This window comes from Mobula hypostoma, unplaced genomic scaffold (assembly GCF_963921235.1).
Source record: "Mobula hypostoma unplaced genomic scaffold, sMobHyp1.1 scaffold_53, whole genome shotgun sequence".
NCBI lineage: Eukaryota > Metazoa > Chordata > Chondrichthyes > Myliobatiformes > Myliobatidae > Mobula > Mobula hypostoma.
In genome coordinates, this window is record NW_026948211.1 from 418,390 (window position 1) to 490,478 (window position 72,089).

Here is a 72,089-nt window from a genome sequence, read left to right on the forward strand (position 1 = left end):
AGGAAGCAGAGGGTGATGACTGAAGTTGGATTTAGCGAGTGGAGGCCGGTGACGAGTGGGATGTGCGTGTCATTGTCGAGAACTCTGTAATTCATTATTCATGCTATTGATATTTATATGAATGTACATGGCACGGTTAGTAATTTTGACACTAAATCCGAGAATCTGGTTGATATTGCAAGGTGTTACAATGAATTTGAAAGGGTTCTTGGCCAGTTATAAAGATGGATTGGGAATGGCAAATGGTTTTATCTTGGACAAGTGAGAGATGGTGCATTTTGAACAGTCAAACCAGCCTGGGACTGCTACACCGAGTATTATGCACAGTTTTGTTCACGCTATTTAAGAAATACATTATCAAGCTCACAGAGTACAGAAGAGATTGATGACAGTGCTGCTTGGTCTCGAGGGCCGAGTTTTAGGGAGAGGTTGAGCTGGATCTTTATTCCATGGAGCATAGGGTGAATGAGGGTGACACTGGAGTTTATAAAATGAAGAGGGAGTACAGATTGTGTGGTTGGTCGTGGTATTTTCCACAGCGTTCAAGATTCAGGATTGTTTAATATCATTTCGGTACACAAGTGTGAAGAGAAGTAAATAATTGTTACTCTGGATCCAATGCAGGAAAACAAAGCACAGTAAGATAAAGACCAGAATAATAATTTTAAAAAACACACAATGCATATAATAGCTTAATACATTGATTGTATGTCCATGAAATGACGCTAGGCAGGGGAGTGTCTGGACATGCGGTGACTGAGAGGAAATGGTAAACTTGTGGTGAGGCGGGTTGTGGAGGGTGGGTTAGAGGGTGGAGGCGTTGATCAGTCTTATTGCCTGGGGAAACTAAATATCTTTGAGTTTGCTGGTCCTGGTGCGGGTGCTATGTAGCCTCTTCCCTAATGGGAGTGCGGCAAACAGTTCATGAACAGGGTCGGCGGTAGCCTTCATGTTGTTACTGGCCCGTTTATGGCACCAGTTTGTATATACACCCTTGATGGGGGTCTGCTGGTGCCGGTGATGTGTTGGGCAGTTTGACTATCGAATGTACAGCCGTCCTGATCACCACAATGTCGTTCCCGTACCATGTAGTGATGCAGCATGTTAGGATGCTGTCTACTGTACATCTGTTGTAAGACGTGAGTATACGTGTACGATACATGGTCCATCTGTTTTCAGCCTCCTGGGAAAGTCGAGATGTTGCTGAGATTTCCTGATTGTGTGAAATGTGTTCTGTGACCATGAGAGGTTGTGTGAGATGTGCATGGCGCAGGAGTTTGAAACTGTTTCCAGTTTCCACAGCTTTGCGACTGATATAAAGATGTATGTGAGTGGTGCAAGTTCTCCTGAAGTTGATAACCATTTCTTTTGTTACGTTGACATTGAGGAAGAGGCTGTTTGCCTGGTACCAGCACCTTAGCCTCTCAGTCGGTGTGTCATCTCACTGATATGAGTGATGGACCTCACCACTGTCACATCATCGGCGAACTTGACAATGTGATTACCCAGGTGTTTGGCCGTGGAGTCATCTGCGAGCAGAGTGTACAGCAATGGTTTCAGCGCACAACCCGTGTTGAGGATGATGGGGAGTGAGGAGCGGTTGTACATAATAACTTTTTGAAGCCGGTTTGTTCGGAAGTCGCACACACAGTTGTAAGGCGGTGTATTTGGATGGAGGAGTTGGAATTTGTCATAAAGCGATTCTTTCAGTAAACAGATTGGTGAGTAACCAATGTGGCAGGATTAGAGTTATTCATATGTGCCATTGCCAGCAGTTTCATGCGCTTGGTGATGATTGGCGGCAGTTCCACCGGGCGGTAGTTTTTTCGTTCTGAAGGTGTAGAGTTCTTTGGTACAGGGATGATGCTGGCTGATTTGAAGCCTGCATGAGTGAAGAGTTGACGATGGCCGTGAAGTCATCAGTGAGTCGGTGTGCTCACAGCCGGAGCGCTCGGCCTGGGATATTATCTGGTCCGGCAGCTTCACAGGGGTTGGATCTCTGCAGAGTTCTCTCATCTGCTGTTAATACAAAGTGTGGCTGCTCTCCTCCGAGACGGTAGATTTCGTGACTTGCTTGTGTTGCATGCCTTGAAGCATTGTGTAGCGCGCCAGGGAGGGGGACGTCACTGGTACAGTCAGAGCTATTTTTCCTCACGAAATTTGTAATGCCGTTGATGCTCAGCCAAATGTGCTCAAAAGATTGTTCCCCAGGGTTTGAGAGTCCGAAACTAAAGGGCACAGATACAAAGGAGCAGAGAGATCAGGGAAACCCGCGAGGTCATCTCAATACACAGAGCGAGTGGGTACCTGGAGCTGTTCAGTGTTTGCATCGTTGGTTATCTACCTCGTTTTTAATGTTCTCAGCGTGTTTCGATACTCCCAACGCTCTGTGAGCAACTGGAAATTAAAGGGGCACTCAAGTTGTTGGAGATCTGAAATCAAATCAGAAATTGTTTGAAGCAATTCCGACACAGAATATTGGAGCTGAAGCATTAACTTTGTTTCTCTCCCTGCAGATATTCTGTGTTTGCAGTCTTTTGGGGGAACATTACGTTGGAATGATTTAAGTCTCCTGGGAAATAGACTTACGTAGGGCGCACAATTTAAATTCAGTCTCTTACAGCACCGAAACAGGGCTTTCAGCCCGTCCAGTCTGTGCCATTCTCTGTCTGGACCCACTCACGTGCACACAAACCCTAACCCTCAATACCTTCCTCATCCATGTACACATATAAACTCCTCTTAAATGCTACAATTGAAGCTGCATCTGCATTCGCGCCACCCTCTGAGTGAAACTCCTCCTCAGATTTCCCTTACATAGTTCACTTTTTTCCTAAATCCATGTCTCACCCAACCTCAGGGGCAAAACCCTGCCTGCATTCACCCTATTGATACCATCAAGGTTTTGTGAGCCTCTAGCAAGGGTTCGCAACCTGGGCCCACGGATCCCACAGTTAATAGTCGTGGTCTATGGCATAAAATTGATTGGGAACTTCTGCTAACATCTCCCCTCATTCTCCTGTGCTTCAAGGAATCAATCTCTAACTCTTTCAATCTATCCGTGCAACTCAGTTCCTTAAATACCAGCAACATCCGTGTCTGCAGACTCTACACTAGCCTGCCAAGAGCTATTTGGTTTAAGCTGGTCCATCTCTGACACGCCCATGCTCTTTCCTGACCTCTCTCTGTTTCCATCTCCAGACAGAGGCTGTCAACCGACTTCTTTTATAAGCCTACTGATTTCTATGATAATCTCGACCGTACTTTGTCCCAACCTGTCACCTGTAAAATGCTTTTCCCCTTTCTCAGTTAGTTTGCTTCTGCTGCTTCTGTTTCCAGGATGTGGCTGTCCTCCCTCCGCTATTGATGCTGTCCTCATTCACATTTACCATACGTCTGTGCTCCACCATCTTCCTACCACCGTAATAGTGATAGAGTCCCTCTTGTCCTTACCTACCATCCCTTCCGACTCTGCAACTTCCACCATCTCCAAAGAGATCTTACAACTAAACATATCTTTACCTTCTTCACTCCCACCTCGCCCTTTTCTTTCAACAGGGACCACTCTCTCCACAATTCCCTTGTTCATTCTTTCCTCCTCACTAACCTCCCTCCAGCCAATTATCCCTGCAAGCGGCCCAAGTGCTATACCTACCTGTACACCTCCTCCCTCACCTCCATTCATACACAAAACAGTCCTTCCAGGTGAGGCAACACTTCACCTGCGAAACTGCTGGGCTCATCTATTGTACACCGTGGTCCTGATGAGGCCTCATTTACATTGGCGAGACCCGCCATAAACTACGATTCCGTTTTGTCGAGCATTTCTGCATTACCTGGCACAAGAGGGACTTGGCAGTGGTCAAACAGTTTAATTCTGATTCCTATAACGACGTCTCGATCGATGGCCTCCTCTTGTGCCAAGATGAGACCGTCCTCAGGATGGAGCAGCAACACCTTAACATTCCATCTGGGTACCGTACAACCTGATTGTATGAATATTGAATTATCCTTCCAGTAAACAATTCCCCCCACACTTCTCTCTTCCCCACTCTGAACTTTCATTTCTGCTCATGATCCTATTACTTCCCCTCTTTCCCTTTCTCCTATTGACAACACTCCGATTCTTTCTTCTCCAGCCCTTGACCTGCCCATCACCTGAATTCATTTATCACCTTCCAGCTCGCCTTTCTCTCCACCCCGACCTTTTTATTCAGATATCTTCCCCCTCCTCCTCAGTAACGAAAAAAGCTCGTGGTCCAAAAAGGCTCGTGGTCTGCCTGTTGTGCTGAATTCCTCCAGCATTTTGTGTGTGTTGCTTTGGATTCTCAACATTAGCAAGCTTTCATCGTGTTTAAGTATGGTAATTAGCGTAACAATTATTTGTGCTTTGTTGAGATTGTACCTGGAATTTGATGTAAAATCCCGCTCCCCACACTAACACGGGTTATACAGACCAAAGAACAAACTGCCGGAGGAACTCAGTGGGTCAGGCAGCATCTGTGGAGGGAAATGGACCATCAACATTTCGGGCCGAGACCCTCCCTCTGGACTGAGAGTGGACGGGAAATAGTCAGAGAAAAGAGGTGAGGGGTGGGGATGGGGCAAGAGCTGGGGAGTGAGAGGTGGATCCAGGTGAGGGGGGAGGTGGGAAGGTGGAAATAGTGACGGGGGTGGGAGGTGAGTGGTTGGGGCAACCCGGGGCTGCAGAAGATGAAAATTAATTCCATGGAGCATTATCTTAGTGGTCAGATGGTATTTGATTTAGAGATTCACCAGACTGATTCTTGGAGGACGATGAAGGATAAGTGACTGTCCTCACATAAAACAGATGTCGGCAGATGTGTGATCAAGGAAATGTGGATCAAGCAGAAAAATGTGGCTGAGATGGGAGAGCAGCCGTCATCTTGTTTGATGGTTCGAGGGGCTGAATGGCCACCTCCTGCTGTTTCTCACTTGATGTTTCAGTGTTCCTGTCCAGTGAGGCTCCGGAGGAATGTGATTAGAAATTAGTGTTTATACACATAGAAGTGATTTGAATGAAACCTGTGCAATTCATGTTCGGGCCTAAATTGTGTGTCAGACTGGATAGGGTGCCCCATGCAAGGCTAATTGAGAAAGAAAGGAGGCATGGGATCCAACGGGACATTGCTTTGTGGATGCAGAACTGGCTTGCCCACAGAAGGCAAAGAGTGGTTGTAGACGGGTCATATTCAGCATGGAGGTCGGTGACCAGTGGTGTGCCTCAGGGATCTGTTCTGGGACCCCTAGTCTTTGTCATTTTTATAAATGACCTGGATGAGGAAGTGGAGGGATGGGTTAGTTGCCTGTGGGGGTCTGCTGGTGGTGAACCCGTGCCATGGGTTAGTAGACCATTCCCTAGGAGGGGCTCTGTCCATCTGTCCATGGGGGTCACACGAAGTGACTCTGAAGACTTCGAAAGCAAGAACAACTAAAGCTGCCAACTTGAACATCAACTCAATTAACTCTCTCTCTCTCTCCCTCCATCAATTCAACTCGACGCAACGCGAAGTTAACTGAATTGCTGAAACTTACCTGACACCGTAAGACTGATATCTACCTCCTGGACTATTATTTTTGTATCCACACACACATTTACGGACACAAACACACACACACACACATTTTTTTTTGAACCCGTCACGGGGTTCGTGACATAGTAAGTTTGCTGATGGCACAAAGGTTGGGGGTGTTGTGGAGAGTGTGGAGGGCTGTCAGAAGTCACAGCGGGACACTGACAGGATTCAAAACAGGGCTCAGTCGTGGCAGATGGATTTCAACCCGTATAAGTGTGTGGTGGTTCATTTTAGTAGGTCAAATATTATGGCAGAATATAGCATTAATAGTAAGACTTGGTAGTGTGGAGAATCAGAGGGATATTGGGGTCGAGTCAATAGACAATAGGTGCAGGAGTAGGCCATTCGGCCCTTCGAGCCAGCACCACCATTCACTGTGATCATGGCTGATCATCCACAATCAGTATCCAGTTCCTGCCTTATCCCCATAACCTTTGATTCCGCTATCTTTAAGAGCTCTATCCATCTCTTTCTTGAAAGCATCCAGAGACTTGGCCTCCACAGCCTTCTGGGGCAATGCATTCCATACATCCACCACTCTCTGGGTGAAAAAGTTTTTCCACAACTCCGTTCTAAATGGCCTACCCCTTATTCTTAAACTGTGGCCTTGGTTCTGGACTCACCCATTAGCAGGAACATGCTTCCTGCCTCCAGCGTGTCCAATCCCTTAATAACCTTATATGTGACACTTGAAGCCGCTACGCAGCTTGACTCTGTGGTTAAGAAGGCGCACGGTGTATTGACATTCATCAATCATGGAAGTGAATTTAGGAGCCGAGAAGTAATGTTGCAGCTATATAGGACTCTGGTCAGACCCAGCTTGGAGTACTGTGTTCAGTTCTGGTCGTCTCACTACAGGAAGGATGTGGAAACCATAGAAAGGGTGCAGAGGAGATTTACAAAATGTTGCCTGGATTAGCGAGCATGCCTTTTGCAAACAGGTTGAGTGAACTCGGCCTTTTCTCCTTGGACTGACGGAAGATGAGAGGTGATCTGATAGAGGTGTATAAGATGATGAGAGGCATTGATCGTGTGGACAGACAGAGGCTTTTTCCCGGGGCTAGAATGGCTAACACGAGAGGGCACAGTTTTAAGGTGCTTGGAAGTAATTACAGAGGGGATGTCAGGGTTAAGTTCTTTTTTTCACGCAGAGAGTGGTGAGTGCGTGGAATAGGCTGCCGGCTGCGGTGGTGGAGGTGGAAACGATGGGGTCTTTTTAGAGACTCCTGGATGGCTGCATGGAGCTTAGGAAAATAGAGGACAATGGGTAAGCCTAGGTACTTCTAAGGTAGGGACATGTTCGGCACAGCTTTGTGGGCCGAAGGGCCTGTATTGTTCTGTAGGTTTTCTATGTTTCTGTGGCAATTGAACCCGTACTCTGAGAACCGGGGTGGTGGAGCGATGGGGACAGCGAAGGTTCCGAGGGAAAAATTAAAAATGTAGCTGGTGTAAATTGCGGCAGGTAGGTCGGGCAGTGTCTGAGGGGCGAGAAGCAGAGTCACCGGTTCAGGTGGGAGACCCCCACCCGTCACGTGATCCTGTTTCTCGCTCCCATTTCAAACGCAGAACTGCAGCATCTGCGGGGTTTTCGCTTCCGAGGCCCCGCCCCTTCCCCGCCCCCACCCTCACAGTCCCCGGATGGGCCTTTCCGTTCTCTGTTGAAGCGGATTGTCGGCTGGGAGCTGGGGGACGGTTCGCTGTCTGCGGGGCAAATAGAGCAAGTTCCCATCGGTGAGTGTTGAGACCGGTCACCAGGGTGAACGAGACCGACAATTTCCCATCGGTAAGTACTGAAGCCGATCCCGGGGGGAGGGGGGACCTGATGTTCGGCGGTAAGTTCCGCTAACTTCCTCGAACTGGCGGCCTCATCCCGCTTCCTGGACACAACCTGTTGTGGTCGGTTCGGGTTGTGGGACCGTCACACCGAACCGCCTGAGATGAGCCGCCGCTCAGCCCCTGGTGTTCTGGTCCCAGGAGCAGGATGAGGTGGTGATGCCGGGACTGAACCCATCCATTAAGATGTATCTGGGGACCTTTACCTCCATCACCCGGCCCGGTATCAGATCCAAACTTCATCTGGATCGATGCCTGGGGTCGATAATTGTTTTACATATTTCCAGCACGCTGGAAGCGGCCGTTCGGCCTGTTGTGTTCTTGCAGACAGCGAGGGTTAAACAGAGAAATCGCACCCTCGGGACACTGATCCACGAGTATGACTAGTTTCACCTTTCCCCTGTTCAGACAGGACAGTGAGATCCGGATCTCTCACGTCCTCCCGGGGGTCTGGAAAGTTTATTTCCATCTTCTCTCCATTGCTACGACTTGCCGAAATGCTGACAATGTTTCCCGATATCTGGCCCGGTTAATGCCAGAATTAAGTCTTGTTTATTCATCTGGGTTTCTCGGAATAGTGCACACTCCCTCCAGAAGTTCCAAAGGAGCAACTCAGGCTGTCTAACATTTCCACACGATTAAAATGGGGAATCTTTATTTTGTTTTACATGTACTGAGGTACAGTGAAAACCCTGTCTTCGATATTATCCACATAGATCAATACGTTACAGTAGTACACTGAGTTAAAACGATACCAGGGTGTAACAAATCATTATGGTTACAGAGAAACTGCAGTGCAAAGGTTCGACTTCTAATTTTCTCCAAACTAAGACACAGCATCACTTGAGAGAACCATTGTGACAAAGTGGGAGCTGATGTATCCTTCCACTTCAAAAAAAGAGTGGCCCTTCTAGCTATCAATGTTTTTGAGAATAGATGAGGTTCATTTGCTCGTTATTATCATTTGAGTTAATTGATAGATTTCCTCCACAATCTAATTGAAAAATTTGGTACTTTTTTTTTGCTGGCGGTTTGATGTTTATCTTCGGAAGCTTTTTGTGTGACGCATCACTCCGGGATTGAACACCTAATGGGTTTTCTTTCCCACTTTTCTCACTTAGTAGGGTTTTTTTCATTACCAATTTTTTTACAATCTTTAAAGTAATGTTCTTTTTCTTGAGACATTGTAAGCGTTGCTTTCTTTGATATACTCTTATTAATTTTGGCTAATAATAATAAAAAGATTTTTTAAAAGAGAAACTGCATGTGCAGGTAGATATGTGGTGCAAAGTCACATCAATTTAGACTGTGAGGTCGGGAGTCCACTCAACATGCTGGGGAGCATTCAGTTCACTTGTAACAGCAAAATGGAAACTGTCCTTGAGACTGCTGGTATGATTCTGTTTTATTTCATCTTCGACCCGATGGGAGGGTGAGAAGTGAGAATGTTCAGGGTTGTGGGGATCTTTCATTATGTTGGCTGCTTTACTGAGGCAGTGGGAAGGGTATACCGAGTCGATGGAGGAGAGTTTGGTTTCTATGATGTGCTCAGCTGTGTCCACAGTTCTCCGCTATTTCATTCAGTTAAAGAAATAGCGGTAGATAGTAGCCGTATTAAGATGTGAGGTATGGGGATGGGATACTTTCTGCGGAGTATTGATAAAGGTTGCAGAGTGGAAAAGGACATATACTGAACTTCTTAGTCAAGTCAAGTTTATTGTCATTTCGACCATAAGCTGCTGAGACAGTACACAGTAAAAACGAAACAACGTTCCTCCAGGGCTATTGTTTGTTCTGGCTTTGTTATATTGGAATCTGTTATCTGGTAGTGTGTACTATTATTTCAGTGTCTGTGTATTACTGGACGACCATCAGAGAGTGCACTTGATTCCTTCTCCCACCTGGTTCCATCTGCTCATTCCCTGCCCATCTCGTTCAACCTCTGTCCAGTCTGAATCCCACAACCTCAATGATATATATCAACCATCTTGTTCAACCTCCGTCCAGCCTGTATTCCACCATCTCAATGATATATATCAACCATTTTGTTCAACCGCTGTCCAGCCTGTGTCTCATTGCCGCAATGACATATTTCAGCAAACTCTCTTCTAAATATTGTCTTTATTGCGAAGATTTGTTTTACATCTTTTCCAGGATTGGGTTTTTGATAGCTGGAGCTACCAGAGGTTTAATTGAACACAGCACGTGGCAGGGTAAAAGCAGCCATTTCAATTTTAGTTTCACTGTTACAAAATGGCTGCAGTGTTAATCTTTGTCACAATGGAGCTCAGAGCATCTGATGTTGAGTTTGTTATTTCTTTTTTCGGTAATTTTCGGTGAGCCACTTCCCCCGTTTCCAGGGTAACAGCCCATCAGAGCTGCAGCAAGGGTTGCACATTTTATCGCTCTGTGGTCACCGCCTCTCAGCGTAGAGACAGTGGCCCCTGGAGCAAATGTAACAGAGTGACAGTGGGAGGAAAGGATGCTGTGAGCACTGACTGTATGGGATGTATTACACCAGGGTCAGAATGAACCGAGACTAACAAATGTAACAGAGTGACAGTGGGAGGAAAGGATACTGTGAGCATTGACTGTATGGGATGTATTACACCAGGGTCAGAATGAACTCTGAAATAACGAACTGATTGGAGTGGGGTGGTATTTACATTTTAGCATGTTGCTGATATTTTGCAATCAGTTACCATCTGTGCATTAAAATGAAGAGGTGAGATAAAGCTACAGTTGCAGGAAATTTAAAGCAAGAAGACAAAAGTACTGGAAACGCCCAGCAGATCTGCAGCATCTTGAACAGTCCCAGTTTAGATATCGGGTCTTCCACCATGTCTCCTTTCACAGATGTAACCTGATGTGCTGAGTTCTATAATTTTCTACTTTATAATTTTACATTTTGTTCCTGCTACACTGAGGGGAAACATGGCAATATCTCACACAGCAATGACATTGTGACAAACGTGCTCAGTTTAGTTGTTGGAAACAAGCTGAAGTGTATCTGTATCCTCTGACAATCTACAGACCGGTGAACCAGCCTGACCATCGGCCCCGGCAGAGGGTCATTAGGTTCCAGTTCCATCTCAGTTTGTGAATCGGAAATGGGAGGAACATCACGGCAATTCGCCAGCACCAAAGCGGCTTTGTATTGGTTATAATATTGGGCTGGTGACCCTGGCAGTATACGGGCTTCAGTCCAGGTTGGTAATTGGACAGGTTGGAATTTCCTCAGTCTGCAGTGAAGCTGAAGTCTCCGGCGGTTAGACAGTGGTTATGGGGACATTGTCGTCTGCACCACCCAGTGGGACATCAAATCTGACAAGTATTCTGGAGATTTTTGAACAGCTAACTATGAGGATTGATGAGCTAGGGCAGTGATGTTGTTCATCTGAACTTTGGAAAAGTCTGTAACAAGATCCCACATGGCAGCTGATCTGGAAGGATAGGTCCCGAGGGATTCATGGGGAGATTGCAGGTGGATTCACACCGGGATCGAGAACAAGAAGCAGAGGGTGATGACTGAAGATGGACTTAGCATATGGAGGCCTCTGACGAGTGGGATGTGCCTGTCAGTGTCGAGACCTCGTTAATTTTATTCATGCCATTGATTTGTATATGAATGTACATGGCACAGTTTGCAAGTTTGATACTAAATTCGGGCGTCTGGTTGATATTGCAACAGATTACAATAAATTACAAAGACATCTTGGTCAGTTATGGAGATGGGCTGAGAAATGGTGAATGGTTTTCAACTTAAACAAGTGAGAGTTGGTGCTTTTGGACAGTCGAGGCCAGGGTGGGACTGGTATAGTGAATGGAGGGGCATGGAGTATTGTGGAACAGATTGAGATACAAAAACAATCATCATTAATACGCAACACAGACTATAATGCAGACAGAGAACAGATACCTGGCTCCTACAGACAGGCTCAGCTCTGATACAGGGTCTTCCATCTGAAATATTAACATACTCTCTGTCTTGTTGAACAATTCCAGCAGTTTTGTTTTAATTATGTTAAAGATGTTTTGCCAACTTGCTGTTTTGTATGTATAGCGTGTCTACATTGTCTTTAACAAGGTGCGATGTAACAGTCTGGTAATAGCAAGGTAAATGCTCAAGGAAATCTTGACCGGGGTTTAGGTGATAATATGGATCTTAAAATCCTGCTGGAGAAAATGTCATGATTCTGAACAAGATGTCACGATGTTATGCAACACACATAAAAGTTGCTGCTGAACACAGCAGGCCAGACAGCATCTCTAGGAAGAGGTACGGTCGACGTTTCGGGCTGAGGCCCTTCATCAGGACTAACTGAAATAAGAGCTAGTAAGAAATTTGAAAGTGGGAGGGGGAGGGGGATATCGGAAATGATAAGAGAAGACAGGAGGGGGAGGGATGGAGCCAAGAGCTGGACAGTTGATTGGCAAAAGGGATATGAGATAATCATGGGACAGGAGGCCTAGGGAGAAAGAAAAGGGGGAGTGGGGGGAACCAGAGGATGGGCAAGGGGTATAGTGAGAGAGATAAAAAGAATGTGTGTATATAAATAAATAAATAACGGATGGGGTACGACGGGGAGGTACCCCTTCTCACTATACCCCTTGCCTATCCTCTGGGTCCCCCCCCCTTTTCTTTCCCCCAGGCCTCCTGTCCCATGATCCCCTCAAATCCCTTTTGCCAATCAACTGTCCAGCCATTCGCTCCATCCCTCCCCCTCCTGTCTTCTATCATTTCGGATCTCCCCCTCCCCCTCCCACTTTCAAATCTCTTACTAGCTCTTCTTTCAGTTAGTCCTGATGAAGGGTCTTGGCCGGAAACTCGACTGTACCTCTTCTTAGAGATGCTGCCTGGCCTGCTGCGTTCACCAGCAACTTTGATGTGTGTTGCTTGATATTCCAGCATCTGCAAAATTCCCCATGTTTGCCTGTCACGATGTTATGGGTTGTTCAGGATGTCAGAGATTTTCTACGTAGACTCAGACCATATATTGCCATAGGTGTCATTACCAGGTGATGTTAAACTGAAATGAGACGGTGAGAATCAGGTGTGATTGAGAAATCTGTATAATTCAGTGACGAGAGGAATAGATGTCCCGTTGGTCAGCAGAAATGTTTCACCCCACACTGCTGTAACAGCTGTCCATTACTCACCACAGCGCCACCAGTGGTAGGAGGACCAAAGCAATGGGCGCTGTCTGCTCAGCCTGCCTTGTCATTCCATTGACACATCACTCCCGGTCCAGGGCACAAGACTGGCTCCTAAAAGGGAATTGTCTGCAATATAGCGAGTAGATACACCGGAAAGTCCCGGCATGCTATACAATCCATGCAGTGCGCGGAAATGGATGGGCGCAGGTGGATCAGGCCGTGTCAAGGCTTCAGTGGACAGGCCCAAGATGTTCGAAAGTGTTTGGCTCAGTTTAAAAACAAAACAGTGTTCTCCTTTACACCTCAATTAATGTTTGACCCTCCTGTTATTTTTTTTTTGTTACAGAGCAGCAAAAGCGGGTCACACCTGTCCTCAAAATGGGTCAAGGAGCGGGCAGGGGAGGAGTTCCAGTGACGTCAACATCAGGAAAGGACACGGGTCTGTTGGTGAAATATCTTAATTTATAAATATTGCCTAGACTTTGTGTCTGGGTTTAATTCAATATCAGCAATTCACAAATACTTGTGAAAGGACTGAGCCGAGAGATGAGAAAGAGAGAATTAACATCTCAGCGGGAAGCACAATCACACGTGCAAGGGGTATATTTACTGTCTTCTTCTGCTTCTCTTGCAGATTGTGATTAAAGTAGCGAGTTACTCCAGAATACAAGACATTCTGCAGATGCTGAAAGTTTTGGGCAACACAAAGACACACAAAATATTGACAGAGCTCAGCAGGTCAGGCAGCATCCATGGAGGGGGATAAGCATTTGACGTTTTGGATCAGGACCACAAAGAAGAGAAAGTAATGTGGCAATATCTATAATTTCTGTCCCCTCATTTCAAACCCAATGAAGGGCATTGGCCCAAAACGTGGATTGTTTATTCTCCTCCATAGATGCTGCCTGACCTGCTGAGTACCTCCAGCATTTTGTGAGATATCCCAGAGATTTTCTGAGGAGGGGTTTGACCAGGCAGGCAGACAGTAACCCAGAGCCAAGCGGTGGTGATGGGCAGTTCCAGGAGAATGATGGTGATAGGTTAATATATCCTCAGGAATATGCAGAGTCCTTTCCAAACAGGGAGGTAGGTTCCCGGGGCATGATAGAGTAGCCTTCAATAGATGGAACTATACCCCCCTCCTATAGCCCCAGTGCCTCCCACCCCACTGCCCAAGCCTGTTTCTACCTCCCACCGTCCCCATATACTGTATATATATTTTGGACTGTGATAGGTGATCTTTAGGTTCCAGAGAGAATGTTGCTACCCAATATGGGGTCAGTAATTTCTTTAATTTTCGCCATTGTGCTTCACAGGTCCGGGCTCAGTGATCTCCGAGCTCCTGGCAGGCTGTAACGATTCCCAGCTGCTGCAGTTGACGGATTTATACTGGGACAGGCTGGAGCAGGCAATGGAAGGAGGGGTGCACGGAGTGAGCCTGGCGTTAACGGCCAAGAATCAGTTCAGTGGAGAGGAACATCGGGTGAGTGGGAGGGAGAATGGGTTTCAATTTTCACACGTCACAGGACTGACGGGTGTCGGAACTCTGACTCACCCGATATTAAATTAGATAAAAGAACAACTGGGAAATAAATACTTTATGTGCAATCTCGAACATGTGATTCTGAACCAGTGATAGAAAGAGGGAAAATACCCCGTGGACTGGTGGGTAACTGCTCAATGTTCAGAGTGAGTTGAGCAGGAAATAGTTGTGTGGGCTCACAGTATTAAATGGAAATATGACAGGAGCTTTCAGTCCAGGAAGATTGTACAGCGTGAGAACCGGGACATTATCAGTGAATGCTACAGGAGCTGGAGTGCATTCTGTTCTGGGTGGAGATAATTCTGTTACAATCCATTACCTCAAACAGCGTGGATTGGGGAATACTGCCATGCTGTAATGTGTAATCACTGAATAAACCTCCACTGGAAAAGGCAAAGGAAATGAATCGGGTGTCAGTCGGTAATCTGCTGTCATGTTGGACACTGGTGGACTGAAGAGATGAATCACATCATCTTTTCTGAAACTTCTCTGAGACTGCTCGCTCTGTTATAAAAACCGTCCTGACTTCTTTCTTCATCTGTGATTGTTATTTTCTGATTTCTGTCTACACGGTCAAATCTGGTAAGGAATTATTGATGGATTTGGAGCCACGTCAGTGAAGCGGTCAGAGACCGGCCAGGATCTCATTGACTGGTGGACCAGGTTCACGGTGAATGTCCCTCCGTGTGCTCTGCGCTCAGAATGTACAGTCCATGTCCAGACAGGATCAGCACCCGTCCGGGTGACTGCTCAGTGTGATCCCGTTACAGAGCACATCATTTACTTCTCATTCTCTGTGTGAATCTGTCAGTCCCCAATATGTTCACTGTTACTCTTCACAGAAAATCTCTGATCTCGCTGATAAGGGAGAGCGGGCGGACAGTTCTAAACTCCTCCTGAGCCTGGTGATGGAGAAAGGCTCCCGCGCCCGGAGGGTGATGTGGAAAACGTTTGTCAAAATGCGGATTGGTGTTCCAAAGTTTGACAAAATACTGAAAGAAATGCAGATATATGGTGAGATAATGTCAGAGATTAATTCAAATTTGGATTGAACACAGCACACTTTAAAATTTTACAAAAATCATTTCCTCAATTTGTTTAAATTCAATCAGGTTGTGATCCCTCCCATCGACCAATTCCCGCTCAACTTTTACTAAAGGTTCTCAGTGAGCTGAAAGGTAAGTGAACGTGCATTGAACATTGAAGAGGAATACACAGGAATAAGCCATTTGGCCTATAATATTGTGGAAAACCAGCTAGGAAGTAAATCAGACATACCCAAACCCTAATCTCTCCTTCCTACACCATGTCCATATGCCTCCATCTTCCTTACATCCATGTGCCTATCCAAACGTCTCTTAGAAGTCTCTAACAATTTGCCTCTACCACCTCACCAGGCAGTGCATTCCAGGCATCCACGACTCTCTGATTTAAAAAAAACTATCCGTTACATCCCCCTTAATCCAACCCCCTCCCACCTTCACTGCATGCCCTCTGGTATTAGACATTTCAACCGCAACAAACCGATTTTCTCTGTCCACTCTATCTAAGCCTCTCATAATGTTGTCAACCTGTGTCAGATCTCTCAGCCTCCGACGATCCAGAGAAAACAAATTAATTTTCTCCAGCCTCTCATGATAGCACATGTCCTCTAAACCAGACAGCATCCTAGTATACCTCTTCTGCTCCCTCTCTAAAGCCTCAACATCCCTCCGGTAGTGGGGTGATCGGAACGGTACGCAATGGCCCAGATGAGGCTGAAGCAGAGTTCATAAAGTTGAAACCTGACCTCTGTTTCCTCCAACGGTTCTAATTTGCATAGGGAGGTTAAGTTGTTAAGCCACGAGAATCTGACCAGGTAAATGTTGGCACTGTGACAGAGAACACAGTGAGACACAGGGAAACATGTTTGCTAGAGGGAGAGTTTTCAAAGGATATTTTGAGGAAAGAAGCAGAGAGCTGGTGAGTTTAAGGGAAGGGGTCACATCCCTCTAGGGCCTGCAACTAGAGATCCCCACTGGTGTCTGCGTGGAGAATGGAGAAAAAAATATATTTCTTCACACCAAAAAGTCAAGCCTTCTCTTGCCAGTCACTGCCCCCTCCTGAACAGCCTCATCCTTAACCATTTTCTAAACTCCCCCAGTTCCTGTAGACTATCTTTTCTTACAGTTGGGCGTCCACTGAAGTTCCAGTCACAGAATAGTAATAATAGCATCACTTTAATTAGAAAAGCAGGTAACATCCCAACCGGTCTATTCAACCACAGAGCAGCATATGAACACCGCTGTGTTCACATCTGCTCTCCGTACTGCAATCTCTGCTACAGTGTTAGAGAGGCTGAGATTGGGGGACAAATTCCTCAGCTCAGTCTACAGAAGCTGAAATTCCTGTCTGCCGGTGTTGTGTGATGGACACTGTGGAAGGGTGAGAGATGGGAATTAGGACAGGGAAACCGAGAGTTGTGGGATCACGGCAAGGAAGGTGCATAGGACTGATATTATCTGTAAATAATATTACAATTTGCCAAATTGTGACCGTCTGGATGGGAAGCTCACTACATCCATAAGCCCATCATGTCAATGAAAATAGAGCCCGGGGCAGTGCATGGGCTCAGAGATTGTGAGGCTTCATCATCGCAGACTGAGTTGGACAAAGGAGAGAGTGTAAGAAAGACAAATATCACAAAACTTATTAACATTGCATCAGCCCATGTTTAACTGATTATTCAAAGCTCTTAACAGAAATATTAGGAATCTCGGCCAGAATCCTGGTTCAGTCTCTTTCATGTACAAGAACAAATCCCAAAGACAATAATTTAACTATGGGACCAGAGATAGACGAATCAGGAAGTTTACAAACTACTCACGTCTTTGTCACCTCTGTTAATCATGTTCCAGTCCACATCCGGTCAATGAAACCCCTCAGTTTCCCTGCACCATGGGTTTGGTAAATCGCTACAAGCTTGTTCTTCACTAATCCTCATGTTGTTTGCCGAGGGAACAGACACGACAGTGAATTTCCCACAACCATTTCTGAATATCAAACAGATACACTCCCTGATTATTGAAAAATATAATTTCTCCCATTCTCACATTCTCTAAAGTAAATATGTACACAATCAATGATTTCCTACGCTCCCAATCACAGCCAAATACATTGAATGGAAACTCCACACACCCCTGACAGGGTCCTGACACACTGTGAGACCCCGCACACCCCTGACAAGATCATGACACAATGTGAGACCCCACAAACATGTGACAGGGTACTGACACACTGTGAGACACCTAACGCCCTTGACAGGTTCCTGACACACTGTGAGACCCTGCACACGTCTGACAGGGTCCTGACACACTGTGACACCCCACACACCCCTGTTAGGGGACTGAAACACTGTGAGACCCGAGACACTCCTGACTGGGTCTGACGCTCTGTGAAATCCCACATGTCATTGATAGGATACTGACACATTGTGACACCAAACGTCCTGACAGGGTCCTGATACACTCTGAGACCCCACAACCCCCTGACAGGGTCCTGACACACTGTGATACCCCACACACCCCTGACAGGGTCCTAACACACTGTGAGACCTTGCACACCTCTGACAGGGTACAAACACACTGTGAGACACCAGACACCACTGTCAGTGTCCTGACACAATGTGAAACCCCACAAGTCCCTGACAAGGTCCTTACACACTGTGAGACACCACACAGCCCTGACAGGGTCCTAACAGACTGTCTGACACCACACACCCCTGACAGGGTCCTAAAACACTGTGAGACCCTACACACTCCTGACTGAGTCTGACACACTGTGAGAGCCACATGTCATTGACAGGGTCCAGACAAACTGCGAGATCCAACACACACCCCTGACAGGGTCCAGACACACTGTCAGACACCACACACCACTGTCAGTGTCCTGACACAATAAGAAACCGCACAAGTCCCTGACTTTCATATGAAGAAAGACTGGATGAACTGGGTTTGTACTCGTTGGAATTTAGAAGATTGAGGGGGGATCTGATTGAAACGTATAAGATCCTAAAGGGATTGGACAGGCTAGATGCAGGAAGATTGTTCCCGATGTTGGGGAAGTCCAGAACGAGGGGTCACAGTTTGAGGATAGAGGGAAAGCCTTTTAGGACCGAGATGAGGAAAAACTTCTTCACACAGAGAGTGGTGAATCTGTGGAATTCTCTGCCACAGGAAACAGTTGAGGCCAGTTCATTGGCTATATTTAAGAGGGAGTTAGATATGGCCCTTGTGGCTATGGGGGTCAGGGGGTATGGAGGGAAGGCTGGTGCAGGGTTCTGAGTTGGATGATCAGCCATGATCATAATAAATGGCGGTGCAGGCTCGAAGGGCCGAATGGCCTACTCCTGCACCTATTTTCTATGTTTCTATGTTTCTACAAGGTCCTTACACACTGTGAGACACCAGACATCCCTGATAGTGTCCTGACACACTGTGAGACGCCACACACTCCTGACAGGGTCCTGACATACTGTGAGAACCCACACTCCCCTGACATGGTCCTAAAACACTGGGTGACCCCACACACACCTGACAGGTTACTGACACACTGTGAGACACCACACTCCATTGACAGGTTCCAAACACACTGTGAGATCCTGCACAGCCCTGTTAGGGGACTGAAACCCTTTGAGACCCAACAAACTCCAGACTGGGTCTGACACACTGTGAGACCCAACACACACCTGGCAGGGTCCTTAAATACTGTGAAAGACCACACACCCCTGACAAGCTCTTGAGATACCGTGAGACACCACACACCCCTGACAGTGTCCTGACACACTGTGATACCCCAGACGTCCCTAATATTGTCCTGACACACTGTGAGACGCCACACATCCCTGACAGGGTTCTGATACACTGTGAGACCCCACACATCCATGACAGGGTCCTGACAGACGGTGAGAAACCATACACACCTGAGAGTGTCCTGACACACTGTGATGCCCCAGACGTCCGCCAGAGTGTCCTGACACACTGTGAGACCACAGATGCCCTGACAGGGCCCTGACACACCATGAGACCCCACATACCTCTGACAGGTTTCTGACAGACTGTGATACACCCCACACGTCCCTGACAGGTTCCTGACACACTGTGAGACACACAACAACACTGTCAGTGTCCTATATCACCCCTGACAGTGTGCTGGAACACTGGGAGACCACACTCGTCCCTGACAGGGTTCTGACACAACATAAGACCCCCCACACCCCTGACAGTGTCCTGACATACCGTGAGACCCCTCACACTCCAGACAGGGTCCTGACACACTGTTAGAACCCATACACACCTGACAGTGTCCTGACACACTGTGAGACACCACACACCCCTGACAGGGTCCTGACACACTGTGAGACACCACACACCCCTGACAGGGTCCTGACACACTGTGAGACCCCACACACACCTGACATTGTCCTGACACACTGTGAGACCCCACACACTGCTAACAGGGTCCTGACATACTGTCAGAACCCACACACCCCTAACAGGGTCCTTACACACTGTGAGACCCCACACGCACCTGACAGTGTCCTGACATACGGTGACACACCACATGTCGCTGACAGGGTCCTGACAAACTGTGAGACCCCGCACACCCCTGTTAGCGTCCTGACACAATGTGAAACCCCAGAAGTCTCTGACAGGGTACTTACACAGTGTGAGACCCCAAACGTCCCTGACACTGCCCTGTCACACTCTGAGATCACACACACCCCTGACAGAGTGCTGACACACTGTGAGACCACACACATATCTCACAGTGTCCTGACACACTGTGAGACCCGGCACACGTCTGACCGGGTCCTGACAGACTGTGAGACCCTACACACACCTGACAGGGTCCGGACACACTGTGAGACACCACATAGCACTCTCAGTGTCCGAAATCACCTGTGACGGTGTCCTGAAACACTGTGAGACCAGAGACATTCCTGACAGGGTCCTGACACATTGTGAGACCCCACACACTCCTGACAGGGACCTGACACTGTGTGAGACCGCACACGTCCCTGACAGTGCCCTAATTCTGCCACTCTCCATCTTAATGAAGAATTCCACCATATTATGATCACTCTCACCCAAGGGGCCTCTCACGACTAGATTGCTAATTAACCCCTCCTCATTGCTCAATACCCAGTCTAGAATAGCCTGCTCTCTAGTTGGTTCCTCGACATGTTGGTTCAAAAAACCATCCCACATACATTCCATGAAATCCTCTTCCTCAGTACCCTTACCAATTTTGTTCACCCAATCTATATGTAGATTGAAGTCACCCATTAAAACTGCTGTTCCTTTATTGCACACATTTCTAATTTCCTGTTTAATGCCATCCCCAACCTCACTACTACTGTTAGGTGGCCTGTACACAACTCCCACCAGCGTCTTCTGCCCCTTAGTGTTATGCAGCTCTACCCATATCGATTCCACATCTTCCCGGCTTATGTCCTTCCTTTCTATTGCGTTAATCTCCTCTCTAACCAGCAATGCTACTCCACCTCCTTTTCTTTCATGTCTATCACTCCTGAATATTGAATATCCCTGAATGTTGAGCTCCCATCCTTGGTCACCCTGGAGCCATGTCTCTGTGATCCCAACTATATCATAATCATTAATAACAATCTGCACTTTCAATTCATCCACCTTGTTCCAAATGCTCCTTGCATTGACACACAAAGCCTTCAGGCTTGCTTTTACAACACTCGTAGCCCTTATACAATTATGTTGAAAAGTGGTCCTTTTTGATTTTTGCCCTGGATTTGCCGGTTTCCCACTTTTACTTTTCACCTTACTACTTTTTGCTTCTACCCTCATTTTACACCCCTCTGTCTCTCTGCACTGTTCCCATCCCCCTTTTGTGAACTAACCTCCTCTCTCCTAGTCTCTTTAATTTGATTCCCACCCCCCAACCATTCTAGTTTAAAGTCACCTCAGTAGCCCTCGCAAATCTCCCCGCCAGGATATTGGTCCCCTTTGGATTCAAGTGTAACCTGTCCGTTTTGAACAGGTCATACCTGCGCCAAAAGAGGTCCCAATGATCCAAAAACTTGAATCCCTGCCCCCTGCTCCAATCCCTCAGCTACGTCCTGACATACTGTGATATCCCACACACCCCTGACAGGTTCCTGACAGACTGTGAGACACCACAGACACCTGACAGTGTCGTGACACACTGTGATACCGCAGACGTCCGTGAGAGTGTCCTGACGCACTGTGAGACACCACACACACCTGACAGTGTCCTGACACACTGTCATAACCCACACACCCCTGACAGTGTCCCGACACACTGTGCGACCAACACGTCATTGACAGGGTCTTGACACACAGTGAGACCCAACACATCCAGGAGAGGGTCCTGACACACTTTGACACGTCAAACGTCCCTGACAGGGTCATGACACACTGTGAGACCACGTACACATCTCACAGGGTCCTAACACACTGTGAGACCCCACACACCCCGACGGGGTTCTGACGCACTTTGAGACCCCATATCCCAGACAGGATACTGAAACACTGTGAGACCGCACACACCCCTGACTGGTTCCTGACACACTGTGAGACCCCACACATCCATGACAGGGTACTGACACACTATGGGACCCAACACACAACTGGCAGGGTCCTGACTCACTGTGAGACCTCACACACCCTTGACAAGCTCTTGACATACTGTGAGATGCCACATACCCCTGACAGGGTCCTGACACACCGTGAGACACAACACTCACCTGACAGGGTCCGGACACACTGTGAGACCCCACACGTCCCTGACACGGTGCTGACAGACTGTGAGACCCCACACACTCCTGACATGGTCCTGACACACTGTAAGACCCAACACATCCATGAGAGGGTCCTGACACAGTGAGACACCACACACCCCTGACAGGGTCCTAAAACACTGTGAGACCCTACACATTCCTGACTGGGTCTGACACACTGTGAGAGCCACATGTCATTGACAGGGTCCAGACACACTGTGAGACCCAACACACACCTGGCATGGTCCTGAAATACTGTGAAAGATCACACACCCCTGACAAGGTCCTGACTCACTCTGAGACCCCATACAACCCTGATAGGGTCCCGACACACTGTGGCACCCCAAACATCCCTGACAGGGTCCTGACACACTGTGAGACCTCACATTCCCCCGACATGGTCCTAAAACACTGGGTGACCCCCCACACACACCTGACAGGGTACTGACACACTGTGAGACCCAACACACACCTGGCAGGGTCCTGAAATACTGTGAAAGACCACACACCCCTGACAAGCTCTTGAGATACCGTGAGACACCACACACCCCTGACAGTGTCCTGACACACTGTGCGACAAACACGTCATTGACAGCGTCCTGACACACAGTGAGAACGCACAGACACCTGACAGGGTCCTGACACTGTCAGACCCACATGTCCCTGACAGGGTTCGAGCACACTGTGAGACACCAAACAGCACTATCAGTGCCCTAAGTCACCCCTGACAGTGTCCTGAAACACTGTGAGACCACAGTCGTCCCAGATAGGGTTCTGACACACCATAAGACCCCACACACCTCTGAAAGGGCCCTGACACACCATGAGACCCCACATACCCCAGACAGGTTTCTGACAGACTGGGAGACACCCCACACGTCCCTGACAGGTTCCTGAAACACTGTGAAACACAAAGCACCACTGTCAGTGTCCTATATCACCCCGGACCATGTCCTGGAACACTGTGACACCACAGTCGTCCCTGATAGGGTTCTGACACACCATAAGACCCCACACACCCCTGACAGGGTCCTGACATACCGTGAGACCCCACATACCCCAGACAGAATCCTGACACACTGTTAGAACCCATACACACCTGGCAGGGTCTTAACACACTGTGAGACACCGCACACCCCTGACAGCATCCTGACACAATGTGAAACCCCAGAAGTCGCTGACAGGGTCTTTACACACTGTGAGATCCCACACACTGCTAACAGGGTCCTGACACACTGTCAGAACCCACACACCCCTAACAGGGTCCTGACACACTGTGAGACCCCACATGCACCTGGCAGGGTCCTAACGTAAGGTAATACACCACACAGCCCTGACAGGGTCCAAACACATCGTGAGACCCCATACACTCCTGACAGGGACCTGACACACGGTAAGACCCCGCACAAACTGTGAGACACCACACACGCCTGACAGGGTCCTAACATACGGTTACACACCACATGTCGCTGACAGGGTCCTACCACACTGTGAGACCCCGTACACGTCTGACAGGGTCCTGACACACTGTGAGACACCACACACCCCTGCCAGGGACCTGATACACTGTCAGAACCCTCACACCCCTGACAGGGTCCTTACATACCGTGAGTCCGCACACATCCCTGATAGGGTTCTGACACACTGTGAGACCCCACACGTCCCTGACAGGGTCGTGACACACTGTGAGACCCTGCACACATCCGACAGTGACCTCACACACTGTGAGACCCCACACACCCCTTACAGGTTCCTGACAGACTGTGAGACCCCACACATGTCTGACAGGGTCCTGACACACTGTGAGACCCCATAAACCCCTGTTAGGGGACCGACACACTTTGAGACCCCATATCCCTGACAGGATACTGAAACACTGTCAGAACCCACACAACGCTGTCATTGTCCTAAAACACCCCTAACAGGGCCCGAAAACACTGTGAGACTGCACACACCCCTGACAGGTTTCTGACACACGGTGAGACCCCACACATCCATGACAGGCTCCTGACACACTGTGAGAGCTCACACACACCTGACAGTATCCTGACAGACAGTGAGACACCACACATCCATGACAGGCTCCTGACACACTGTGAGAGCTCACACACACCTGACAGTATCCTGACAGACAGTGAGACACCACACATCCATGAGAGGGTCCTGACACACTCTGAGTCCCCACACAACCCTGATAGTGTCCCGACACACTGTGACACGCCAAACGTCCCTGACAGAGTCCTGACACACTGTCAGACCCCGCACACGTCTGACAGGGTCCTGACACTGTGAAACCCCACAAGTACCTGACAGGGTCCTGACACACTGTCAGACCCCGCACACGTCTAACAGGGTCCTGACACTGTGAAACCCCACAAGTACCTGACAGGGTCCTGACACACTGTGAAACCCCACACACCCATGACAAGGTCCTGACACACCGTAAGACGCCACGCACCCTTGATTGGGTCCTGTAGGACTGTGAGACCCCGCACATCCCTGACACCTTCCTGACAGACTGTGAAACACCACACACCCCTGACAGTGTCCTGACACACTGTGTGACCCCAAACACCCCTATAAGGGTCCTACACCACTGTGGGACCCCACATGTCCCTGACAGTGTCCTGACACACTGTGAGACCCCATACACCCCTGACATGGTCCTGACACACCGTGGGACGACACACAGTCCTGACAGGATCCTGACACACTGAGACCCCACACACCCCTGACAGGTTCCACACATGGTGAGACCCTGCAGACGTCTGACAGTGTCCTCACACAGTGTGAGACCCCACATACCCCTATAAAGGTCATAAAACACTGTGTGACCCCACACGTCCCTGACAGGGCCCTGACACACTGTGAGACACCACACACACCTGACAGTGTCCTGACACACTGTCAGAAGCTACACACCCCTGACAGGATCGTGACACACTGTGAGATCCCGCACACATCTGACAGGGTCCTGACACACTGTGAGACCCCGCACACATCTGACAGGGTCCTGACGCACTGTGAGACCCCATAAACCCCTGTTAGGGGACCGACACACTTTGAGACCCCATATCCCTGGCAGGGTCCTGACACAATGTGAAACCACAGAAGTATGACAGTATGAAATTATGAGACCCTACACATCCCTGACAGGGTCCAGACACACTGTGAGACCCCACACATCCCTGTTAGGGGACTGACACACAGTGAGACACCACACATCCATGAGAGGGTCCTGATACACTGTGACTCACCAAACGTTCCTGACAGAGTCCTGACACCCTGTGAGACCCCGCACACGTCTGACATGGTCCTGACACACTGTGAGACCCCATACACCCCTGACCGTGTCCTGACATACGGTGACACACAACATGTCCCTGACAGGGTTCTGACACACTGTGAGACCCCGCACAGGTTGGGCAGGGTCCCGACACACTGTGAGAGCCCACACAAACCTGACAGGGTCCTGATACACAGTGAGACACCATACATCCAGGAGAGAGTCCTGACACACTCGGAGATCCCACACAACCCTGATAGGGTCCCGACACACAGAGACACACCAAACGTCCCTGACGGAGTCCTGACACACTCTGAGACCCCACACAACCCTGACAGGGTCCCGACACACTGTGAGACACCACACGTCCCTGACAAGGTCCTTACACACTGTGAGACACCAGACATCCCTGATAGTGTCCTGACACACTGTGAGACCCCACAAACATGTGACAGGGTCCAGACTCACTGTGACACCCCACACACCCCTGTTAGGGGACTGAAACACTGTGAGACCCGAGACACTCCTGACTGGGTCTGATGTTCTGTGAGATCCTACATGTTATTGACAGGATACTGACACATTGTGACACCAAACGTCCTGACAGGGTCCTGACACTCTCTGAGACCCCACAACCCCCTGACAGGGTGCTGACTCAGCGTGAGACACCACACACCCCTGACAGTGTCCTGACACACTGTGGGAACCCACACACCCCTGACAGTGTCCTGACACACTGTGGGAACCCACACACCCCTGACAGTGTCCTGACACACTGTGGGAATCCACACACCCCTGACAGGATCCTGACACACTGTGGGAACCCACACACCCCTGATAGGGTCCTGACACACTGTGATACCCCACACACCCCTGACAGGGTCCTGACACACTGTGAAACATCACACACCCCTGATAGGGTCCTGACACACTGTGATACCCCACACACCCCTGACAGGTTGCTGACACAATGTGAAACCCTAGAGGTATGGCAGTATGACATTATGGAACCCTACACATCCCTGACAAGGTCCTGACACATTGGGAGACCCAATACACCCCTGACAGGCTCCCGACACACTGTGAGACCCCACACATCCATGACAAGGTCCTGACAGACTGTGAAATCCCACACGTCCCTGACAGTGTCCTGACACACTATGAGATCCCACAGACACTTGCCAGGGTCCTGACACATTGTGAGACCTCATACCACCTGACAGGTTCCCGACAGACCGTGAGAAACCACACACACCTGACAGTGTCCTGACCACTGTGAGTACCCACACAACCCCTGACAGGGTTCTGACACACTGTGAGACCCCGCACAGGTTTGACAGGGTCCCGACACACTGTGAGACCCCACACATCAATGACAGGCTCCTGACACACAGTGAGACCCCATACACACCTGACAGGGTCCTGATACACAGTGAGACCCCACACACCAGTAACAGCGTCCTGACACACTGTGAGACACAACACACACCTGACAGGGTCCGGACACACTGTGAGGCAACACATACCACTCTCAGTGTCCGAAATCACCCGTGACGGTGTCCTGAAACACTGTGAGACCACAGACGTTCCCGACAGGGTCCTGACACACTGTGACACCCAGCACACACCTGACAGGACCCTGACACAATGTGAAACCCAACTAGTCCCTGTCAGGGTCCTTAAAGACCGTGAGACACCACACACCCCTGACAGGGTCCTGACACACTGTGAGACACCACACACACCTGACAGGGTCCTGATACACAGTGAGACCCCACACACCCCTGACAGGGTCCTAACACACCGTGAGACCCCTCGCACTCCTGACAGGGTCCTGACACACTGTTAGAACCCATACACACCTGACAGTGTCCTGACACACTGTGAGACACCACACACCCCTGACAGGGTCCTGACACACTGTGAGACCCCACACACTGCTGACCGGGTCCTGACACACCGTGAGACCCCTCGCACTCCTGACAGGGTCCTGACACACCGTGGGACACCACACAGTCCTGACAGACTGTGAGACCCCCACACACCCCTGACAGGGTCCAGACACATTGTCAGAACCCAGACGCACCTGACAGGTTCCTGACACACTGTGAGACCCCACACACACCTGACAGGGTCCTGACATACTGTCCGAACCCACAAACTACTGACAAGGTCCTGACACACTGTGAGACCCCGCAGACCCGACAAGGTCTTAAAACACTGTAAGACCCCAGATGTCCCTGACAGGGTCCTGACACACTGTGAGACACCAAACACACCCCTGACAGGGTCGTGACACACCATGAGTCCCCACACACACCTGGCATGGTCCTGAGACTCCGTCGGATCCCACACACTCCTGGCAGGGTCCGGACAGGGTCCAAACACCCATGACAGGATTTGAACACACTTTAAGATCCCACACACCCCAACCACCCACCCACAATGCAGCTGCTGATCAGCAAAGCTACCACTTTGTATTTTGAATCAGTGACGGTGAGAGGGGAGGGGGAGCTGTGATTCCCCGACCTGTTCGTTTGACAGAATGCCCACTACCCTTTTCTCCATCTCCATATATCCCATCAACACTGGGGATTAAAAGTTACTTCCACAGGAAAAAATGACAGCTGTGACAGTAGTGGGAGTTTGTCCAGTATGGGACATTTTGGGGTCAGTAAACTACCAGGGAAATACTCACCTTCACAGCACAGTTAATTGTGAAAATGTAATGATCTGGTATTGATGTAGACCAGCCTCTCTGTCCAGTCAGGGGTCTGTTAATCATATTTACTGTACGAGCATCCGTTGATGAATGCAATTAATGCAATAGCTTTGAGCTAACTCTTGTGTGCTTAAATACTGAGTTCTGAGTTTAGGCATCTAACAGTTTATCCACTGTCTGTTCCCATGGAAGATGTTCAGCAGAAACACAAGGAGACTCTGCGGGTACAAACTGAATCACTGAGAGTCAACACGATCCTGATGAGGGAGAAGGTGAAGGTTTTCCAGCTGGTTGATCGATACGCTGAGCTCACGGTCATTTCTACTGTTCGAGATCGGAGACTGGTGGAACATGAGCTGCTGGCAAGAGGCAGAGACCACGAGGAGTGGAGACAGAAACATCTCCGTGGAGAGCTGGAAAAAATCCGGACTGATCAGTTATTCCAGAGTAGCTTCTCCAGGAATAAATCCAAATCTGGGAGTTCGGCAGCAGTGGCTGGAGTTCCAGGGATCGGGAAAACAACAATGGTACAAAAGATTGTTTATGATTGGGCCATGGGGAAAATATACCAACAATTCCAGTTTGTCTTTAGTTTCAAATTCCGGGATTTAAACTCCATTAACAACAGAATAAACCTGAAGGAACTGATTCTGGATCAGTATCCTTACTTTGGGAATATCCTGAGAGAGGTCTGGAAGAACCCAAAGGGTTTGCTGTTTATATTCGATGGTTTAGATGAAATCAATGACAAAATAGATTTTGCTGACAGTCGGACAGACACAGAACCTCGGTCCACATGCACAGATCCTGAATTCAAGTGCAAGGTGTCTGACATTGTGTACAGTTTAATCCAGGGCAAGCTGCTCCCAGGGTGTTCAGTGCTGGTGACCACCCGTCCCACTGCGTTACATTTATTGGAAAAGGCTGAGATCGGTGTCCGGGCTGAAATCCTGGGATTTGTTGGTGAGGAACGGAAGGAATATTTCATCAGGTATTTTGAAGATCAGACGGTGGCAGCAGCTGTTTTTAAACACGTGAAGGAGAACGAGATCCTGTACACCATGAGCTACAACCCCTCCTACTGCTGGATCCTCGCTCTGGCACTGGGCCCCTTCTTCACACAAAGAGTCAGGGACCCGCAGCGAGTTCCCAAGACCATCACCCAACTGTACTCCTACTATATTTACAACATCCTGAAAAACCACGGCCGTGAGATTGAGAACCCCCGTGATGTGTTACTCAGGGTTGGTCAGATGGCCTTCAGAGGAGTCTCCGGGAGGAAGATAGTGTTTACAGATGGAGATTTGATCAAGTACAATCTGCGGCCTTCCCAGTTCCTGTCCGGGTTCCTGATGGAGCTTTTGGAGAGAGAGGATTCTGCCCGGAGCGTGGTGTACACATTCCCACACCTCACCATCCAAGAGTTTGTAGCTGCAGTCGCACAATTCCTGAATCCACATCCCGAGGATATTCTGACATTCCTCACTGAAGTCCACAGCACGACAGATGGGCGATTTGAGGTATTTCTCCGTTTTGTTGCTGGTCTCTCCAACCCAATGACAGCTCGGGGCCTGGAGGAGTTTCTGGGTCCATTTCCTCATCAAACAACCTGCCGGGTGATTGACTGGGTGAAGGAGGAGGTTAAACGCCAGAGTGGAAACACGAGGAGTGAAGCTGGTAAAAGGAGCCTCCTGAACACATTGCACTATCTGTTTGAGTCTCAGAATCGTGGACTGGCTCAGGCCGCACTGGGGTCTGTGGAAACACTTTCATTCAGTGAAATGACACTGACCCCGATTGACTGCGCGGTCCTGTCTCATGTCATCGGACTCTGTGATACAATAAAACACCTCGACCTGGGGAACTGCCACAATCAGTGTGAAGGAATCCAGCGGCTGGGACCCGGGCTGCACAAGTGCCAGGAGTTGAGGTAACTTGATTTATTTCTCACTCTGAACTGTGAAACTGTCCAGTTGTGTTGTTTCAATGTAAAGGGATTTGGTAAAACTGTAGTAAATCAGATTGTGAAGAATTGTGACAAATGCCATCCCCTTACCTCCTATGGGATCTCTCTTCCCCATCCCTTTCCCTCAGGTGGGGTCTCTTCCACCATCTCCCATCGACATTTCCCCATTCACAAATTTTCCTTACTGTGGGAATTTCTCCCCTTCACCCCTGCCCCTCCCGACCCTCTAACATCAGGAACACTTTTCTAACCATTGGGGAATGAGACAGAATATGTGGAGTTTACAGGGTCACACCGACATACTAAATTACTGACATTCGGTGAATACCCTGGAGCTGGGCAGTGAGGGACATTGACAGTGATGGGAACTCCGATCAGTGATTTACTGACGGAGTTGAACCTGAGTAGTAATGAACTGGGAGATTCAGGAGTGAAACTGGTGTCTGCGGCTCTGAGGAACTCGGAGTGTAAAATACAGAAACTGGGGTAAGTACCAGACTGTGGGAGATTGTGTTTACAGTCACTGGGTGCCTGACACTGAACATTAATGTGATCAGCAATTGTGTTACTGATAAACACTGGGGATTTGTACCGTCTCCTGTCTCTCTGTGTCCTTCACCCTCACTCTCTCTCATCTCCAGGCTGTGGGGTGTCGGTCTCACAGATTCTGGTGCCGAGGATCTCGTCTCCGCTCTCAGTACAAACCCATCACTGACGGAGCTGGACCTGGGATTAAACTCACTGACAGACCGATCTGTCCCCGCTCTCCGCCGCCTCATACTGACCCTCCCGAGTCTGGAGCGGATCTGGTGAGTGTTTGTGTTAATGTTCAATGTGACAAAATATCAGCGGATCTGCGGGTTTTCTGGTGATATTTGTCTGTGAGTGTTGTTGAAACATTAACCCCAGTCCCCTGTTACTGACACTGTTGTGTAATCTGTTTATTTCATCTTTATTCTCCCATCTGTTTCAGGCTGGAGGACAATCAGTTCAGTGAGACCGGGGGGAAGGAACTGAGATCTCTGCAGGAACCCAGACCTGGACTGACAGTGGATCTGTGACCATCTGAATGTGTGAACATCCCCGCCCGCGGGATGGGGACATTTTGGCCGATTCCCCACCCTCCCCTTTAACCACCCCCCCCCCACCTTCCCCTTACCTTTAATGGCCACGCGCCAGGTTTAATTCCCAACCGTTTTTAACGGAATTGCCTCCAGTCTCTCGCGCTTGGTGTCATTCGCTGGTCTCCCGTGGTGACGTATTTCCGCCTCCTGTCCAGCGGCGCTGCTTCCGCCGGATGTGCGGGTTCAGACCCCGGGGAATGACACAGACAGGAAGAGCCCGGGGTCCGGGGCTCAGTCTGGGACACCGGGGTCCCGGGGTGGGATTATCCCGGGAGTACGTAATGCTGGCTGGCCTGCTGCGTTCACCGGCAACTTTTACGTTTCATGCCGGGGAATTACACGGACAGGAAGAGCCTGATGATGGCGGGTTTTTTTCTGAGACACGGGTGACTCCTGACCGGCGTGGATAACTTCACTCACATCATCTCTGAACTGATTCCACAACCTACGGACTCACTTTCAAAGAATCTACAACTCGTGTCATTATTATTTAATATTTTATTTGCACAAATTTCCCTTCCTTTGCACGTTGCTTGTTGGTTAGTCTTTGTTTTTGTATAGTTTTTCATAAATTCTGCAAAAAAGATTGATTGTCCTGTAAATGACTGCAATAAAAAGAATCTCAGTGTAGTATATGGTGACAAATAAGTACTTTGATAATAAACAACACGCATCAAAGTTGCTGGTGATCGCAGCAGGCCAGGCAGCATCTCTAGGAAGAGGTACAGTCGAGACCCTTCATCAGGACTAACTGAAGGAAGAGTTAGTAAGAGATTTGAAAGTTGGAGGGGGAGGGGGAGATCCAAAATGATACGAGAAGACAGGAGGGGGAGGGATGGAGCCAAGAGCTGGACAGGTGATTGGCAAAAGGGATTTGAGACGATCATGGGACAGGAGGCCCAGGGAGAAAGACGGGGGGGGGAGTACCCAGAGGATGGGCAAGGGGTATAGTGAGAAGGACAGAGGGAGAAAAAAGGGAAATAATAAATAAATATGTCTGGGACCCTGACTGTCCCATCACACACTCCCGGGGTCAGACACAGCATGAAGCTCCCTCCGCGCTGTCCCATCACACACTCCCGGGGTCAGAAACAGAGTGAATCTCCCTCCACACCGTCCCATCACACAATCCCAGCGACTCCCTTGTCCATTCGTTTCCCCCCACCCCGCATCCCTTCCGACCAATCTCCCACCCAGCACTAATGCTTGTAAGGGGAACAAGTGCTACACATGCCCTTACACTTCCTCCCTTACCACCATTCAGGGCCCCAGACAGTCCTTCCAGGTGAGGTGACACTTCACCTGTGAGTCGGCTGGGGTGATATACTGCGTCCGGTGCTCCCGATGAGGCCTTCTATATATTGGCGAGACCCGACGCAGACTGGGAGACTGCTTTGCTGAACATCTACACTCTGTTCGCCAGAGAAAGCAGGATCTCCCAGTGGCCACACATTTTAATTCCACATCCCATTCCCATTCTGACATGTCTATCCACGGCCTCCTCTACTCTAAAGATGAAGCCACACTCAGGTTGGAGGAACAACACTTTATATTCCGTCTGGGTAGCCTCCAACCTGATGGCATGAACATTGACTTTTCTAACTTCAGTTAATGTCCCACCTCTTCTTTATACCCCATCCCTTATTTATTATTTATTATCATTATTATTTTTCCCCATTTTTTCTCTCCCTTTTTTCTCCCTCTGTCCCTCTCACTATAGTGGGTTCACCTCCCACTTTCTTTTTCCCTAGGCCTCCTGTCCCATGACCCTCCCCCTTCTTCATCTCTGTATACCTTTTGCCAATCACCTGTCCAGCTCTTGGCTCCATCCCTCCCCCTCCCCCTCTCACTTTCCAATCTCTGATTATCTCTTCTTTCAGTTAGTCCTGACAAAGGGTCTCGGCCTGAAATGTCGACTGTACCTCTTCCTGGACATGCTGCCTGGCCCGCTGCGTTCACCAGCATTTTTGCGTGTGTTCCTTGGTTAATGTGGCCGCCAGGGATGGAGTGAGACACTGACTTACAATGGCCACTGTCGCACACAGAATCTATGGCGAAGGAACATGCGGTGCCCGTGGATACAATCCCGGGATCGAGTGTGTTATTGATTGTAATAACATTATTTTAATGTGTGTTTTATATAGTCTTGTATATGTGTATTAATTCTCATAATGTTATCATTGAATAAACTAATGTATATATCTCAGATATTCACACATACACATATACACGTGGGTTTTGGGGAGGAGGGGTGAGGGGTTTGGGAGGAAGAGGAGTGACGGGTCCAGGAGTGGACTGATGAGAGGGTGACCATGGCGAAGTCAATAGGGGATGAAAAGGGGAGGCGAGAGTTCCTGTCACAAACTGGTGGTGACGTGGATCAGATAGAGTCGGGGTGAGGAGGAGTGAAACGACAGGAAGGGAGCGGGAGTGATGGGACCAGGAAGGAGGGAAAGTGATGGGACGAGGTGGGAGGGGATCTGATGGGACGGGAAGGGAGGGGAAGTTGCAGGACTAGGAGAGAGGGGTCTGATAGGACAGGGTGGGCAGGAACAGGATGGGGAGTGTGGAGGAAGGGTGGGTGGTTTCAATCCTTCGCAAATAAGAGGGACGGCAAGAAGGGGGGTGCAGATGGGGGATAGGGGGAGCGAGGGGTCGAGACGTGATCAGGGCTGATGGGACGGACAGTTGAGTGTCTGAACGGAGGGAGAGGGGAGAGACTCACTCAATGAGAGAGGGAAGGGATCGGGTGAGGGAGCGAAATTTCCCATCGGAAAATGTTCACCACCCAGGACGTGTTGGATGGCGGGAGAAAGGACAAGGGGACGGAGCGGGGAGGGTGTCAGGAGTGACGGGGTGAGTAGTGGAGAGACTCACTGGGTAACAGAAAGAGAGGGCGATGAGGAGAGGAGAAAATTGGCATCGCAAAATGGCACCATCCAGCGTAAGTTGAACAACATCGAGGTGGCGGGGAGAGGAAAGCGAGGGGAGGGGTTTGCGAAAGATGGGATGGGAAGGAGGGTGACAGGATAGTGAGGGTGAGGGAGTGACTCACTGAGTGTGGAGGAAGTTGGAGGGGGTTGTGAGTGATGGGATGGGAAGGAGGGTGACAGGATGGTGAGGGTGAGGGAGTGACTCACTGAGTGCGGAGGGAGGGGAGGGGGTTATGAGTGATGGGATGGGAAGGAGGGTGACAGGATAGTGAGGGTGAGGGAGTGACTCACTGAGTGTGGAGGAAGGGGAGGGGGTTGTGAGTGATGGGATGGGAAGGAGGGTGACAGGATGGTGAGGGTGAGGGAGTGTCTCACTGAGTGTGGAGGGAGGGGGAGTGATGGGATGGGAAGGAGGGTGACAGGATGGTGAGGGTGAGGGAGTGACTCACTGAGTGTGGAGGGAGGTGAGGTGTTTGTGAGTGATGGGATGGGAAGGAGGGTGACAGGATGGTGAGTGTGAGGGAGTGACTCACTGAGTGGTGGAGGAAGTGTGAGGGAGGGGTGTGATGGGGTGGGAAGGAGGGTGACAGGATGGTGAGGGTGAGGGAGTGACTCACTGAGTGTGGAGGGAGGGGAGGGAGGGGGAGTGATGGGATGGGAAGGAGGGTGACAGGATGGTGAGGGTGAGGGAGTGTCTCACTGAGTGTGGAGGGAGGGGGAGTGATGGGGTGGGAAGGAGGGTGACACCATGGTGAGGGTGAGGGAGTGACTCACTGAGTGTGGAGGGAGTGGAGGGGTTTGTGAGTGATGGGATGGGATGGAGTGTGACAGGATGGTGAGGGTGAGGGAGTGACTCGCTGAGTGTGGAGGGAGGGGGAGTGATGGGGTGGGAAGGAGGGTGACAGGATGGTGAGGGTGAGGGAGTGACTCACTGAGTGTGGAGGGAGGGGAGGGGAAGGGGAGAGATGGGATGGGAAGGAGGGTGACAGGATGGTGAGGGTGAGGGAGTGACTCACTGAGTGTGGAGGAAGGGGGAGTGATGGGGTGGGAAGGAGGGTGACAGGATGGTGAGGGTGAGGGACTGACTCGCTGAGTGTGGAGGGAGGGGAGGGGGTTGTGAGTGATGGGATGGGAAGGAGGGTGACAGGATGGTGAGGGTGAGGGAGTGACTCACTGAGTGTGGAGGGAGGGGAGGGGTTTGCGAGAGATGGGATGGGAAGGAGGGTGACAGGATGGTGAGGGTGAGGGAGTGACTCACTGAGTGTGGAGGGAGGGGGAGTGATGGGATGGGAAGGAGGGTGACAGGATGTTGAGGGTGAGGGAGTGACTCACTGAGTGTGGAGGGAGGTGAGGGGTTTGTGAGTGATGGGGTGGGAAGGAGGGTGACAGGATGGTGAGGGTGAGGGAGTGACTCACTGAGTGTGGAGGGGTTTGTGAGTGATGGGATGGGAAGGAGGGTGACAGGATGGTGAGGGTGAGGGAGTGACTCACTGAGTGTGGAGGGAGGGGGAGTGATGGGGTGGGAAGGAGCGTGACAGGATGGTGAGGGTGAGGGAGTGACTCACTGAGTGTGGAGGGAGTGGAGGGGTTTGTGAGTGATGGGATGGGACGGAGTGTGACAGGATGGTGAGGGTGAGGGAGTGACTCGCTGAGTGTGGAGGGAGGGGGAGTGATGGGGTGGGAAGGAGGGTGACAGGATGGTGAGGGTGAGGGAGTGACTCACTGAGTGTGGAGGGAGGGGAGGGGAAGGGGAGAGATGGGATGGGAAGGAGGGTGACAGGATGGTGAGGGTGAGGGAGTGACTCACTGAGTGTAGAGGGAGGGGGAGTGATGGGGTGGGAAGGAGGGTGACAGGATGGTGAGGGTGAGGGACTGACTCGCTGAGTGTGGAGGGAGGGGAGGGGGTTGTGAGTGATGGGTTGGGAAGGAGGGTGACAGGATGGTGAGGGTGAGGGAGTGACTCACTGAGTGTGGAGGGAGGTCAGGGGTTTGTGAGTGATGGGATGGGAAGGAGCGTGACAGGATGGTGAGTGTGAGGGAGTGACTCACTGAGTGGTGGAGGAAGTGTGAGGGAGGGGTGTGATGGGGTGGGAAGGAGGGTGACAGGATGGTGAGGGTGAGGGAGTGACTCACTGAGTGTGGAGGGAGGGGAGGGGGTTGTGAGTGATGGGATGGGAGGGAGGGTGACAGGATGGTGAGGGTGAGGGAGTGACTCACTGAGTGGTGGAGGAAGTGGGAGTGATGGGGTGGGAAGGAGGGTGACAGGATGGTGAGGGTGAGGGAGTGACTCACTGAGTGTGGCGGGAGGGGAGTGATGGGATGGGAAGGAGGGTGACAGGATGGTGAGGGTGAGGGAGTAACTCACTGAGTGTGGAGGGAGGGGGAGTGATGGGATGGGAAGGAGGGTGACAGGATAGTGAGGGTGAGGGAGTGACTCACTGAGTGTGGAGGGAGGGGGAGTGATGGGATGGGAAGGAGGGTGACAGGATGCTCAGGGTGAGGGAGTGACTCACTGAGTGTGGAGGTAGGGGAGGGGGTTATGAGTGATGGGATGGGAAGGAGGGTGACAGGATGCTCAGGGTGAGGGAGTGACTCACTGAGTGTGGAGGGAGGGGGAGTGATGGGATGGGAAGGAGGGTGACAGGATGCTCAGGGTGAGGGAGTGACTCACTGAGTGTGGAGGGAGGGGTAGTGATGGGATGGGAAGGAGGGTGACAGGGTGGAGAGGGTGAGGGAGTGACTCACTGAGTGTGGAGGGAGGTGAGGGGTTTGTGAGTGATGGGATGGGAAGGAGGGTGACAGGATGGTGAGGGTGAGGGAGTGACTCACTGAGTGTGGAGGGAGGGGGAGTGATGGGGTGGAAAGGAGGGTGACAGGATGGTGAGGGTGAGGGATTGACTCACTGAGTGGTGGAGGAAGTGGGAGGGAGGGTCACACCCGGTCACTGAGTGTCTGTCTGCAGAAGGTTAAATAGAGAGCTGGGGGAGGAGTGGAGGGATGAGGAGTTGAGACTGAATAAACAGGGAGGGAAGTGAGTGGGAGGTGAGGAGAAGGATGTGACTATTTCTACGATGCTGGGGGAGCAGTTGTCAATGATAACCATCACAGAATGGCCGCCAGACAGGGTGAGACGGGCGGTGATAGAGGGGATAGAGAGCGGAGTGTTTCAGGAGTGACCGGATGCCGAGGGTGGGAGAGGACGACTCGTAACAAGGGAGCTGGAACTGGGGGGTACCCACGGGGAGGAATGTGACCACGGGAATGTTACCCACCAACCCCCACCCCCCCCCCGCAACTCCGTCTCCAAAATCCCGCCATGATTTTCCTTTCAGGCCGCTCGGCCCGAATCCTTCGGGCTGTCCCGTGGAGCGGGGAACGTGACGTCACTGGGGCCCGTCAGAGGCCGGGGTGGGGGCCGGTTTGCTGGAGAAGATGGTGGCGAGGTCCGGCGGTGCGGGCTGGTTAGCGTGGATCACCACCATCCTCTGTGGGTGGGGGAGAGGGAGGGATCAGATTGAGGAGGGGAGGGGAGAAAGAGAAGATGAGGAGAGATGGGATCCACTACGCACTCCCTCAGCCTCTCTCTCCCTCCGTCCCCTCTCTCCACTCCCTCTGTCCCTCCATCTCTTCCCCCCACCTCTCTCTCCCCCTCCCTATCCTCCTCTCCCCACCCCTCTTATTCCCTTTCCGCCCCCATCTCTCTCTCTTTCTCCCTCCGGTCTCTCCCCACCCTCTTTCCATCTTCCCCCATCTCTCCCACCCACGTCCCATCCCCCGCCGCCCACCCCCCGGTGCACAGGAAGATCCCACTCACCACCGGAGGCCGCGCGGCGCAGCACTGGAGGTTCCCGCAGTTGACGATGGCCGTGAGGACGGACATCACCAGGGAGACCAGGCAGTTCACCAGCAAAATCACCGTCACCCCGCTCACCAACCTCTGCCAGAGGGAGAGAGGGAGACATGGGGTGAGAGAGAGAGATGGGCTCGGGCCGGGGAAGAGAGAGACAGAAGAGGGGGAGAGAGGGTAGGGATGGGAGCGGGAGTGTGGGGTAGGCGGAGGTGGGAGACCCAGACGGGGAGGAAGAGACTGGGGAGCGTTGGGTGAGGAAGAGAGGGGGTGGGTGGGAGAGAGATGGGGAGAAAGAGGAGAGGGGGCAGAGAATAGTTGATAGAGGGCGAGTCAGACAAGGGAGAGAGAGGGAGAGAGATTAGTGAGAGACAGGGTAGAGAGGGGGGAGGGAAACGTGAGAGGCAGGAGATGAGAGAGGTCGGACAGGGAGGGAGAGAAAGGTGGAGAACAGAGGAGGGAGAGACGGAGAGGGGATGAGGGACAGAGAGGGGTGAACGAGGGAGAGGGGAGTGAGGGGGTGAGAGACGGAGAGGGGGAAAGTGGGTTGAAATACAAAGGTGAGCAGAGAGGAGAGATAGAGTGCGGGACAGAAGGGGAGAGTCGAGAGTGTGAGAGAGAAGAGGGGGTAGTTCCGAGGGAGGGGAAGAGAGGGGTGACAGAGGAAGGGATAGTGAGGGGGGAGTGAAGAGAGAGAGATGGCTGGTAAGAAGGAGGAGGGGGGGAGTTGTTTGGGTATGGGGGTAGAGTTGGGGGAGAGGGAAGGAGCGCGTTGGGTGGGGAGAGAGGGGGAGTGTGGGAGAGGGAGATGTGTTTACAATTGTTGCGGGGAGTGGAGAGAAATCTCTGTTAACTCTTGTCTCAGGAATGTAGCTTTCTCTCCACGGAACACACCAGGTTTTGGGTGACGGTTCCCTGAAAGTGGGGTGACGGGGAGACGGGGCGGTGAAGGCGGCGTTCGGCATCCCCGCCATCGTCGGACCGGACACCGGGAACAGGAGACCGGAGATCCCGGGGATTTACGGGGATGTCGCCGGGACTGGAGGGACTGAGTTACGGAGAGAGGTCGGGCGGGTTGGGAATTTATTCCCGGGACTGTCGGGGTGACCTGACAGGGATGTGTAAAACCACCAGGGACACAGACAGGGTGAATGAGCACAGACTGTTTTCCCCAGGGTCGGGGAATCGAGAACCAGAGGGCGCAGGCTTTAGAGATTTAATAGGGGACCCCGAGGGGAAACTGTTTCACCCAGAGGGTGGCCCGTCTGTGGAAGGAGCTGCCGGGGGAGGGGACGCTACAACCGAGGGGAGGGAGGGTTCTGAGGGAGATTGGCGTGGAGGGAGGGAGCGCTACCGGGATGGAGGGAAGCGTCGCGGGAGAGGAGGAAGGCCGAGTGGGGATCTCCGGGGGTTGAGGGGGGAATGAGGGCTGGTTCGCCAGTGTGTTGGGTGTGGGGTGCGGAACACTCACCATCCGGCACCCGGTGTAGCAGTACCCGATGCAGGGGAAGACCCGGACGTTCAGCGAGTACAGGATGACGGCGGGAGTGCAGGCGAGAGCGCAGATCACATTCGCCACCAGGCAGGCGATGGTCTGTCGCAGAGAGAGAGAGTGAGAGTGAGAGAGAGAGAGAGAGAGAGAGAGAGAGAGAGAGAGAGAGTGAGAGAGAGAGAGAGAGAGAGAGTGTGTCTGTGAGAGAGAGTGAGTGAGAGAGAGAGAGAGAGAGGGAGTGTGAGGGGGGGACAGAGAGAGAGATAGACTGAGAACAGACAGAGGGACGCGGGGTGGGGAGGGACAGTGATGGGAGAGAGAGATAACGGACAGGGGGGCGATGGACGGAGAGAGAGAGACTGGAAAGGAGGAGGGCGGCGAGAGGAAGGCAGGAAGTCGAAAGGAAGAGCGGATAGGAACAAGGTGGGAGAGAGAGAGATATAGAGAAATTGGAATGGAGAGCGGGAGAAAGATGAAAATGGAGAGGGGTGAGAGAGTGTGAATGAAGGGAGGAGGGACAGAGAGGGATAAAGCCAGAGAGGGGGGAGAGAGAGGTGGAGGGATGAGAGAGGGGAGGGAGGGGGGATGGGATGAGAGGGGGATGCGATAAGGGGGGAGGGAGGGGGGATGGGATGAGAGAGGAATGGGATGAGAGAGGGGAGGGAGAGAGGGGGGATGATAGGGGGAGAGAGGGGAGGGAGAGAGGGGGATGGGATGAGAGGGGGATGGGATGAGAGAGGGGAGGGAGGGAGCGAGGGGGGATGGGATGAAAGGGGAAAGAGAGGGGGAGGGGAGAGGGAGAGGGAGAGAGGGGGAGGGAGAGGGGGAGAGGAGGGGGGAAGTAGATAGGGGAGGGAGAGAGAGCGGGGAGATAGGGGAGGGAGAGAGGGGGATGGGATGAGAGGGGGAGGGAGGGGAATGGGAGAGAGGGGAGAGGGGATGGGATGAGAGGGGTGAGAGAGGAGGAGGGAGAGGGGAAGAGTGGGGAGAGGGGGAGGGAGAGGGGGGAGGGGAGGGGGAGGGAGATAGGGGAGGGAGAGAGAGCGGGGAGATAGGGGAGGGAGAGAGGGGGATGGGATGAGAGGCGGAGGGAGAGAGGGGGATGGGATGAGAGGGGGAGGGGATGAGAGAGGGGAGGGAGGGGAATGGGAGAGAGGGGAGAGGGGATGGGATGAGAGGGGTGAGAGAGGAGGAGGGAGAGGGGAAGAGTGGGGAGAGGGGGAGGGAAAGGGGGAAGGGAGGGGGAGGGAGATAGGGGAGGGAGAGCGGGGAGAGGAGAGGGAGAGAGGCGGATGGGATGAGTGAGGGGAGGGAGGGGGATGGGATGAGAGGGAGGAGCGAGAGAGGGGGAGGCGAGAGGGGGATGGGATGAGAGGGGTGAGGGGGGAGAGGGGAGAGAGTGGGAGAGAGGGGGGAGGGAGAGAGGGGAGCGGGAGACGGTGGAGGGAGAGAGAGGGGGGAGGGAGAGAGGGGAGCGGCAGAGGGTGGAGGGAGAGAGAGGGGGAGGGAGAGAGGGGAGCGAGAGAGGGAGAGGGAGAGAGAGGGGAGGGAGGTGGAGAGAGAGAGGGAGAGGGAGAGAGAGAGGGGCGGGAAAGGAGAAGGGGAGCCAAAGCGAGAGAGAGGGAGAATGTGGAAAGGGAGAAGTAGAGGGAGACAGATCAAGGAGACAGAGACCGAGAGGACGGCAGGGGGACAGTGGGAATGTAGAGGGGCGAGTGAGAGAGAGAACGTGGAAGCAGAGAGAGGTGTGGAAAGAGAGGAGCGGAAGAGAGAGGAAGAGAGAGGGGGAGAGCAGTTGGAAAGGAAGGGCAGAGATAGAGAGGGGGGAGCGAGAGAGGTGGAATGGGAGAAGGGAGAGCCAGGGAGGGGAAGAAAGAAAATAGAGAGGGAGAGGGGCTGGGGACAGAGAGAGAGAGAAAGAGCGAGGAGATTAACAGAGAGAGGGAGAGTGGAAAGGTAGAGGGGCGAGTGCGAGCGGGGGGGTGAAGAAAGTGAAAAGGGAGAGAGGGAGGGGGAAACAAAGGGAAGGAGAGGGAGGCGGAAAGGACGGAGGAGAGACGGGTGGAGAGAGAACTGGAAAGGGAGAGGGCGAGTGACGGGGACGAGGATGAAGGGGTAAAGTTGAAAAGGATGGCAGCGAGTGAGAAGGGGGGGGGGAGAGAGAGAGAGTGGAAAGGGAGATGCGGGTTGGTCGTACCAGGGATAGAAAGAGAAGTGGGAAAGAGATAGGGGAGAGACAGGGGAAGTGAAAATGGAGGGGAGACGGGGAGACCCAGAGGGGGAGAGAGAGAGAGGGGGAGCGTGACACGGCGATGGGGGATAAAGAGAGGGGGAAGGAGAGAGGGGGAGGGTGGGAGAGAGAGAACGAACACGAAAGGGAACCGTGTGCGGTAAAGCTCCCGGTGTGCGGGGGACCCGGAGACCGGGAACCGTAAACCCACCGTGGATTTGTTCGGCGACTGGCGAACGGCCATGATCAGCATCCCAGCCACTGTGGACTGAATAAACAGGGGTCAGACTCACAACTACGACTCCCTCCCTCCTGCCCTCCTCGCCGCTCTCCCTCCGCACTCCCTACCCTTTCCCTCAGCCCTCCCTCCTGCCCCTCCTGGGTTCCGGCCCGAAACGTCAAACCGACCTTTTCCCACGGATGCTGCCCGACCTGCTGAGTTCCTCCGGCGCGTTGTGACTCCTGCCCTCCTCGCCGCTCTCCCTCCGCACTCCCTACCCTTTCCCTCAGCCCTCCCTCCTGCCCCTCCTGGGTTCCAGCCCGAAACGTCAAACCGACCTTTTCCCACGGATGCTGCCCGACCTGCTGAGTTCCTCCGGCGCGTTGTGACTCCTGCCCTCCTCGCCGCTCTCCCTCCGCTCTCCCTACCCTTTCCCTCAGCCCTGCCTCCTACCCCTCCTGGGTTCCGGCCCGAAACATCGACCGATCTTTTCCCACGGATGCTGCCCGACCTGCTGAGTTCCTCCGGCGCGTTGTGACTCCTGCCCTCCTCGCCGCCTCTCCTTACCCTTTCCCTCAGCCTCTCCACCTCCCCCTCCGCCCCCCTCCTCCTCGCAGACCCGCCTCTGCCCGAGGGGGTGGGGGGAGCCCCGACTCACGATAACTCCGGTCCACCAGGGGGCGCCCACCAGCATGGCGTAGCCCAGCCGCCAGCGGGCGGTGAACAGGATGAGGAGGCCCAGCAGAGCGCTGGAGACCCCCGAGGCCATCTGTCCGAACTGCGGGGCAGAGAGACAGACAGAGCGGAGGGAGAGGGGAGTGGAGAGGGTGGGGGGTGTTGAGAGGAGCGCAAGGGGAGAGCGGGCAGGGGTGAGGGAGGGGAGGAGAGGAGTGACGAGAAGCGGGTAAGGGGGTAAGCGGAGAAGAGGGAGAGGGTGGGGAGCGGGGACAGAGAGAGACAGACAGAGGGTTAGAGGGGGGAGAGCGGGGCGGGAGAGAGCGTAAAAAGAGTGCAAGTCATTCGGGTACAAAGCAACGGCGGAGAGTGTCGAGGGACAGGGAACTCGGGTTACGAGGGTGGGACACACACCGTGAACGGCGGGGAGTGTCGAGGGACAGGGGGGACCTCGGGGTACGAGGGTGGGACACGCACTGTGAACGGTGGGGCGCGTGAGAGGGACGGGGGAACTCGGGGTACGAGGGTGGGACACGCACCGTGAACGGTGGGGAGTGTCGAGGGACAGGGGACTCGGGGTACGAGGGTAGGACACGCACCGTGAACGGTGGGGATTGTCGAGGGACGGGGGACTCGGGGTACGAGGGTGGGACACGCACCGTGAACGGTGGAGAGTGTCGAGGGACGGGGGGACCTCGGAGTACGAGGGTGGGACACTAACTGTGAACGGTGGGGAGTGTCGAGGGACAGGGGGGACTCGGCGTACGAGGGTGGGACACGCACTGTGAACGGTGGGGCGTGTGAGAGGGACGGGGGGACTCGAGGTTCGAGGGTGGGACACGCACCCTTAACGGCGTGGAGTGTCGAGAGACGGGGGAATCTCGGGGTACGAGGGTGGGACACTAACTGTGAACGGTGGGGAGTGTCGAGGGACAGGGGGGACTCGGCGTACGAGGGTGGGACACGCACTGTGAACGGTGGGGCGTGTGAGAGGGACGGGGGAACTCGGGGTACGAGGGTGGGACACACACCGAGGACGGTGGGGAGTTTCGAGGGACGGGGGAACTCGGCGTACGAGGGTCGGACACGCACCATGAAAGGAGGGGAGTGTAGAGGGACAGGGGGACTCGGGGTACGAGGGCGGGACACGTACCGTGAACCGTGGGGAGTGTCGAGGGACAGGGGGACCTCGGCGTACGAGGGTCGGACGCACACCGTGAACGGTGGGGACTGTCGACGGACAGGAGGGCCTCGGTGTACGAGGGTGGGACACGCACCGTGAACGGAGGGGAGGGTCGAGGGACAGGGGGAACTCGGCGTACGAGGGTCGGACGCGCACCGTGAACGGTGCGGAGTGTCGAAGGACAGGGGGGCCTCGGGTTGCGAGGGTGGGACACGCACCGGGAACGGTGAGGACTGTCGACGGACAGGGGGACCTCGGGGTACGAGGGTGGGACACGCACCATGAACGGAGGGGAGTGTCGAGGGACAGGGGGACTCGGGGTACGAGGGTGGGACACGCACCGTGAACGGTGAGGTGTGTCGAGGGACAGGGGGATCGGGGTACGAGGGTGGGACACGCACCGTGAACGCTGGGGAATGTCGAGGGGACGGTGAGACCTCGGGGTACGAGGGTGGGGCACGCACCGTGAACGGTGGGGTCTGTCGACGGACAGGGGTACTCGGCGTACGAGGGTCGGACACGCACTGTGAACGGTCGGGAGTGTCGAGGTACAGGGGGACCTCGGTGTACGAGGGTGGTACACGCACCGTGAACGGTGGGGAGTGTCGAGGGACAGGGGGACTCGGGGTACGAGGGTGGGACACGCACCGTGAACGGTGGGGAGTGTCGAGGGACGGGGGGACTCGGGGTACGAGGGTGTGACAAGCACCGTGAACGGTGGGGAGTGTCGAGGGACAGGGGAACCTCGGGGTACGAGGGTGGTACATGCACCGTGAACGGTGGGGAGTGTCGAGGGACAGGGGAACCTCGGGGTACGAGGGTGGTACACGCACCGTGAACGGAGGGGAGTGTAAAGGGACAGGGGTACCTCGGGGTACGAGGGTCGGACACGCACCGTGAACGGTGGGGAGTGTCGAGGGACGGGGGGACCTCGGGGTTCGAGGGTCGGACACGCACCGTGAACGGTGGGGAGTGTCGAGGGACAGGGGGACTCGGGGTACGAGGGTGGGACACGCACCGTGAACGGTGGGGAGTGTCGAGGGACGGGGGGACTCGGGGTACGAGGGTGTGACACGCACCGTGAACGGTGGGAAGTGTCGAGGGACAGGGGACTCGGGGTACGAGGGTAGGACACGCACCGTGAACGGTGGAGAGTGTCGAGGGACGGGGGGACCTCGGGGTACGAGGGTGGGACACGCACCGTGAACGGTGGGGAGTGTCGAGGGACAGGAGAACCTCGGGGTACTAGGGTGGTACACGCACCGTGAACGGAGGGGAGTGTAAAGGGACAGGGGAACCTCGGGGTTCGAGGGTCGGACACGCACCGTGAACGGTGGGGAGTGTCGAGGGACAGGGGTCTCGGGTTACGAGGGTAGGACACGCACCGTGAACGGTGGGGATTGTCGAGGGACGGGGGACTCGGGGTACGAGGGTGGGACACGCACCGTGAACGGTGGAGAGTGTCGAGGGACGGGGGGACCTCGGAGTACGAGGGTGGGACACTAACTGTGAACGGTGGGGAGTGTCGAGGGACAGGGGGGACTCGGCGTACGAGGGTGGGACACGCACTGTGAACGGTGGGGCGTGTGAGAGGGACGGGGGGACTCGAGGTTCGAGGGTGGGACACGCACCCTTAACGGCGTGGAGTGTCGAGAGACGGGGGAATCTCGGGGTACGAGGGTGGGACACTAACTGTGAACGGTGGGGAGTGTCGAGGGACAGGGGGGACTCGGCGTACGAGGGTGGGACACGCACTGTGAACGGTGGGGCGTGTGAGAGGGACGGGGGAACTCGGGGTACGAGGGTGGGACACACACCGAGGACGGTGGGGAGTTTCGAGGGACGGGGGAACTCGGCGTACGAGGGTCGGACACGCACCATGAAAGGAGGGGAGTGTAGAGGGACAGGGGGACTCGGGGTACGAGGGCGGGACACGTACCGTGAACCGTGGGGAGTGTCGAGGGACAGGGGGACCTCGGCGTACGAGGGTCGGACGCACACCGTGAACGGTGGGGACTGTCGACGGACAGGAGGGCCTCGGTGTACGAGGGTGGGACACGCACCGTGAACGGAGGGGAGGGTCGAGGGACAGGGGGAACTCGGCGTACGAGGGTCGGACGCGCACCGTGAACGGTGCGGAGTGTCGAAGGACAGGGGGGCCTCGGGTTGCGAGGGTGGGACACGCACCGGGAACGGTGAGGACTGTCGACGGACAGGGGGACCTCGGGGTACGAGGGTGGGACACGCACCATGAACGGAGGGGAGTGTCGAGGGACAGGGGGACTCGGGGTACGAGGGTGGGACACGCACCGTGAACGGTGAGGTGTGTCGAGGGACAGGGGGATCGGGGTACGAGGGTGGGACACGCACCGTGAACGCTGGGGAATGTCGAGGGGACGGTGAGACCTCGGGGTACGAGGGTGGGGCACGCACCGTGAACGGTGGGGACTGTCGACGGACAGGGGTACTCGGCGTACGAGGGTCGGACACGCACTGTGAACGGTCGGGAGTGTCGAGGTACAGGGGGACCTCGGTGTACGAGGGTGGTACACGCACCGTGAACGGTGGGGAGTGTCGAGGGACAGGGGGACTCGGGGTACGAGGGTGGGACACGCACCGTGAACGGTGGGGAGTGTCGAGGGACGGGGGGACTCGGGGTACGAGGGTGTGACAAGCACCGTGAACGGTGGGGAGTGTCGAGGGACAGGGGAACCTCGGGGTACGAGGGTGGTACATGCACCGTGAACGGTGGGGAGTGTCGAGGGACAGGGGAACCTCGGGGTACGAGGGTGGTACACGCACCGTGAACGGAGGGGAGTGTAAAGGGACAGGGGTACCTCGGGGTACGAGGGTCGGACACGCACCGTGAACGGTGGGGAGTGTCGAGGGACGGGGGGACCTCGGGGTTCGAGGGTCGGACACGCACCGTGAACGGTGGGGAGTGTCGAGGGACAGGGGGACTCGGGGTACGAGGGTGGGACACGCACCGTGAACGGTGGGGAGTGTCGAGGGACGGGGGGACTCGGGGTACGAGGGTGTGACACGCACCGTGAACGGTGGGGAGTGTCGAGGGACAGAGGAAACTCGGGGTACGAGGGTGGTACACGCACCGTGAACGGTGGGGAGTGTCGAGGGACAGGGGAACCTCGGGGTACTAGGGTGGTACACGCACCGTGAACGGAGGGGAGTGTAAAGGGACAGGGGAACCTCGGGGTTCGAGGGTCGGACACGCACCGTGAACGGTGGGGAGTGTCGAGGGACAGGGGACTCGGGGTACGAGGGTAGGACACGTACCGTGAACGGTGGAGAGTGTCGAGGGACGGGGGGACCTCGGGGTACGAGGGTGGGACACGCACCGAGAACGGTGGGGAGTGTCGAGGGACGGGGAGACTCGAGGTTCGAGGGTGGGACGCGCACCGTGAACGGCGGGGAGTGTCGAGAGACGGGGGGGGGGATTCCTCGGGGTACGAGGGTGGAACACGCACCGAGAACGGTGGGGAGTGTCGAGGGACGGGGGGACTCGAGGTTCGAGGGTGGGACACGCACCGTTAACGGCGTGGAGTGTCGAGAGACGGGGGAATCTCGGGGTACGAGGGTGGGACACTAACTGTGAACGGTGGGGAGTGTCGAGGGACAGGGGGGATTCGGCGTACGAGGGTGGGACACGCACTGTGAACGGTGGGGCGTGTGAGAGGGACGGGGAACTCGGGGTACGAGGGTGGGACACACACCGAGGACGGTGGGGAGTTTCGAGGGACGGGGGAACTCGGTGTACGAGGGTCGGACACGCACCATGAAAGGAGGGGAGTGTAGAGGGACAGGGGGCTCGGGGTACGAGGGTGGGACACGCACCGTGAACGCTGGGGAGTGTCGAGGGGACGGTGAGACCTCGGGGTACGAGGGTGGGGCACGCACCGTGAACGGTGGGGACTGTCGACGGACAGGGGTACTCGGCGTACGAGGGTCGGACACGCACTGTGAACGGTCGGGAGTGTCGAGGGACAGGGGGACCTCGGCGTACGAGGTTAGGACACGCACCGTGAACGGTGGGGAGTGTCGAGGGACAGGGGGACCTCGGCGTACGAGGTTAGGACTCGCACCGTGAACGGTGGGGAGTGTCGAGGGACAGGGGGACTCGCCGTACGAGGGTGGGACGCGCACCATGAACGGTGGGGAGTGTCGAGGGACAGGGAGGACTCGGGGTACGAGGGTGGGACACGCACCGTGAACTGTGGGGAGTGTCGAGGGACAGGGGGACCCGCCGTACGAGGGTCGGACACGCACCGTGAACGGCGGGGAGTGTCGAGGGACAGGGGGACTCGGGGTACGAGGGTGGGACACGCACCGTGAACGGTGAGGTGTGTCGAGGGACAGGGGGACCTCGGCGTACGAGGTTAGGACTCGCACCGTGAACGGTGGGGAGTGTCGAGGGACAGGAGGACTCGCCGTACGAGGGTGGGACGCGCACCATGAACGGTGGGGAGTGTCGAGGGACAGGGAGGACTCGGGGTACGAGGGTGGGACACGCACCGTGAACGGTGGGGAGTGTCGAGGGACAGGGGGACTCGGTTACGAGGGTGGGACACGCACCGTGAACGGTGAGGTGTGTCGAGGGACAGGGGGACCTCGGCGTACGAGTTTAGGACTCGCACCGTGAACGGTGGGGAGTGTCGAGGGACAGGAGGACTCGCCGTACGAGGGTGGGACGCGCACCATGAACGGTGGGGAGTGTCGAGGGACAGGGAGGACTCGGGGTACGAGGGTGGGACACTAACTGTGAACGGTGGGGAGTGTCGAGGGACAGGGGGGACTCGGCGTACGAGGGTGGGACACGCACTGTGAACGGTGGGGCGTGTGAGAGGGACGGGGGAACTCGGGGTACGAGGGTGGGACACACACCGAGGACGGTGGGGAGTTTCGAGGGACGGGGGAACTCGGTGTACGAGGGTCGGACACGCACCATGAAAGGAGGGGAGTGTAGAGGGACAGGGGGCTCGGGGTACGAGGGTGGGACACGCACCGTGAACGCTGGGGAGTGTCGAGGGGACGGTGAGACCTCGGGGTACGAGGGTGGGGCACGCACCGTGAACGGTGGGGACTGTCGACGGACAGGGGTACTCGGCGTACGAGGGTCGGACACGCACTGTGAACGGTCGGGAGTGTCGAGGGACAGGGGGACCTCGGCGTACGAGGTTAGGACACGCACCGTGAACGGTGGGGAGTGTCGAGGGACAGGGGGACCTCGGCGTACGAGGTTAGGACTCGCACCGTGAACGGTGGGTAGTGTCGAGGGACAGGGGGACTCGCCGTACGAGGGTGGGACGCGCACCATGAACGGTGGGGAGTGTCGAGGGACAGGGAGGACTCGGGGTACGAGGGTGGGACACGCACCGTGAACTGTGGGGAGTGTCAAGGGACAGGGGGACCCGCCGTACGAGGGTCGGACACGCACCGTGAACGGCGGGGAGTGTCGAGGGACAGGGAGGACTCGGGGTACGAGGGTGGGACACGCACCGTGAACTGTGGGGAGTGTCAAGGGACAGGGGGACCCGCCGTACGAGGGTCGGACACGCACCGTGAACGGCGGGGAGTGTCGAGGGACAGGGGGACTCGGGGTACGAGGGTGGGACACGCACCGTGAACGGTGAGGTGTGTCGAGGGACAGGGGGACCTCGGCGTACGAGGTTAGGACTCGCACCGTGAACGGTGGGGAGTGTCGAGGGACAGGGGGACTCGCCGTACGAGGGTGGGACGCGCACCATGAACGGTGGGGAGTGTCGAGGGACAGGGAGGACTCGGGGTACGAGGGTGGGACACGCACCGTGAACGGTGGGGAGTGTCGAGGGACAGGGGGACTCGGTTACGAGGGTGGGACACGCACCGTGAACGGTGAGGTGTGTCGAGGGACAGGGGGACCTCGGCGTACGAGTTTAGGACTCGCACCGTGAACGGTGGGGAGTGTCAAGGGACAGGAGGACTCGCCGTACGAGGGTGGGACGCGCACCATGAACGGTGGGGAGTGTCGAGGGACAGGGAGGACTCGGGGTACGAGGGTGGGACACGCACCGTGAACCGTGGGGAGTGTCGAGGGACAGGAGGACTCGCCGTACGAGGGTGGGACGCGCACCATGAACGGCGGGGAGTGTCGAGGGACAGGGAGGACTCGAGTTAAGAGGGTGGGACGCGCACCATGAACGGTGGGGAGTGTCGAGGGACAGGGAGGACTCGGGGTAAGGGGGTGGGACACGCACCGTGAACGGTGGGGAGTGTCGAGGGACAAGGGGTCTGGAGGTAAGAGGGTGTGACACGCACCGTGACCGGCGGGGAGTGCCCCTTCCCTCCCCCGCCCCACACCCCCCCCCCCCGCAATGTCGGCCCGACCCCGCGGCGGATTCCTGGCCCAGCCACCGCCAGGTTTCTCAGCTTCCTCCTGGTCGCCTCCCTCTCCGCCTCGGCCGCCTCTTCCTCGAGGCCGGGGATCAGTTAGGTCCCCGGCGGGAGCTGCGCGCTGGCGTAGGACGGCGGAAACCCCGGGATCTGGCACAGCGGCTCCGTCACCAGGATCGGCGTGTCCGCCTTCGCCGGGATCGGCGTCATGGAGAGAGGCTGGGGGGGGGGGGGTGGTGGTTGGGGGTGGGGGGGGGGGAACAGGGTCTTTGACCGGGATCGGGGTCATGGAGAGAGGCTGGGGGGTGGGGGGGAAACAGGGTGGAAGGAAGAAGAGGGTCTTTGACCGGGGTACTGTCCATCAAACCCGATAAAGTTGCAACATAACCCGCTAACTTTTGAACTCAGTATATCAAACACAAGCATCCCGTGAGGCAGCCTCCTGATCCGCCTTGTCGATCTGTGCAGCCGCTTTCCAGCAGCGATGAACCTGGGTCGCAAGATCTCTCTGCTCAGCGACGCTGCTAAAGACCTTGCCATTAACAGCGGGCTTTCAGAAAAAAAACATCTTTGTCTCCTCCAATTTCTCTCGCATTTTGCCCCACTCGACCCTCCCTGAATCCACGCTAATATCGCCCCAGCAGCGAATCCCACAGATTCACCCGCAACATAAATTCCTCCTTATCTCTGTTCTAAATGGACGCCCATCTATTCTGAGGCTGTGTCGTCTGGTCTTAAACTTTCCGACTACAGGAAACATCCTCTCCACATCCACTCTATCTGTGTCCTCTGGTCCGAGACTCCCCCACTATAGGAAACATCCTCTCCACATCCACTCTATCTGTGTCCTCTGGTCCTAGACTCTCCCACTACAGGAAACATCCTCTCCACATCCACTCTATCTGTGTCCTCTGGTCCTAGACTCCCCCACTATAGGAAACATCCTCTCCACATCCACTCTATCTGTGTCCTCTGGTCCTAGACTCCCCCACTACAGGAAACATCCTCTCCACATTCACTCTATCTGTGTCCTCTGGTCCTAGACTCCCCCCCACTATAGGAAACATCCTCTCCACATCCACTCTATCTGTGTCCTCTGGTCCTAGACTCCCCCACTACAGGAAACATCCTCTCCACATCCACTCTATCTGTGTCCTCTGGTCCTAGACTCTCCCACTAGAGGAAACATCCTCTCCACATTCACTCTATCTGTGTCCTCTGGTCCTAGACTCTCCCACTACAGGACACATCTTCTCCACATCCACTCTATCTGTGCCCTCTGGTCCGAGACTCCCCCACTATAGGAAACATCCTCTCCACATCCACTCTATCTGTGTCCTCTGGTCCTAGACTCCCCCACTATTGGAAACATCCTCTCCACATTCACTCCATCTGTGTCCTCTGGTCCTAGACTCCCCCACTATAGGAAACATAGAAACATAGAAACATAGAAAATAGGTGCAGGAGTAGGCCATTCGGCCCTTCGAGCCTGCACCGCCATTTATTATGATCATGGCTGATCATCCAACTCAGAACCCAGCCTTCCCTCCATACCCCCTGACCCCTGTAGCCACAAGGGCCATATCTAACTTCCTTTTAAACATAGCTAATGAACTGGCCTCAACAGTTTGCTGTGGCAGAGAAATTCCACAGATTCACCACTCTCTGTGTGAAGAAGTTTTTCCTAACCTCGGTCCTAAAAGGCTTCCCCTCTATCCTCAAACTGTGACCCCTCGTTCTAGACCTCCCCAACATCGGGAACAATCTTCCCGCATCTAGCCTGTCCAATCCCTTTAGGATCTTATACGTTTCAATCAGATCCCCCCTCAATCTTCTAAATTCCAACGAGTACAAGCCCAGTTCATCCAGTCTTTCTTCATATGAAAGACCTGCCATCCCAGGAATCAATCTGGTGAACCTTCTTTGTACTCCCTCTATGGCAAAGATGTCTTTCCTCAGATTAGGGGACCAAAACTGCACACAATACTCCAGGTGTGGTCTCACCAAGGCCTTGTACAACTGCAGTATTACCTCCCTGCTCCTGTACTCGAATCCTCTCGCTATAAATGCCAGCATACCGTTCGCCTTTTTCACCACCTGCTGTACCTGCATGCCCACTTTCAATGACTGGTGTATAATGACACCCAGGTCTCGTTGCACCTCCCCTTTTCCTAATCGGCCACCATTCAGATAATAATCTGTTTTCCTATTTTTGCCACCAAAGTGGATAACTTCACATTTATCCACATTAAATTGCATCTGCCATGAGTTTGCCCACTCACCCAACCTATCCAAGTCACCCTGCATCCTCTTAGCATCCTCCTCACTGCTAACACTGCCACCCAGCTTCGTGTCATCCGCAAACTTGGAGATGCTGCATTTAATTCCCTCATCCAAGTCATTAATATATATTGTAAACAACTGGGGTCCCAGCACTGAGCCTTGCGGTACCCCACTAGTCACCGCCTGCCATTCTGAAAAGGTCCCGTTTATTCCCACTTTTTGCTTCCTGTCTGCTAACCAATTCTCCACCCACACCAATACCTTACCCCCAATACCGTGTGCTTTAAGTTTGCACACTAATCTCCTATGTGGGACCTTGTCAAAAGCCTTTTGAAAATCCAAATATACCACATCCACTGGTTCTCCCCTATCCACTCTACTAGTTACATCCTCAAAAAATTCTATGAGATTCGTCAGACATGATTTTCCTTTCACAAATCCATGCTGACTTTGTCCGATCATTTCACTGCTTTCCAAATGTGCTGTTATCACATCCTTGATAACTGACTCCAGCAGTTTCCCCACCACCGACGTTAGGCTAACCGGCCTATAATTCCCCGGTTTCTCTCTCCCTCCTTTTTTAAAAAGTGGGGTTACATTAGCCACCCTCCAATCCTCAGGAACTAGTCCAGAATCTAACGAGTTTTGAAAAATTATCACTAATGCATCCACTATTTCTTGGGCCACTTCCTTAAGCACTCTGGGATGCAGACCATCTGGCCCTGGGGATTTATCTGCCTTCAATCCCTTCAATTTACCTAACACCACTTCCCTACTAACATGTATTTCGCTCAGTTCCCCCATCTCACTGGACCCTCTGTCCCTTACTATTTCTGGAAGATTATTTATGCCCTCCTTAGTGAAGACAGAACCAAAGTAATTATTCAATTGGTCTGCCATGTCCTTGCTCCCCATAATCAATTCACCTGTTTCTGTTTGCAGGGGACCTACATTTGTCTTTATCAGTCTTTTCCTTTTTACATATCTATAAAAGCTTTTACAGTCCGTTTTTATGTTCTCTGCCAGTTTTCTCTCATAATCTTTTTTCCCCTTCCTAATTAAGCCCTTTGTCCTCCTCTGCTGAACTCTGAATTTCTCCCAGTCCTCAGGTGAGCCACTTTCTCTGGCTAATTTGTATGCTACTTCTTTGGAATTGATACTATCCCTAATTTCTCTTGTCAGCCACGGGTGCACTACCTTCCTTGATTTATTCTTTTGCCAAACTGGGATGAACAATTGTTGTAGTTCATCCATGCAACCTTTAAATGCCTGCCATTGCATATCCACCGTCAATCCTTGAAGTGTCATTTGCCAGTCTATCTTAGCTAATTCATGTCTCATACCTTCAAAGTTACCCGTCTTTAAGTTCAGTACCTTTGTTTCTGAATTAACTATGTCACTCTCCATCTTAATGAAGAATTCCACCATATTATGGTCACTCTTACCCAAGGGGCCTCTCACGACAAGATCGCTAATTAACCTTTCCTCATTGCTCAAAACCCAGTCCAGAATAGCCTGCTCTCTAGTCGGTTCCTCGACATGTTGGTTCAAAAAACCATCCCGCATACATTCCAAGAAATCCTCTTCCTCAGCACCTTTACCAATTTGGTTCACCCAGTCTACATGTAGATTGAAGTCACCCATTATAACTGCTGTTCCTTTATTGCACACATTTCTAATTTCCTGTTTAATACCATCTCCGACCTCACTACTACTGTTAGGTGGCCTGTACACAACTCCCACCAGCGTCTTCTGCCCCTTAGTGTTACGCAGCTCTACCCATATCGATTCCACATCTTCCCGGCTTATGTCCTTCCTTTCTATTGCGTTAATCTCTTTTTTAACCAGCAACGCCACCCCACCTCCCCTTCCTTCGTGTCTATCCCTCCTGAATATTGAATATCCCTGAACGTTGAGCTCCCATCCCTGGTCACCCTGGAGCCATGTCTCTGTGATCCCAACTATATCATAATCATTAATAACAATCTGCACTTTCAATTCATCCACCTTATTACGAATGCTCCTTGCATTGACACATAAAGCATTCAGACGCTCTTTTACAACTCTCTTAGCCCTTTTTAATGCTTGCCCTGGATTTGTCGGCCTGCCACTTTTACTTTTCCCCTTTGTACTTTTTGCTTCTACGCTCACTTTACACCCCTCTGTCTCTCTGCACTGGTTCCCATCCCTCTGTTGTGAACTAACCTCCTCACACCTAGCCGCTTTAATTTGATTCCCACCCCCCAACCATTCTATTTTAAAGTCACCTCAGTAGCCCCCGCTAATCTCCCTGCCAGGATATTGGTCCCCCTAGGATTTAAGTGTAACCCGTCCTTTTTGTACAGGTCACACCTGCGCCAAAAGAGGTCCCAATGATCCAAAAACTTGAATCCCTGCCTCCTGTTCCAATCCCTCAGCCACGCATTTATCCTCCACCTCATCGCATTCCTACTCTCACTGTCGCGTGGCACAGGCAGTAATCCCGAGATTACTACCTTTGCGGTCCTTTTTCTCAACTCCCTTCCTAGCTCCCTATATTCTTCTTTCAGGACCTCATCCCTTTTCCTACCTATGTCATTGGTACCTATATGTACCAGGACCTCTGGCTCTTCACCCTCCCACTTCAGGATATCTTGGACACGATCAGAAATATCCCGGACCCTGGCACCAGGGAGGCAAACTACCATCCGAGTCTCTGGACTGCGTCCACAGAATCGCCTATCTGACCCCCTTACTATCGAGTCCCCTATCACAACTGCCCTCCTCTTCCTTGCCCTACCCTTCTGAGCTACAGGGCCAGACTCTGTGCCGGAGGCAGGGCCACTGTCGCTTCCCCCGGGTAAGCTGTCCCCCCCAACAGTACTCAAACAGGAGTACCTGTTGTTAAGGGGCACAGCCGCCGGGGTACTCCCCATCACCTGCCTTTTCCCCTTCCCCCTCCTAACCGTGACCCACTTGTCTGCCTCCCGTGGCCCCGGCGTGACCACCTGCCTTCCACTCCTCTCTATCACCTCCTCGCTTTCCCTGACCAGACGAAGGTCATCGAGCTGCAGCTCCAGTTCCGTAACGCGGTCCCTTAGGAGCTGCATCTCGATGCACTTGGCGCAGATGTAGACGTCCGGGAGGCTTGGAGACTCCAGGGCCTCCCACATCCGACACCGAGAACAGCAAACTGCCCTCACAGTCATAATGCCCCTCTCCTCAAATAGCAACAGAAAATGAATGTCAAACCTTCCTCGCCTCGCCCGCTTCCGCCTAAGCCCGGTGAGCCGAAGCCCTTAAGTCTTCACTCTGCTCCCGGCTCACTCCGCTGCCCGCAAACTACGCTGCCCGCTCTATGAGGCTCTGTTCCTTTTAAATCTGCCTCGCTGCACTGTCCGACGTCACACGCCTGCGCAGTCCCGCCTCTCAGAAAGCCGTTGGAGAAAAAAAATAACGAAAATTTCAAAAATCTCTTTTTCGGCACTCCCACTCAGACTCTCAGACTCCTTCTTCGAATCATCCTCTCCACATCCCTTCTATCTGTGTCCTCTGGTCCTAGACTCCCCCATTATAGGAAACATCCTCTTCACATCCGCTCTATCTGTGTCCTCTGGTCCTAGACTCCCCCACTACAGGAAATATCCTCTCCACATCCACTCTATCTGTGTCCTCTGGTCCCAGACTCCCCCGCTATAGGAAACATCCTTTCCACATCCACTCTATCTGTGTCCTCTGGTCCCAGACTCCCCCCACTATAGGAAATATCCTCTCCATATCCACTCTGTCTCGAACTTTCAATATTCGATAGGTTTCAATGAAATTCCTCCCCCCGCACCACACCAACAGTAACTCATTCTTCTAACCAGCGAGTTCAGGCCCGGAGCCACCAATCGCTCCGCATACGTTAACCTTTTATGTCCCTGCATTATTCTCGTGAACCTCCTCTGGGCCCTCTCCAATTGCCAGCACACATCCTTTCTCAAATGATTAGAATACTCCAAGTGCGGTCAAAGCAATGGCTTCCATCCTCAGCATTCCCAGCCTGGTGCGTCAGTGCATGGCCTCCTCTCCTGCCCCGATGGGAGCCTCACTCTGTTTGCAAGAGCAACACCTTATATTCCATTTGGGAAGCAACCAACCTGATGGCATCAGCGTCGATTTCCTCCTGCCGCATAATTCCCTACTTCCTCGCCTTCACCAGTCCCCTTTCCGTTCCCCTCCCCACCTCACACCTCTTCTCCTTGCCTGCACATTACCTCTCCCTGGTTCCGCCCGCTTTCCCTTTTTCCATGCTCTTCTGTCCTTCCCCCTTCTCCAGCCCTGTACCTCTTTCACCCATCAGATACCCCCTTCTCCAGCCCTGTACCTCTTTCACCAATCAGATACCCCCTTCTCCAGCCCTGTACCTCTTTCACCAATCAGATACCCCCTTCTCCAGCCCTGTACCTCTTTCACCAATCAGATACCCCCTTCTCCAGCCCTGTACCTCTTTCACCAATCAGATACCCCCTTCTCCAGCCCTGTACCTCTTTCACCAATCAGATCCCCCCTTCTCCAGCCCTGTACCTCTTTCACCAATCAGATACCCCCTTCTCCAGCCCTGTCTCTCTTTCACCAATCAGATACCCCCTTCTCCAGCCCTGTCTCTCTTTCACCAATCAGATCCCCCCTTCTCCCGTCCTTTACCCCGTTCACCAATCAGATCCCCCCTTCTCCAGCCCTGTATCTCTTTCACCAATCAAATCCCCACTTCTCCAGCCCTTTACCTCGTTCATCAATCAGATCACCCCCTTCTCCAGCCCTGTACCTCTTTCACCAATCAGATCCCCCTTCTCCCGTCCTTCTCCCCGTTTACCAATCAGAGCACCCCTTTTCCAGCCCTGTATCTCTTTCACCAATCAAATCCCCACTTCTCCAGCCCTTTACCTCGTTCATCAATCAGATCACCCCCTTCTCCAGCCCTGTATCTCTTTCACCAATCATATCCCCCTTTCTCCCGTCCTTCTCCCCGTTTACCAATCAGAGCACCCCTTCTCCAGCCCTGTACCTCTTTCACCAATCATATCCCCCTTTCTCCCGTCCTTCTCCCCGTTTACCAATCAGAGCACCCCTTCTCCAGCCCTGTACCTCTTTCACCAATCAGATACCCCCTTCTCCCGTCCTTCTCCCCGTTTACCAATCAGAGCACCCCTTCTCCAGCCCTGTACCTCTTTCACCAATCATATCCCCCTTTCTCCCGTCCTTCTCCCCGTTTACCAATCAGAGCACCCCTTTTCCAGCCCTGTATCTCTTTCACCAATCAAATCCCCACTTCTCCAGCCCTTTACCTCGTTCATCAATCATATCCCCCCTTCTCCAGCCCTGTATCTCTTTCACCAATTAGATCACCCCCTTCTCCCGTCCTTTACATCGTTCACCAATCAGGTCATCCCTTCTCCAGCCCGGTATCTCTTTCACCAATCAGATCCCCCCTTCTCCAGCCCTGTCTCTCTTTCACCAGTCAGATCCCTCCTTCTCCAGCCCTGTATCTGTTTCACCAATCAGATCGCTCCCTTCTCTCTTCCTTTACCTCGTTCACCAATCAGGTCATCCCTTCTCCAGCCCGGTATCTCTTTCACCAGTCAGATCCCTCCTTCTCCAGCCCTGTATCTCTTTCACAAATCAGATCCCCCCCTTCTGTCGTCCTTTACCTCGTTCACCAATCAGATCGCTCCCTTCTCTCGTCCTTTACCTCGTTCACCAATCAGATCCCCCCTTCTCCCGCCCTGTATCTTTTTCACCAATCAGATCTCCCCCTTCTCCCGTCCTTTACCTCGTTCACCAATCAGATCCCCCCCTTCTCCAGCCTTGTATCTCTTTCACCAATCAGATCCCCCCTTCTCAAGCCCTGTATCTGTTTCACCAATCAGATCCCCCCTTCTCTCGTCCTTTACCTCGTTCACCAATCAGATCACCACTTCTCCAGCCCTGTATCTCTTTCACCAATCAGATCCCTCCCTCTCTCGTCCTTTACCTCGTTCACAAATCAGATTCCCCCTTAACCATCTCCTTCATCTCTTTCACCAATCAGATTCCCCCTTCTCCAGCCCTTTCCCTCTTTCACCAATCAACCATGCTCTTGACTTCAGCCTCTCCCGGGTTCACCAATCACCTGCCACCATGTACTCCTTCCTCCCCTCCCCTCCCCCCACCTTCTAACTCTGAATGCTCCCCTCCTCGCTCAGCCCTGATGAAGGGTCTCGGCCCCCCCGAGACATCGACTGTTCACTCTCTTCCACGGATGCTGCCTGGCCTGCTGAGTTCCTCCAGCATTTTCTGTGTGTGCGTGTTTCTTTGGACTTACAACTTCCGCTGGCTTTCATGTGTATATTGGACTCTTACTAACCCACTGGAACAGCAGCGGGGCGGGTTCATCGCTCAGCGTTCAGCACCGTCGTTCCCACAATCCTGATTGAGAAGTTGCAGAACCTGGGCCTCTGTACTTCCCTCTGCAATTAGATCCTCCACCTCCTAACCCGAAGACCACAATCTGTGCGGATCGGTGATCACATCTCCCCCTCGCTGACGATCAACACTGGCGCACCTCAGGGCTGTGTGCTTAGCCCACTGCTCTACTCTCTGTATACACATGACTGTGTGGTTAGACATAGCTCAAACACCATCTATAAATTTGCTGACGGTACAACCATCGTTGGTAGAATCTCAGATGGTGACCAGAGGGCGTACAGGAGTGAGATATGCCAACTGGTGGAGTGGTGTCACAGCAAAAACCTGGCACTCAACGTCAGTAAGACGAAAGAGCTGATTGTGGACTTCAGGAAGGGTAAGACAAAGGAACAGATACCAATCCTCATAGAGGGATCAGAGGTGGAGAGAGTGAGCGGCTTCAAGTTCCTAGGTGTCAAGATCTCTGGGGATCTAACCTGGCCCCAACATATCGATGTCGTTATAAAGAAGGCAAGACAGCGACTATACTTCATTGGGAGTTTGAAGAGATTTGGCATGTCAACAAATACGCTGAAAAACTTCTATAGCTGTACCGTGGAGAACATTCTGACGGGCTGCATCACTGTCTGGTATGGAGGGGCTACTGCACAGGACCGAAAGAAGCTGCAGAAGGTTGTAAATCTAGTCGGCTCCATCTTGGGTACTAGCCTACCAATTACCCAGGGCATCCTCAGGGAGCGGTGTCTCAGAAAGGCAGTGTCCATTATTAAGGACCTCCAGCACCCAGGGCATGCCCTTTTCTCACTGTTACCATCAGGGAGGAGGTACAGAAGCCTGAAGGCACACACTCAGTGATTCAGGAGCAGCTTCTTCCCCTCTACCATCCGATTCCTGAATGGACATTGAAGCTTTGGACACTACCTCACTTTTGTTTAAAATACACAGTATTTCTGTTTGTTGCACGATTTTAATCTATTCAATAAACGTAATTGAGTTACTTATTTATTATTATTATTATTATTTTTTCTTCTATATTGAACTACTGCTGCTAAGTTAACATGCTGGTGGACATGCCGGCATGCCGGGAGCCACACTCATGTCCCCATTTACATCGACGGATCTGTAGTGGAGCGTGTATCAAGCTTCAAATTCCTCGGTGTCCACATTTCCCAGGATCTCACCTGGTCCCTGAACTCCTCCATCCTGATCAAGACGGCGCAATAGCGCCTTTATTTCCTGCGGAGCATGAAGAAAGCTCACCTCTGCCCCAGGATACTGACGGACTTTTACCGCTGTACCATTGAGGGCATACTCACCAACTGCATCTCAGTGTGGTGTGGCAATTGTCCCGTATCGGACCGCAAAGCACTCCAGCATGTGGTGAAAACTGCCCAGCGGATTATCGGCAGCCAATTGCCCACCATTGAGAACATCTACCAAAAACGCTGCCTGGACAGGGTGAAAAGCATTATCAGGGATGCATCTCACCCTAACCAAGGACTTTTTACTCTCCTCCCATCCGGTAGGTGCCACAGGAGCCTCCGTTTCCACACCAGCAGGCACAGGAAGGGCTTCTTCCCTGAGGCTGTGACCCTGTTGAACCTCACATCACAGCGCTAAGCAGTATTGCATCCGTATTGTACTGTCTCAGTACTTTTATATTTGTGTGCTGCAGCACTTAATTTTTATTTATTCGAAGTTCTTTTGTGAATAACAAAAGGTGTCCTTGTTCATCAGTCACTGAAAGTAAGCATGCAGGTACAGCAGGCAGTGAGGAAAGCTAATGGCATGCTGGCCTTCATAACAAGGGGAATTGAGTATAAGAGCAAAGAGGTCCTTCTGCAGCTGTACAGGGCCCTGGTGAGACCACACCTGGAGTACTGTGTGCAGTTTTGGTCTCCAGATTTGAGGAAGGACGCTCTTGCTATTGAGGGAGTGCAGCATAGGTTCACGAGGTTAATTCCTGGGATGGTGGGACTGTCATATGTTGAAAGATTGCAGTGACTGGGGTTGTATACTCTGGAATTTAGAAGGCTGAGAGGTGATCTGATTGAAACATATAAGATTATTAAGGGATTGGACACGCGAGAGGCAGGAAGCATGTTCCCGCTGATGGGTGAGTCCAGAACCAGAGGCCACAGTTTAAGAATAAGGGGTAGGCCATTTAGAACGAGGTTGAGGAAAAACTTTTTCACCCAGAGAGTTGTGGTTCTGTGGAATGCTCTGCCCCAGAAGGCAGTGGAGGCCAATTCTCTGCATCCTTTCAGAAAAGAGTTAGATAGAGCTCTGAAAGATAGCGGAGTGAAGGGATAAGGGGAGAAGGCAGGAACTGGATACTGATTGTGGATGATCAGCCGTGATCACAGTGAATGGTGGTGCTGGCTCGAAGGGCTGAATGGCCTACTCCTGCACCTATTGACTGCTGTCTATTGTCTAACACTATTCTTTGCATTTCTGGTCAGATGCTAGATGCATTTCATTGGCTTTGTGTCTGCAGTCGGCACAAAGTTGAATCTAATCTAATCTGCTAAACCTGAACACAAGGAATTCTGCAGATGCTGGAAATTCAAGCAACACACATCAAAGTTGCTGGTGAACTCAGCAGGCCAGGCAGCATCTCTAGGAAGAGGTACAGTCGACGTTTCAGGCCCAGAACCTTCGTCGGGACTAATCAACCTGATTTTGATCCTGACAGCGGGAGCGTGCGAACTCTGACGGCAGTCCCGGCCTTGTCTAGCAGAGGGCGCCGCTGCACCGTGAATTTTACACGGGGGAGACAGTCTGCGCCTTTGCAAGACCAGACAACTCCTCAGACTATCGTACATCCGCCCTGACCCCTTAACCTGTCCATTTCGAAGGGGAACGCAGGCAGGCAGGAGGGCGGTCAAGAGCGTGGTAAATCTGCGGCGCTAGCCAAGTCCGTGGGTATATTTATGGCGGCCAGGGCACCAAAGGATATGGCGAGAAAGCAGGTGCGTGGGGTCGACTGGAACCCGGGACTCGATGGGCTGTGTGGTGAGCAGTTTCAGGTTCCGAAGACCCACCCTGGGTCCGACCCGCCGGTGCCGTTGCAAAGAAGGCCTCTTGAGAGACTCCTGGACGGGTGCACGGAGCTTGGGAAGACAGAGGGTCACGGGGGAGCCCGAGGTAATCTCTTAAAGTGAGTACGTGGTCGGCACAGCATTGCGGGCCGAAGGGCCTGTGTGGGGCGGCGGGCTCTCCGCGTCGCTGAGGCGCGGCAGCGACGAAGCTGGGATTCTGAGGAACCCCGGGGACACCGCCACAGCACCGCACCTTCCTGTAGTGGGGCGACCAGAAGTGTGCGCGACGCTCCAGATGTGGCCGATTGCGACGTAGCAACCTCGCCCCTCCAGGCTCTTGGACGCAAGAAGCCCCGACGAGAGCGCTCCGTAAGCCGGGCAAGTTTGTACAGACCTCCTGTGGGAGTGGGGGGCCGATCTGATCGGCCGCAGCCCTGCCTGCGGACGGAGGGTGGCGCCACTGAGCAGGGGTCGGACAAAGCCGCGGGGGAGCTGCAATCCCCAGTCCCCGCCAGCAGGGGGCGGCAGCCTCCCAGCGTCCGGGACATGGGCAAAAGATGATGCAGTACCTCAAAACTTATTTAGGACCCCCACCTCCCAGGACTTATCCTCTCCTCACTGCTGCCATCGGGAAAGAGGTACAGGAGCCTGACTATTCAAGGAACAGCTCCTTCCCCTCCGCCATCCGCTTTCTGAACGGAGGTCGAACCCGTGTGAACAGACCCTCGTGTTTTTTAGCTTGTACTGCTAATTTAACTTGATTCTGAACTTCCCGTAAAAATTTAACTTCAACGGAGTGACGGAGATAGGGACGATGAGGTGGTCCGGGGGAAGGGAATGGGGAGAGTGCGAAATGAGTGAGGAGTGGAGGGGGAAGAGGGAGTGGTTAGGATTTGAGGGAGATGGGTTGAGGGGGATAGAGAGGAAGATGAGGACGGAGAGGGAGGGGGAGTCGGAAATGAGTGAGGAGTGGAGGGGAAGAGGGAGGAGGTGGGATTTGAGGGAGATGGGGTGAGGGGGATAGGGAGGAAGAGGGGGATGGAGAGGGAGGGGAGAGTCGGAAATATGAGTGAAGAGGGAAGAGGTGGGATTTGAGGGAGATGGGGTGAGGGGAATGGGGAAGGAGAGGGGGTACGGAGAGGGAGGGGGAAGTTGAGAATGAGTGCTGAGTGGAGGGAAGAGGAAGGAATTGGGATTTGAGGGAGATGGGGTGAGGGGGATAGGGAGGACGAGGGAGGGGAGAGTCGGAAATTTGAGTGCAGTGGAGGGACGAGGTGGGGTTGGAGGGAGGAAGTGAGTAAGGAGTGGAGGGTTGAAGGAGGAGAGTGGGATTTGAGGGAGATGGGGTGAGGGACGGGGAGGGAAGAAGGAGGAGAGGGGAGAGTGAGAAATGAGTAAGGAGTGGAGGGAAGAGGGAGGGGTGGGACTCGAGTTAGGTGGGGTGAGGGTGAGGGGGAGGGGGAGAGTGCGAAGGAGTGGAGGGCAGAGGGAGGAGGTGGGATTTGAGGGAGATGAGATGAAGGATAGGGAGGAAGAGGGGGATTGAGAGGGAAGGGAGAGTCAGAAATGAGTAAGTGGAGTGGAGGGAGGAGGGGAATGAGGGAGATGGGGTGAGGGAGGGGGAGGAAGAGTCGGAAATGAGTGAGTGGAGTGAAAAGGGAAGAGGTGGGATTTGAGGGAGATGGGGTGAAGCTGATAGGGGGAAGAGGGGAGATTGAGAAATGAGAACGGAGTGGAAGGAAGAGGGAGGAGGTGGGATTTCAGGGAGATGGGGTGAGGGGTATAGGGAGGAAGAGGGGAGGGGAGAGTGAGAAGGAGCAGAGGGAAGAGGGAGGAGGTGGGATTTAAGGGGATAGGGAGGAAGAGAGTGGGGAGTGGAGGGCAGAGGGAAGAGGTTGGATTTGAGGGGGTAAGGAGGAAGAGGGGGAGGGGGAGAGTTTGGAGTGGAGGGCAGAGGGAGGAGGTGGGATTTGAGGGGGTAGGGAGGAAGAGGGGAGGGGGAGAGTGAGGAGTGGAGGGCAGAGGGAGGAGGTGGGATTTGATGGGGCAGGGACGAATATGGGGAGGGGAGAGTGAGGAGTGGAGGGCAGAGGGAGGAGGTGGGATTTGAGGTGGTAGGGAGGAGGAGGGGAGGGGGAGAGTGAACAGTGGAGGGCAGAGGGTGCAGGTGGGATTTGAGGATGGGGTGAGGGAATGGGGTGGACGAGGAGGACAGGGAGAGGGGAGGCGGGTTGGGGGGGCAGAAAATGAGTTACGGGATGGAGGGAAGGCAGCGGAGGGGGATCTGCGAGAGGTGAGCCATTTACCCTCCGCACGGGACATGGAGGGACGACCACCGGGGGGAGACGGTTCCCGTGAAAACTCGCTGTCGCTCGCCCCCCGTGGAAAAGCGCGTTCGCTTACCTGCTGGTTCACCGGCCCCTGGCTCGCCATCTCGTCCCGGGTGAGTCGCAGCCGCCGACGGTCAACCCGGCAGCCTCGGTGCGCTCGGAGTCGAGTGCGGGGCGGCGGACGCCGGACCGGGAGGGCGTTCCGACCGTCTGCGGGTGTTCCTGTGTGTGTGTGTGTATCTGTCACGGGACAGGCCGGGTCCCCGAGTGGGATATTTTCCACTTGTTTACCAGCGATCGCCTCTGTCCCCTGGGGGTGACCACGGACTCGGGAGGAGGCTGGTAAACAGGGAGTCTCGAGGGAGCAGAGGTCAGGTCAGAGGGAGAGGGAGGGGGCGTCACGGTGAAAGAGAGAGATCACGGTGGGAGAGAGAAAGGCCTTACACCGCTTACACTCCCCTGCAACCCTCCCCATCTCCGTCAAACCCTCCCTCCCCTACACCCCTCCCCGTCTCCGTCACCCCCTCGCTCCCCTACACCCCTCCCCATCTCCGTCAACCCCTCCCTCCCCTACACCCCTCCCCGTCGCCGTCACCCCCTCCCTCCCCTACACACATCCCCGTCTCCATCACACCCTCCCTCCCGACACCCCTCCCAGTCTCCGTCACCCCCTCCCTCCCCTACACAACTCCTCGTCACCGTCACCCCCTCCCTCCCCTACACTCCTCCCCATCTCCGTCACCCCCTCCCTCCCCTGCACCCCTCCCCATCTCCGTCACCCCTCCCTCCCCTACGCCCCTCCCCGTCTCCGTCACCCCCTCCCTCCCCTACACCCCTCCCCATCTCCGTCACCCCCTCCCTCCCCTGCACCCCTCCCCATCTCCGTCACCCCCTCCCTCCCCTTCGCCCCTCCCCGTCTCCATCACCCCCACCCTCCCCTACACCCCTCCCCGTCTCCGTCACCCCCTCCCTCCCCTACACCCCTCCGCATCTCCGTCATCACCTCCCTCCCCTACGCCCCTCCCCGTCTCCGTCACCCCCTCCCTCCCCTACACCTCTCCCGGTCTCCGTCACCCCCTCCTTCCCCTACACCCCTCCCCGTCTCCGTCACCCCCTCCCTACCCCTACACCACTCCCCGTCTCCGTCACCCCTCCCTCCCCTACACCCCTCCCCGTCTCCGTCACCCCCCCTCCTCGTCTCCATCACCCCGTCTCCGTCACCCCCTCCCTCCCCTACGCACCTCCCCGTCTCCATCCCCGTCTCCATCCCCTTCTCCGTCACCCCCTCCCTCCCCTACACCCCTCCCCGATTCCGTCACCCCCTCCCTCCCCTACGCCCCTCCCCGTCTCCGTCACCCCCTCTCTCCCCTACGCCCCTCACCATCTCCGTCACCCCCTCCCTCCCCTACACAACTCCCCGTCACCGTCACCCCCTCCCTCCCCTACACCCCTCCCCGTCTCCGTCACCCCCTCGCTGCACTACACCCCTCCTCGTCTCCGTCACCCCCTCCCTCCCCTACACCCCTCCCCGTCTCCGCCACCCCCTCCCTCCCCATCTCCGTCAACCCCTCCCTCCCCTACACCCCTCCCCGTCTCCGTCACCACCTCCCTCCCCTACACCCCTCCCCGGCTCCATCACACCCTCCCTCCCGACACCCCTCCCAGTCTCCGTCACCCCCTCCCTCCCCTACACAACTCCCCGTCACCGTCACCCACTCCCTCCCCTACACTCCTCCCAATCTCCGTCACCCCCTCCCTTCCCTGCACCCCTCCCCATCTCCGTCACCCCCTCCCTCCCCTACACCCCTCCCCACCTCCGTCACCCCCTCCCTCCCCTGCACCCCTCCCCATCTCCGTCACCCCCTCCCTCCCCTACGCCCCTCCCCGTCTCCGTCACCCCCACCCTCCCCTACACCCCTCCCAGTCTCCGTCATCTCCTCCCTCCCCTACACCCCTCCCAGTCTCCGTCACACCCTCTCTCCCCTACACCCCTCCCCATCTCCGTCACCCCCTCCCTCCCCTACGCCCCTCCCCGTCTCCGTCACCCCCTCACTCCCCTACACCTCTCCCCGTCTCCGTCACCCCCTCCTTCCCCTACACCCCTCCCCGACTCCGTCACCCCCTCCCTCCTCGTCTCCATCACCCCGTCTCCGTCACACCCTCCCTCCCCTACACCCCTCCCCGATTCCGTCACCCCCTCCCTCCCCTACGCCCATCCCCGTCTCCGTCACCCCCTCCCTCCCCTACACCCCTCCCCGTCTCCGTCACCCCCTCCCTGCACTACACCCCTCCCCGTCTCCGTCACCCCTTCCCTCCCCTACGATCCTCAATCACCCCCTCCCTCCCCGTCTCCGTCACCCCATCCCTCCCCTACACCCCTCCCCGTCTCCGTCACCCCTTCCATCCCCTACACCACTCCCCATCTCCGTCATCCCCTCCCTCCCCTACGTCCCTCCCCGTCTCCGTCACCCCCTCTCTCCCCTACACCCCTCCCCGTCGCCGTCACCCCCTCCCTCCCCTACACCCCTCCCCGTCTCCGTCACCCCCTCCCTCCCCTACACCCCTCCCAATCTCCGTCACCCCCTCCCTCCCCTACGCCCCTCCCCGTCTCCTTCACCCCCTCCCTCCCCTACACCCCTCCCCGTCTCCGTCACCCCCTCCCTCCCCTACACCCCTCCCCGTCTCCGTCACCCCCTCCCTCCCCTACGCCCTCCCCGTCTCCGTCACAACCTCCCTCCCCTACAACCCTCCCCGTCTCCGTCACCCCCTCCCTCTCCAACACCCCTCCCCGTCTCCGTCACCCCCTCCCTACCCTACACCCCTCCCCGTCTCCGCCACCCCCTCCCTCCCCTACACCCCTCCCCATCTCCGTCACCCCCTCCCTCCCCTAAGCCCCTCCCCGTCTCCGTCACCCCCTCCCTCCCCAACGCCCCTCCCCGTCTCCGTCACCCCCTCGTTCCCCTACACCCCTCCCCGTCTCCGTCACCCCCTCCCTACCCGTCTCCATCACCCCGTCTGCGTCACCCCCTCCCTCCCCTACGCCCTTCCCCGTCCCCGTCACACCCTCCCTCCCCGTCTCCATCCCCGTCTCCGTCACCCCCTCGCTCCCCTACACCCCTCCCCGTCTCCGTCACCCCTTACCTCCCCTACGCCCCTCCCCGTCTCCGTCATCCCCTCCCTCCCCTACACCCCTCCCCGTCTCCGTCACCCCCTCCCTCCCCTACGCCCCTCCCCGTCTCCGTCACCCCCTCCCTCCCCTACACCCCTCCCCGTCTTCGTCACCCCCTCCTTCCCCTACACCCCTCCCCGTCTCCGTCACCCCCTCCCTACCCGTCTCCCTCTCCCCGTCTCCGTCACCCCCTCCCTCCCCTACGCCCTTCCCCGCCTCCGACACACCCTCCCTCCCCTACACCCCTCCCAGTCTCCATCCCCGTCTCCGTCACCCCCTCCCTCCCCTACACCCCTCCCCGTCTCCGTCACCCCCTCCCTCCCCTACACCCCTCCCCGTCTTCGTCACCCCCTCCCTTCCCTACACCCCTCCCCGTCTTCGTCACCCCTCCCTCCCCTACACCCCTCCCCGTCTCCGTCACCCCCTCCCTCCCCTACACACCTCCCCGTCTCCGTCACCCCTCCCTCCCCTACAGCCCTCCTCGTCTCCGTCACCCACTCCCTCCCCCACACCACTCCCTGTCTCCGTCACACCCTCCCTCCCCTACACCCCTCCCCGTCTCCGTCACCCCCTCCCTCCCCTACACACCTCCCCGTCTCCGTCACCCCCTCCCTCCCCTACACCCCTCCTCGTCTCCGTGACCCCCTCCCTCCCCCACACCACTCCCCGTCTCCGTCACCCCTCCCTCCCCTACACCCCTCCCGGTCTCCGTCACCCCCTCCCTCCCCTACACCCCTCCCCGTCTCCGGCCCCCCTCCCTCCCCTACACCCCTCCCCGTCTCCGTCACCCCCTCCCTCCCCTACACCCTTCCCCGTCTCCGTCACTCCCTCCCTCCCCGTCTCCATCCCCGTCTCCGTCACCCCCTCGCTCCCCTACACCCCTCCCCGTCTCCGTCACCCCTTACCTCCCCTACGCCCCTCCCCGTCTCCGTCACCCCCTCCCTCCCCTACACCCCTCCCCGTCTCCGTCACCCCCTCCCTCCGCTACACACCTCCCCGTCTCCGTCAACCCCTCCCTCCCCTACACCCCTCCTCGTCTCCGTCACCCCCTCCCTCCCCCACACCCCTCCCCGTCTCCGTCACTCCCTCCCTCCCCGTCTCCATCCCCGTCTCCGTCACCCCCTCGCTCCCCTACACCCCTCCCCGTCTCCGTCACTCCCTCCCTCCCCGTCTCCATCCCCGTCTCCGTCACCCCCTCGCTCCCCTACACCCCTCCCCGTCTCCGTCACCCCTTACCTCCCCTACGCCCCTTCCCGTCTCCGTCACCCCTCCCTCCCCTACACCACTCCCCGTCTCCGTCACCCCACCCTCCCCTACGCCCCTCCCCGTCTCCGTCACCCCCTCCCTCCCCTACACCACTCCCCGTCTCCGTCACCCCACCCTCCCCTACACCCCTCCCCGTCTCCGTCACCCCTCCCTCCCCTACACCCTCCCCATCTTCGTCACCACCTCCCTCCCCTACACCCTCCCCGTCTCCGTCACCACCTCCCTCCCCTACACCCCTCCTCGTCTCGGTGACCCCCTCCCTCCCCCACACCCCTCCCCGTCTCCGTCACCCCTCCCTCCCCTACACCCCTCCCGGTCTCCGTCACCCCCTCCCTCCCCTACACCCCTCCCCGTCTCCGGCCCCCCTCCCTCCCCTACACCCCTCCCCGTCTCCGTCACCCCTCCCTCCCCCTACACCCCTCCCCGTCTCCGGCCCCCCTCCCTCCCCTACACCCCTCCCCGTCTCCGTCACCCCCTCCCTCCCCTACACCCCTCCCCGTTTCTGTCACCCCCTCCTACCCGTCTCCATCACCCCGTCTGCGTCACCCCCTCCCTCCCCTACGCCCTTCCCCGTCTCCGTCACTCCCTCCCTCCCCGTCTCCATCCCCGTCTCCGTCACCCCCTCGCTCCCCTACACCCCTCCCCGTCTCCGTCACCCCTTACCTCCCCTACGCCCCTCCCCGTCTCCGTCACCCCCTCCCTCCCCTACACCCCTCCCCGTCTCCGTCACCCCCTCCCTCCCCTACACCTCTCCCCGTCTCCGTCACCCCCTCCCTCCCCTACACCTCTCCCCGTCTCCGTCAACCCCTCCCTCCCCTACACCCCTCCCCGTCTCCGTCACCCCCTCCCTCCCCTACACCCCTCCCCGTCTCCGTCACCCCCTCCCTCCCGTACACCCCTCCCCGTCTCTGTCACCCCCTCCCTCCCCTACAACCCTCCCCGTCTCCGTCATCCCCTCCCTCCCCTACACCCCTCCCCGTCTCCGTCACCCCCTCCCTCCCCTACACCCCATCCACAAATCTTCATTAGTGTTGAATTTTCTCCCAGCCTTCATCCCTGCCCCTTCCGACCCAAGTTGACAGTCAAATGTAAACGCCGACTAAATAGTTGAGGACGCTTTTGAATTGAAATCGGAGAATGGAACAGTTTTGTTCCAGGACTACTGAGACCACAGTCAATTTTCGCGCGTCAAAAATTCAAAAATTAAACACACACAGAAAGGACAATGCTATTTTATAATTGTTGAGTTCCTATCATAGAATCAAATCTGATACGGATATCGTTTGGAGGAGGACACTCAGAGCAGACTGAGTGATTGTGAGAATATTTTAACGATAATATAGTAGAAATTGAGATCCCTTTTTTTTGAATGAAATGCCAATGCAATTCAAGGACGAAATCTAAATCTCGAACGGTATTGCACAATTCAGTCCATACAGACAACGACATTTTCTACTGCACAAAGTTAATCAGATGAATATTGTTTGAAATGACCAGAGAATAATAGAGTCGGGAATATTCACCTCAATGTGCAAGTGATTCCGAGCAGCGGATCCGTCCAAGTTTCAGAGAGCCTATTAAACGATTTAAATCTGCTGACCGATAGCTCAGAGAAACTGGTCGACTCTCTGACACGTTTAGCAGAAGATCTGATTTTGCCTCAGTGGATGTTATGTTCACAAGCCGAAAGTTAACTGGGCAAATGATATTACTTTGGAATTTTTCCTCCACGGTTCTTTATCCCCTTCAGATACTCCTGCCCTTATTAAAGAGATTTTGCTCCATTCCTTTGCATTTTATTTCATTCCTGGTAAAATAAATACTTCCCCGGAATAATGACACCCTATTATCCCCAAAGCAATGCATCACTCTCAGAATTGACCTTTTCACGTTCTGGAATTCTGGTAAGCACGGCGAGTAAAATAAATCGACACAGAATCTGAAAATAAATGTGTGCACCATAAGCAAAGTTTGTAAGTGTTCTGAAGAAATTCAAAACTTCCAATCACAGGAGTGAGAAGAGCAGACGAGGTGGCCGAGAGATTAAGGCGATGGGCTGCTAATCCATTGTGCTCTGCACGCGTGGGTTCGAATCCCATCCTCGTCGTGAGGTGTTTATCTGCGAGACCATCTATGAAGCGATCACTTCAAAAGTTCCGAGCCTTCACCTTTTGTCACATGGACGCCAGGCAGGTTGGTGTGTGAGTCATGAAAACACAATATCCACCATTAGTTCGTCACCAAATTTGGCCACAACACCACAAGATACAGGAGCAGAATTAGGCTATTCGACTCATCGATGTTTCTCCGCCTGCCCATCATGGCTAATCTCAACTCAATTCTCCTGGCTTCTCCTCGTCACCTTTGTCAACCTTACTAATCGAGAACCTGTCAGTCTCCGCTTTAAATAAACCCAATAAGATGGGCTCCACAGCTAGCAAAATATCCACAGGTCCTTAACTTCCGCTGCAGAATGTCCTCCTCATCCTTGTTCCAAAGTGACGTTTCTTATCTGAGGTTCTGCCCTCTGGCCCCGGACTCTGCCACTTCAGGAAACATTCTCTCCACGTCCTTTTATCTCAGCCATTCAATATTCGATAGATGGCACTCAGATCCGCGACTCGTCCATCTAAATTCAAGCGAGCTCAGGCCCAGAGTTGGGAAATGTTCCTCAAACGTGACCTTTTCTATCCCGGGATCATTCTAGATATCGGCCTCCGACGTCAGCACATCCGTTTTAGGTAAGGGACCCAAATGTTTACCATATTCCAGATGCGATCTCACCAAAACCCTGTAAAGGGTTAGCATTACATTCTTCCTTTTTGTTTTCTAGCTCTCTCGAAATGAATGCTGACCTTACATTTGCCTTCCTTACTACCGCCTCAAACTATAAGTAAACATTTCGGAAACCGTGCACGAGATCTCGGATTCCTTTTACACGTCTGTTTGTCTAATTTTATCCCCATTTAGATGATAGTCTTTGTCTTTATTGCTTCTACAAAGTACAATTCCATACATTTCCCGACAGTATATTCCATCTGTCCCTTCATTGCCCATTCTCCTCATCTGTCCAAGTTCTTCTGCAAACTTTCTGCTTCCTCGGGACTACTTATCTTTTAAGCTAGATTTGGATTGTCCTCTAATTTGCCCGCAAAGCCACCAGTTTCATCATCAGGATTCATTGACATATAAGGTGAAAGGTTGCGATCGGAATACAGACTAGTCACCGGCAGGCAACCAGAAAATGTCCCCTTCATTCTCAATGTTTTCCTCCACCCAGTCAGTAATTCGTCTATCCATGGTGGTATCTTTGCTGTATTATCACGAGCGTTTATCATTTCTAGCAGACCCATATACTACACTTTGTCAACGACGTTCTGAAGATCCAACTAAGCAGCATCCAGTGACTCTACTCTGTTTATTCTGTCTGTTATTTCCTCGACGAATCCCAAGCAATTTGACAGGCTAGATTATCCCATGGGGAAACAATGCTGACTATGAACTGTTTTATTCTGTGCCGCGAAGTGCCGCGAAACTTCATCCTTGACAATAGACTGCAACAT

At 54.2% G+C, this 72,089-nt stretch overlaps 1 protein-coding gene, 1 non-coding gene and 1 pseudogene across 2 annotated transcripts; all 3 read left to right on the forward strand.

Annotated features, from left to right (window-relative positions):
• The first annotated feature begins 7,272 nt into the window (after positions 1–7,272).
• LOC134341853 (NACHT, LRR and PYD domains-containing protein 3-like) lies at positions 7,273–31,860 on the forward strand. Its single transcript, XM_063039788.1, has 8 exons — positions 7,273–7,380; positions 12,934–13,026; positions 13,904–14,070; positions 14,973–15,144; positions 15,243–15,308; positions 28,144–29,881; positions 30,559–30,726; positions 30,891–31,860. Exons 2-8 carry the CDS (start codon positions 12,966–12,968, stop codon positions 30,976–30,978), a joined length of 2,460 nt encoding a protein of 819 aa, XP_062895858.1. The 5' UTR covers positions 7,273–7,380; positions 12,934–12,965; the 3' UTR covers positions 30,979–31,860.
• A 24,702-nt stretch (positions 31,861–56,562) lies between these two features.
• On the forward strand, positions 56,563–58,788 carry LOC134341868 (proline-rich protein 36-like; annotated as a pseudogene).
• Positions 58,789–70,551: 11,763 nt separating this feature from the next.
• On the forward strand, positions 70,552–70,633 carry trnas-gcu (transfer RNA serine (anticodon GCU)). Its single transcript has one exon. It is a non-coding gene; the product is annotated as a tRNA-Ser (tRNA).
• Positions 70,634–72,089: the final 1,456 nt, after the last annotated feature.

Bases quoted from the DNA above. Each gene is read 5' to 3' on its own strand.
- LOC134341853 (XM_063039788.1), top strand. From the start codon at position 12,966: ATGGGTCAAGGAGCGGGCAGGGGAGGAGTTCCAGTGACGTCAACATCA. The intron at 13,027-13,903 runs GTCTGTTGGTGA...TGTGCTTCACAG, and splicing joins AACATCAGGAAAGGACACGG to GTCCGGGCTCAGTGATCTCC. The intron at 15,145-15,242 runs GTGAGATAATGT...AAATTCAATCAG, and splicing joins GAAAGAAATGCAGATATATG to GTTGTGATCCCTCCCATCGA.